Source organism: Phoca vitulina, unplaced genomic scaffold (assembly GCF_004348235.1).
Source record: "Phoca vitulina isolate PV1807 unplaced genomic scaffold, GSC_HSeal_1.0 scaffold42, whole genome shotgun sequence".
Classification (NCBI taxonomy): Eukaryota; Metazoa; Chordata; class Mammalia; order Carnivora; family Phocidae; genus Phoca; species Phoca vitulina.
Window position 1 is genome coordinate 11853385 of NW_022589745.1, and position 71476 is coordinate 11924860.

General features: G+C 48.6%; 1 long non-coding RNA gene and 1 pseudogene across 2 annotated transcripts; both read left to right on the top strand.

Annotated features, from left to right (window-relative positions):
- Nucleotides 1–7537: 7537 nt before the first annotated feature.
- Nucleotides 7538–47907, top strand: LOC116648256. Of its 2 annotated transcripts, XR_004302482.1 has the most exons (5): nt 7538–7983; nt 18163–18227; nt 42152–42352; nt 43680–43795; nt 44797–47907. It is a non-coding gene; the product is annotated as an uncharacterized LOC116648256 (long non-coding RNA). The 2 variants fall into 2 exon arrangements; XR_004302483.1 differs by lacking the exon at nt 18163–18227.
- A 6913-nt stretch (nt 47908–54820) lies between these two features.
- LOC116648298 lies at nt 54821–54904 on the top strand (annotated as a pseudogene).
- The last annotated feature ends 16572 nt before the right edge of the window (nt 54905–71476 follow it).

The following is a 71476-nucleotide window of genomic DNA, read 5'->3' on the forward strand; positions in this document are numbered from 1 at the left end:
TAATAGGTGAAACAGAAGCCGTACAAAAGGATGGCCACTGAACTTCTTTACCTACTGATTCAACGTTCTAGCAAGTAAAAAGCTCTGTGGCTTTTGCTACCTCAAACCCAACAGGGAAGGCAGGAGGTGTGACGGATGCCCTGGGCAGTATGGGTGGGTGAGGGGGTGGGCCCAGCAGAACAATTTGAAAGAGGGGTGAGGTCACTGAGTCGGTGAGCTGATGGGCTGGAGGGGTCCCCACCTTGGTGGCTCCCACCCCTGCTCTTGGGCTACCTGAGGAGGTAGCTAGCCCGAAGCTGGTGGAAACTCCAATTTAACAGTCATTAGGGGCACCGTGGGCTGGGCGATCAGCGGGGGCTTTGATGTGGTTAACCTCGCTGGGGGTCAGGCGGCTCTGACCTCGGCAGTGTTGTAGCTCTAAAGCCGAGGTCGGGTCAGTGCTCCCATTGTGTCGCTGGCCTGCATTAACTCCTGGGCCAGAGAACAGGGCCCGCTCCGCACCGCCCGCCTCCCGCCCAAGTGGGCCAGCTTTGTTCCCTCCCGACCGGCTCCCATTGTGCCTACTCGTGGGGGGGGAAAGGCCAGCATTCATTTCCTCACTCGAATGGCTCCTTCCTCTTCCAGCCCATAAGCATTTTGTCACTGTGACCCCAGAGGTGATTCGGGTCTTTTGATCTTGCCTACCTAGAGCCCCGCTCCTCTGCAGCCCTCAGGGGGGCCCTGGACGCGCCCACCGGAGGGAGCGCCCACCGGCCCAGTGGGCCCTGGGCGCGTTGGAATGTAGCTAACCGGAGAGGGTGGGTTCTTGTGGGGGTGCATTCCAGTCTTCCTTCCGGTCTTAGGAGGCCCCTGCTCCTCAAGATGCCAAAGCCAGAGGGCCTGGGGGCTTCTTCCTTCTTGCCCAGCCCTCCACAGACCCACTGGGCCACCCCTCTGCCCCGGGTCCCTCCAGACGCAGCATGTTTCCCAGGACTCCCTGCTTGCTTGTTGTCCCCTGCAATGTCCTGGCCTCCTCGGCTTCCACAAGTTCCCTGCAGACTCCACACCAATGTGACTCCTCCTGTCACTGGGCCTCAGGTCTCGCAGTTCTGTGACCAGCTGCGGGCAGTTACAGGCCCTGCCCCACGGCCCGACTGAGAGCTCCTTGAAGGCAGGTGCTTTGTCTTCCTCCTTCTTCCGGCCCTCCTCCCGAGAGGCGACTCCAGCGGGGCCTGGAAGAGAGAAGGTGCAGGGTTGAGTCGCTTCTAGCCAGCTGTAGGGTGACTTCTGACCCCTTCAGAAGGAGCTTTATAGTACAGGCGGGAGTGAAGAGGGTTTATGATCTGAACACTTCTGACAGGTTCTCAGGGCTTGAGAGGCGGGCAGAGGTATCAGGAAGGGTTTTGGTGAGTTTTTAAAATGCCTGAGGTATCAATTCATTTGCTCGCTTATTTATACAAACAGGCATCAAGCGCCTTCTCTGGGTAATTATTAAATTGCTTTTAGCACTGGGCACGCAGAAGGGGAAGAGATCCCGGTCCCTGTCCGTGGGGCCTCAGTCTGGTGGTGCTCACGGTCCGGACGCAGGAGAACATGGCCCATCCGGAGGTGTGATGATGGGTAAATTCTGGTGCGTGTTGAATTCTACGTAGAGAGAGAAGGAACTGGATCTGAGCGGGAAGGTGAACCTCTTGAGACAGGTCTAAGATGTCCACAATAACACATTTATTAGGCAATGTTGTACAGCCTGGGAGAATTACTATATTCCCTCCAAAGCGCATGATCTTGGTTCAAATTCCACTTAGTTGTTTGGAGGAAACTACACGGAAGCATCCAACAGCAAGTTCAATGCAGCCTCGTCCGGCTGCCTGTAGACAGCGGGACGCACTTTACTGACATTGGTCTCTAGGCCTCTTCAGGATATTTGGGCTGCCCCTTCGGCAGCCAGCTAGAGCTGCCAACCCTTGGGGATCTACCCAAAGCCCCCCTCTGCGGCAGGGGTGGGGTCTACTGTTAGTCTCCCAGCTGCTCCTTTCCAGCCCAGTTTTAGCGCTGTCCGAAGGTAAACTTGCCTCCTTTCATGAATACACTCATTTCTTCATTTCTTTCTAATCAACAATCTATTCTTTGTCTGTCAACGAGTTATTTTCACGCATTCATTCCACAAATGCTTTACCGAGTGCTTGTAACCATATTCGCTTCAGGAGCTAGAAAATGAACACACAGTGGTCTCTGCCCTCGAGAACATTATTTTAGTGAGGGTCACTGACCAGGCCACCTGGGAAGAGCCACGGTGAGGGAAATACCACATGTTAGCAAAAATCCGAGAGGAGCCTTAGCCTTTTCCGGGGGTATTCAAAGAAGGCAAAAGTTCTGCTAGCTGAGATGACACTTGCAAGATTTTAAGGCATTAGCCAGGTGAGGGAACAGGGTGGGGTGGAGACTCGTGTTTGCGTTCAGAAGGAAGGGGGGCATGGGCAAGACCTTGGAAACCAGGAGATTGAAGCAAGAATTCAGGAGAGCCCCGAGTGGGTTCTGACCCTTGTTTCTGAAGGGTCCTGAGGGCACGGGGCTGCGAACTCCAGTCTGTCACTGTGGTCTCTGTGTGGGCCCCTCCTGCTGTATCCTGAGGATGGAGCGGGCTGGGACCGTCACCTCCTGACAGAAGCTGTCTGCTGGACTCTGGCTGCCACTTTCCAACAGGACCCACTTTTGTCACATGGAAACACCCCAGCAGCACACAAAAGCCTCGCCATCCTCCAAAGTTTTGCGTTGTCTGGGCAGCTGATTTCTGAGAAGAGTCAGTGGCTTCAAACTGTTCCGTATTCAGCTGGGTGGCTTCTGCCCCGCCCCGCCCCAGGCTATGAGGATAGATGCCTCTGCACATGCTGTCTGCATCTGAGGCAGAAAGATAATTATTTGCCTTTCTCATAAGGAAAAGCTAATTACTAGAAGGAATCCCAGCATAATTCCACAGTTAAGCTCAGTGTCTTTGTACACATCACTTTCTGACAAAGACATCCCAGTTAGGCTGTAGCCATTTGAAGGAAGAGGGGATGATCATTTCTGGTTCTTTCTAGCTTACCCACTCTGTTGCCTGCCCATTGCTGATGCCACTTGGGGTAAGTAAATTGAGGCAAGCAGCTGGGTAATAGGAAAGGGAGAGTGGTGCCCTACAGACGCTTGCCCCTCACAGTTACCCTATAAGGGAGCTACTAGAATGTTCCATAGGTGAGAACATTGGTGCTCAGGGACACATGTCACTTGCTCAAGGTTTCTTTGCCTCTAAGAGTTGGAGTCGGAATTTGAACCTCAGTCTCTGGCTGGAGAGCTTGCCTTTTTTCCCCACAACCACCTCACTGTTGGATGTTGACCTGGCTGTTGGGGTGCCCTACGCAGAATAGCAGTGTGTCCAGGAAGGGAATGAGGAATTTGCTTCTCAGTGTGGCAAGGAGTCGAGGGCTGGGCCGGGGCTAAGTGGGGAGGGAAGAGAATGTTCAGTATGATTGAACACTTGCTGTGTGCATACCCCTGGAATAGAGGATGGGATCAGAGGTGTCGTCCTCAGGGTGGGAAGGGGGGGTCTCACCAGTGGACCTTTGGATTCCTGCAGGCCCGTCATGCTCCTGGCACAGATGATGACCAAACGACAGGGAAGAAAACCTCCCAGAGGGGGAGCCTACAGGACTTGATGTCTGTGTATTTTTCTCTGCATGGAGAAACGGGCCAGGAGGCGATGTGAGGATATTCCAGGCAAAAGAAAGCAAAGAAGTGAGCAAAGGCCAAATGCACACTGTGGCTGGATGTGAATAAAATAGAGGGTGAGGGCCATTTTGTTGAGCGGGTGGTGACTGCTGGCCATGATCTCATAGAACCACTGGGATTTCTCATCTGGAAGAAGAAGAGGTTGAACAGGCTGATTTTAAAGCTCCCTTCCTATTTCGACACTCTGTGAGTCAATGTTTGAAATATATTTAAATATTTATAATGCTGTTTGGTCACATCTATTGAGAATCTTAAACTTTCCATACACTTTGATCATGTAATTCCACCTCATGAAATCTTTCTGAAGGAAATTTATAAACAAGTATGTTCAGTACATCATTGTTTATAATAGGGAAAATTAGGAATAATCTAGAGTCTCAACAATAAGCGATTCACCATGGAAAGTGTGTTCCATCCTCGCAATAGGTTTTCTACAGTTATTGAAAGGATGTTTACGAAGACTTTATAAGAACAGAGGGAAAATGGTTATGTCATAAACACTAAGAGGGAGGGACAGGATATAAAACTGTACATTTAGTCATAATAATGAAAAAACCACAGTGTCACACAGCACCCAACACACAATTATGCCTGGAAAAAATGAGAAAAAAAACATTAATGGTGACCATACTTGATCGATGGAACTCTCGTGAATTTAAAAATTAATTTTATTTTTCGAATAAGAAAGACAAACTTTATTAATATGTTAAAAAAATAAAATGCAAAACAATGGCAACAAAAACTCTCCTGCAAAGGCCAGGTAATTCTTTCTCCTTTTGCTGGCAGTCGGTAACTACGGCTGTGTCCAAGGCTTGCCAGAAGGCAGCTAGCTGGAGGCCTCAGAAGAGGGTGTGGGGCAGAGACTGTGCCCCGAAGCCCTTGAGACGGTGGTGGTTGGTGGGCGTTGGGTCCGACATGGAAGTTTCCGAGTGAGACCAGCTCCTCAGAGGCTCTGGGAGACGCACCCGGGGGTAAGACTGAGTCCCAGGCATCTGTCAGGACCTGCAGAAACCAGCACTGACATGAAGACAGTGGTGAGTCTGTCTATCTAGGGTTTTGTGAAATGTTGAAATGGCCTAATTTCTATCTTTAATCTTCTTGGGAAACAGTGGGGGCTGAGAAGTTTCATGGCAGAGACTAGACTTTGGGTCAGAGATTCAGGCTCAGGTCCTGCTTGTACTTGTTCCTTCTGGGGTCTTGGGTTTCATTCATCAAAGAGGGAATCACAACACCGACCCCAAAGAAGCAGACCCGGAGATGCCGGTGAGGTGCTGTCCGCCCAGTACCCGACTCGGAGGAGGGACTCAGGCCGAGGGAGCTCATGTTCGCAGGATCCTTCTTAGCTGATGCATGCCGCTTCCTCCTTTATTGGCGAGAGAGGTTTCCCTGCCTGTGAGCACTTGCTGTGATGATCCCAGGCTTAAATTAGCTGGTTTGGTTCACGACATGGCCTAGCAGCCCAGCCTCATTGTGTGAGCAGGCACTAAATTAGTCCCACAAAGGATGTTGCTTTACTGATGTCCTGCACTGAAGCCAATGAGGATGTCCCCCTCCCCACAAGACAAAGCCAACGGCCAATCACGTCACTCTCCCGAGGGGTTCCACAAGACCTGAGAATGGGAGGCGAAACCAGCTCGTACGGTGGCCGGCAGGGTTCTGGGCATGACTCCTGGCAAGGCAAGCTTTTGTGCCCTTCTGCTGCTGTCCTCTACCTGCCTGGCACTGGGACAGAGAAGAGTTTTAGACTCCATGGATAGAGGCAAATCTCCCCATTGTTGCCAAAGGGGGATTTCACACATGCTGATACGGATTTTCTGGCCAGATGGCTCTGGGAAGCCCTGGGAGCCCCAAGATGACCCAATAAGATAAGAGCTGAGGCAGCTGGGGTTTGTGGGGTTCCCAGGGAGATTGTCGGGTCTAGAAAGAGCCACCTACCTGATGCCTGCCATTCCACCAAGATAGCTCCCATGCCCCAGAGCCTTGAAGGTGCTTCGGCTTCATGGCCTCCCTTTAAAAGTTAGATGGTCTTGGGAAGGTCACATCCTATGCTGTTAGAAGTCATTGCTATTAAGTCGGGTTAATAGGGACAAATAAGGACAGGGTGTTGGGCATGTTCTGAGAAGTTGGGACAGCAAGGGTGAAACCAGACAGGAGACTAGCAGTGGAGACACTGTAGACCAGTCCTCTCCAATCCCCTGGGTTTTAGATTTCATCCACTTTTAAATTTAATGTAAGTTCAACCTAAAACAAGATTATGAGTAAGGTGGGAGAGAATCTAGGAGGACATCTCAAGTGCAGGATGGGGTCACTGAGATAGTGGGGCACGAATGCATGGTGCACAGGAGGGAACCTGGCTGTTCATCTAGGGATTGGGGGTATGTGGGTTTAGATGACCTCCAGAGCCTGACTCCTGGGAAGGAATCGGTGCTGACCCTTTATGAGAGTTACAGTTGTGGTCCAGGCCCTAAGCCTTCTATCCTGCCTGGGCAGTGAAAGCAGGCTTTACCCACTGGGATGGACAGACTACTTCTGATGCGCTGATCTCTCAGGACACCAAAGCATCGGGTCTTTAAGGAGTCAGGATCCCCTGGGAATCGAAAGGGGACTACTGTAAAGTCATGACCACGTGACTGTTCACACTTCACATGTGATGTTATGAAGGGAAGTTTCCTTTTCTCCTGGTCCCACCCAGGGACTGACTGCAAAAAGGACTCTAGCACCTTTGAGCCATAATCCGAAGATGGGGAAACTGAGGGCCAGCAGAGGCAGTGACTTACGCATGGCTACTCCCAGAAAGAATTAGAATGAGTCACTACCCCCTTGTTTCCTTGACCTCCAAGACCCCCATTCTCCTCACCATGCCACCCAGCGTCAGATCACAGCCCCAGGCAGAGAGCTTCTCGGCGTTTCCTGCCTCATGTGTACAATTGTGGGGATTTATTGTGGCTGGGATTTTGTTTCAAGCCTTTAATATGATTAGCAAACATCAAATATCAAAAGCTTATCTAGTAAACACCTCCTGTCCATGCCATGGATGTTATGGTCAGCTTCGGATTGAAGTCGAGTCACATTTCAAAACAGATGCAATTTCAAGAGGCCAGCGCGAGGCCGCCCACATCTGCTGGCCATGGTCTTTCGTGTGCGGTAACTGGCATTGTTGGGGAGCCGGGCTGTAAAAAACATCAGCCTGGTCAGCAGGACCTGCTTACAATGCCTGGAGCTGTCCGGGGGATTTTAAAAATGCAGCCGAGCACTCTGAGTCTGGTGGGCAGTCTACCGGGGCCAGCACAAGCTGTCTGTTTAGGACTGGGATGTTCAAATCGAATATTTATTATCTTTGACCAAAAAAATCAAGTGATATTATTGATTCTGGCAGGAGTGGAGGTGGGGGCCGAGGGGGGAGCGGGGGAGATGGTGAGCGTTTGTCAGATGAGACTATTGTACCCTCCAAATCTCTCCGTGAACACCGAAAAAGCGCCCTTCCGTCCTTGCCCTAGAAATGAGATTTAAAAAAAAAAATGTCTTTGTCCCATTTGTGAGTAAAAGTGAAGTGTGAGCCCAAGGCATGCTCATCAGTGTATGTTTTCCCTGGGGTCCACGGGTATGGTGGCTGACTGCATGCCTTTCTTTAACGTGTCAGGACCAGAGCTTGGGCTCTGCCTGGTGCCCACTGAGAGCTCTAGCTCGTCTTCAGGGATGCGGGGGGTGTGTGTGTGTGTGTGTGTGTGGGCGTGCAGGAGCGTTTGAGTGTGTGTGAGAGCCTGTTCTTCCGTGTGATTCCAATCACTGCAACACACGCACCGCCCTCCCCGGGCGCCTTTCTCTCTCCACCGCTCTCATGGGAAGGAGACAGTCTATCTGGGGGACTAATGTTTCTCTGGGCGCCGCAGTGCGCGGATCGGAGTGACCCGTTGCAGCTGTCTCCGGCGGCAGCTCGGAAACTGGCCGTAGCCCAGTGGGTGGCAGGGTGGTTTACACCGTGGCAAATGCGTTCCTAATGGGGCAGCCGCTGCCTGCGCGGCCAGAGCGGGAGGAGCTGGTGTAATGAGAGAAATTGTTCTCTGCCACTGGGTCTGGCGGAGTTCACCCGTAAACGAAGCTTTGCTGCTTCTCCCACGGGAGGCATTTATTTGGTTTCGATTCCTAGAAGCTGATGAGGAGGCGGGGCTGACCCAAGGAAAAAGTTGGCCAGGAGTCCTGCGAGGAACGCGGTGATGGTTGGCACGCTCGGGATTCGAGGTGGGTGTGAACCGGGCTGCCCCAGGTCCCACCTGCAGTCTGCAATGTTGCTGAAGCTGCAAGTCACCCGGCTCTGTCGGGATGCACCCCGCTGTGGGTGCTGCAGCATCTTGAGGGGCGCAGGAGCGGGGGGAGGGGGGAGGGCTTGCCGGATCGGGGTGTCAGAGGGGTGGGACTGGAAGGGATTTTCAGAACTGCTGTTTCACCAGCAGAGACCACAATGGCCAGTGGCTCAGGGTACTGGCATCACGACGAGGGCTAGGACTCAAGTTCAGGGAGGATTTACGTTTTCTTTAATGTGGTTTTTAATTTTTTTTTAAATCAAAGTTATATATGCGTATCATTTCAACAGTTCTGCAAGGCTTCTTAAGAAAAGCAAGTTTGCCCCCCAACTCCTTCCTCCCTATTTGCTTTTCCCCAGAGGCGACAACTTTTAACTCTTAAGACTCTTGTCATGTTCCTCCACCTCTGTCAGTAAAATATTGCTTCTTGGTGTGATAGTTCGAGGAGCAATCTGTTGGCTTCCCACTATGGAAGACGACGATTTAGCTTTTTTGGCGACTGTCCCTCTTCTCAACATCTGTTGACGGAAACATTGCATTCCTCCCGTACATCACAACTTTGGAAAGGGGCCAGGAAGGGGGTGCAAGAAACAGAACATGGAGCTCAGACTCCCCAAGCCAGGCCAACATAAAACTGTTTCCCAGGGAATTGTGGCAAATGGGGAGTTTGGGGCTAAAATTACCCAGGTGAAGGATGCTTGGTACATGCAGATCCCAAAGCCATGTGGTATATTCCACAAGGCAGGGGATCTTTAGAAAAGTTGCGTGTTGGTGGAATGGGTCATTCCCTACCTTTCTATCCCTTGCAATACTTTGTGGAAGGGGACCTAGTTGGGTTAGAAACACATCTTCCTCAGAGTGCGAGAGACCCAGGAGAGGCATGCAGGGGGCATGCAAATAACGAAAGAGCTATGGCAAATGCATTAGAAGCGAGCCATCTGTCCCCGCGGCAGAACGGATCCAAGAAAATATGATTCTGATCGCAAGGTCCTAGGAAAGGAAAGAATCTGTTTACATTTATGACAGGCAGGGCAGGGAGCATTGTGCCCAGCATAAAAGGTGCTCAAAACATAGTTATCTTTAATAAACGAAGCAGCTCATTTTGCAGATGGGTACACTGAAACTCCAAGAATTAAGATGGCATGCTCCAGGTCATACAGAAGATTGATGGCGGAGCTGGTAGAGGAACCCGGGACCCTCCCTCCCTCCATCCCTTTATCCCCTCTCCCTCCCTGTATTGGTGTATTGAGGACTACTCAGGCCAGGTATTGTTAAAGATGCTAAGGATTAAAAAGACAGAAGACCAGGTCCTGAGCCGGAGGAGCTAAGAGTCCTATTGAGAGACAAGTAAACAAACAATGCATAGGAGTATGGGGGATGATAGAGGCAAAGTACTTGAGGAAAGTACTTGAGGAAGACAGAGAAGGGACAGTTAACTGATCAGCAATCAAGGAAGTCTTCCCAGAGAAAGTGATAATTGAGCTTGATCATGAAGGAAGAGTAAATGTCAGCTAAGAAGAATACAGTCAGTTTTTCATTATGTGATCACTTGACAGTGTGCCGGGAAGAGCCTGGAGGCAGGAGGTCAGGGAGGAGACTTCTTCAGGTGAGAGGTGACATAGGTTTGAACAAGAAGGACAGTAGCCAGGGAAACCGAGGGGGCAGATGGGAGAAATACTTTGGTATGAGGACTGACATAACCCGGTAGTTGGCTGGAGGGAGGGGTGGGAGAGGGAGGCTTGAGACTGACTTCCAGTTTCCTGATTCAGTTAGGGGCCTGGATGGTGAGGTCATTCACAAGAAAGGAGAACATAAGAGATGAGAGAGGTTTTTTGGAGGAGGAAGAGGGTGAATTCAGGTTTGAACTTGTAGAAATCTAGGTGGAAATGTTCAGTGGGTACTTGGGTTTGCAAGGGCCACAGACACAGAAGAGAGGGCTGGAGGGGGGCGGTGTGTCCAAGGCCGAGGCTGGCCGTCGAAGCCATAGAAAGGAACATCAACCAGGAGCATGTGCAGTAAAAGGAGAGGGTTGAGGACAGAGCTCTGAGGAGCATCCCGATGTCAGGGATGGTGAGAGAGAGACTGCATGAGGATATCTGCAAAGAATTCAGAGATAGAGGAGGAGTTCCTCTCAATGAGAGAAAACAGATTTCAGGAAGGAGATGATGGTCAACATGTCTAATGCAGCAGGAAAGTCTAGAAAGGAAAAGACTGATAAAGCCCACTGAGTTCGGCAATGTGGTGGTAGGCAATGTTGGTGAGGGCAGTGTTGATGGAACGGTGGATGGAAGAAGCCAGAATTCAGTAGGGCGGTGAGCCCTGGGGCAGCCAACTTCCATGCCTTATAGGATCGCTGGCTGGCCTCGAGGTGAACAAGATCAGTGTGCCTGGAGGACACCACTCTGCAATCCGAGCTCCTTGGGACCCACTGAAGAGCTGCCCTAGAAGACAAAGGACAGTAAATGGGATTCCAGCCCAGGCTGAGGCCAAGCCAGTTGGACTGGTAGGAGAATGAGGCCCATTTCTGCCTTCTGGTGACCATATGCCCTGGTCAGTGTGTTTTCTTCTAATCTGAGTGGTGTGTACGTTTAGGAGCGCCTAGTGCCTGATACTTGTTGCTGCTTCTGGGTGGATGGAGTTCACCCAGAGTGAGATATTGCAGAGCCAGAACCCAAGGATTAAGTACAGCCGAGTTTCTTTTAATTCATTAAGGAGACGTCCTTCTTTCTGATGTGGAGACTGAGCTAAGCAGTGGGATGTCTATTCTTTAGTAAATCAATTAGCAAATCTTGTGTGTGGTCTCTAAACCTTGGCTTGGGTGAGGAACTTGTATTCATTCTTTGGATGAGAAAAATAAATGACATAGACCCCAAATAGAAGTGTGGGCAGAGGGGTGTGGCCACTTTATAAGGATTTCTGCTTGTTTACTTAATAAGACATTAGATGCCAGGTAAATAAAAAAGATGCACGTTGTCCACAGATTATTTCCAGATTTTTGCTCAGATTATTTATTTATTTTTTTTGCACGGATTTTTTCCAGATTTAATATTTTCTTTTGAGTTTCCACAGTGGGGTGGTTGGAGACCCAGTACTGACCTGGGCCCAAATGGTACTGAAACCTTGTCATTAAAACTCTGCCTCTTCTGAAAAGGGATAAGGGAGAGCTTTCACTATTGGTGTCCATGAAACAAAGCCATTAATGAATAAAACAGCAAAAGAAAGATGTGAATCTCTTATATGGGGGAAAAACATGACAGGTCATTGGGATGACATGTTATTTCAGGTGAGCACTACCTTTGGCTTCAAGCTTCTTGATCCCGAGTCAAGAAGGAAAACAGGCTGGACTACATAATTGTCCACATCAGATTCTCATAAAAATATCATCGGCAGTGACTTTAGAGATTATGCAATTGTATTTGTGGATGAAAGGGTAGCTGTTTGGAATAAAGTTGGTATGGAGGATGTAGAACCCCACGTGCTTCACACCCCCCAGGTGCTGGTGTCAGGCTCCAGGGAAGAGTGCAAGTCACTTTTCTCATTCAGTAGCGTCATGTCACATCTGGGGAAACTGAGGCCAAAGAAGTGAATCCAGTTGATTGGTCTGTAAATCAGGACTAAGTTCTGTACCTTCCACCTGCTTTTCTGTCTACAGTGATTGCAGGGTTCTTTTTAATTTAAGTGGCATTTGATTTTCGTAAATAAAATCCCCCCAAATTGGTCAATTTCACCAGCCAGAGACAGGTACTGTTAACATTCAGAATGTACATGTACAGGGGCACCTGGGTGGCTCAGTCCGTTAAGCATCTGCCTTCGGCTCAGGTCATGATCTCCAGTTCCTGGGATCGAGCCCCACGTGGGGATCCCTGCTCAAGGGGGCAGTCTGCTTCTCCCTTTCCTTCTGCCCCTCCTCCCACTCGGGCTCTCTCCTTCTCTCTCAAATAAATAAATAAAAATCTTCAAAACATTTAAAAAGTGCACATATGCATACACAAACCTATACAATTTATAGATTCTATACATGTAAAAATTTTTTTCTTCTTTTTTTTCCTTTTGACCGCCTTCACCCATTTCTTCCACCCCCTACCCTCTGACTCTGGCAATCACCCATCTGTTCTTTGTATCTATGAGCTTGTTTTTGTTTGTTTGTTTTGTTTTGTTTTGTTTTTGTTCCACATATAAGAGACATGATATGGCATTTGGCTTTCTCTGTCTGACTTATTTCACTTAGCATAATGCCTTCGAGGTCCATCCCTGCTGTTGCAAATGACAAAATTTCATTTTCTTTTACAGCTGAATAATATTCCATTGTATATATACACCACATCTTCTCTATCCATTCATCCATCAAAGGACATTGAGATTGTTTCCATATCTTGGCTATTGTAAAGAATGCTGCAATGAACATGGGGGTGTATTTATCTTTTCAAATTAGTTTTTTGTTTTGTTTTGTTTTCTTTTCTTTTCTTTGGATAAGTACCCAGAAGTAGAAGTGCTGGATCATAGGGTAGTTCTACTTTTAATTTTCTGAGGTATCTCCATACTGTTTTCCAGAGTGGCCACACCAGTATGCATTCCCACCAACAGTTCCAGAGGGTTCCATTTTCTCCGCATCCTCACCATCACTCGTCATTTCTTGTCTTTTTTATGATATGGCCATTCTAATTGGTGTAAGGTGATATCTCATGGTGGTTTTGACTTGTATTTTCCTCATGATTAATGACGCTGAGCATCCTTCCATGTACCAGTTAACAGTCCATCTGTATGTCTTCTTTGGGAAAATGTCTACTTGGATCTTATGCCCATTTTTAAATTGAGTTATTTAGTTTTTTTTGCCACTGAGTTGTAGGGGTTCTTTATATATTTTGGATATTAGCCCTTTATATTATATATCAATTCATTTCTGCTTTTTTAACCTAACACCTCATAAATATTTTACCATGATGTTAGGAATTTTTTTGTAAATGTGATTTTTAATACTTATAGAAGATGCTATCATATGATATATCATATAGTGAACTTATCTGGAAGATTGGCTGTATTTTTTTTTTTTCCAGGTGAAATCTGCTTAAAACTATTCACGATACACATCAGCCCAGCTTTTTGAGGGCAGGCAAAACAACCCCACCTACCCCCAATTTTCTGGCTTGAAGAGCTTGACTATACTTCCCACATGGTGATATTTGGGTACTATGGGCCCCTGGTTTCCAAATTCCTGAGTGACTTTGGTTATCTCAGTACTTTCTGCCCCTGAGAAAGCCAGGCTGTCTCCTCTCAGCCTGATTCCCACATCTTAGCTTGCCTAGCTTGGCCCTCTGTGACTGGGCCATAAGCCCCCAGCTTTACCCCAGTCAGCCCAGGAGCAAAGGGAAAGCCTTGGACATTTCCAGGACTGTTAGTAGAGCCCCTTCGCCTCTGAAGGGGTTTTGCATTTGCTAGAGAGAAAGATTCTTTGGAATTTTAGAATGGCCAACATGAAATCAATTTTTATAAGACTAACAAATTAGGAAAGAATGAGGAAGAATGCTCAGAGAAATGACCTCAGGTCATTGCCAGGTCCTTAAAGTGCCTCCTGAATCATCAAAGAAAGATTGCATTACTGCCCGGGTGGTTATAATGTCAGGTTCAATTTATTATGTCTCGATGCCTTGAAAATTAATCATTGAAGTTTAAGTATTTTATTATTTATTTATGATCTATACCCTGCTGACTTCAAAAATGAATCAGAGGTAGCATGCCATATTTTAGTTTTGTATTTTATTTGTATTTTTGTTAAAGTAAATTGTGCATTGTTTTAAAAACAACAAAAATCCCTTGCTCTGCTCTTTACCTCCTGATTTTGCTCCTTAAAAGCGACCCAGTTTCAACACTACGTTGGTTTTTACATGATTTATTTCCATTTTCTATGTGCTTATATTGCTATTTTTAAATTTATTAATGCTCGGCATTATCCATATTGACTGCCAGCACACCTCTGGTTGATTACTATGCATTACTGATTCTTGATGGAGCACATCCAGAGTGAGATATTACAGAATCAGAATCCAGGAAGAATATATTTAACCTTCAGGTTATTTTAGTAGAGTTGAGGATTTAAATCTCTTAAACCATGCCCTTCACTTCCGCTATTTCTATCCTCCCAATACAATTACCCAGTAATCTGTAGTTAGATCAATAGTCAGAATTTACATTTTTACTATGAAAATGTTGCTCACTAAAGAGCCAATTAGTACGTATTATGAATGCTCTCCTTTTTCAATATAATTTTTTTGGTTTCTTCTGGAGTTAGTAATTCCTTGTTTAAGACTATGTCCATACTTTTAATTTTTTAAAAAAAGCTTTTATTTATTTATTTGACAGATAGAGACATAGCGAGAGAGGGAACACAAGCAGGGGGAGCGGGAGAGGGAGAAGGAGGCTCCCCGCTGAGCAGGGAGCCCGATGTGGGGCTCGATCCCAGGACCCTGGGATCATGACTTGAGCCGAAGGCAGATGCTTAACACCTGAGCCACCCAGGAGCCCCATATTTTCAATTTTTTTTAATCGTTAAGGTTTACCAACAGTGTTTTGCAAGTGCTTATATAAAGCAGACCATCTATCAGTTGCATTTTCCCACCTCTAGAACATTCTCATTGCTCGTTGTCTTGTGCTCCAATTTGGACTGTTTTTTAAGCCTGATAGTCAGCTGTCATCCTGGGATGTGGTAGACTGCATGTTAAAACATATTCACAGTCCCTTCCTGGAGAGGATGAGATCTCTGAGTCTCATTGATCTGAGGTTTAGTCCATTGGCCAATGAAATGTGAGTAGAAGTGGCATGTGTGTGTATCACTTCTGAGAGGAAATCTTAGAGCCAGAGTATTGTTTGCTGTGGTCTGTTTTCCTCTGCCATGATGGCTGTCAACATTTCAGATAGAGGATGCTCCGTCAGCTTGCAGCAAAGATGACATGGAGCAGAGCCACAACCAACCCACAGTGGACATGCAGCAAGAAGTAAACCTTTGTTGCTTTAAGTCCCAGCATACCATAGCCTGTTTTGTCTGGGACATGTGATTTATCATTGCTGCCTTTTCGTGTTGGCTCTTCTGCTCCTATTCATTTGTTAAACTGATCTATCACCTCTCTCTCTCTCATTAGCTATCTACTGATCTGTTCTGTTGTTTAATCCCTTGTTTTGGTGTAGCATAACCCATGCCAGCTTCCTAAGAAATGGTGTATGGCTGTAAAAGTTTTGAGTTCTTGAATAACAAAAAATATCTGTATTCTATTTTTATATTATTTAGCTAGTTTGGCTGGGTATAGAGATCTATGTTGAAAATCACTTTCTTTCAGAAATATGAAAGCATTCTTTGTTTTCTAATATTCTATGTTGCTATTAAGAAATTTGATACCATTCTGATCCCCAAACCTTGGATAGAATTTAAATATTCTTCCCTGGAAGCTTTTTTTCCCTCTTTAGTTAATGAAAGTTTTAAGATCTTTCTTTATCCCACTTTTGAAGCTTTACACTGAGGTAACTTACTGTGGGTCTTTTGTCCTTTTTTTTTGGTCGTTGCTATACTTTCAGTCCTGGGGCTCGTGATCTTCCCTTCTAGGAAATTTTTTAAAGTAATTATGTCTGTAATAATTTTCTCCCCTGTTTGTTCTTTCTGTAAATAACATTAGTCAGATGTTGACTATTCTGGATTGATCCCAACATTTCAGCTTTTCTGTGCTATTTTCCAATTCTTTGTTTTATATATATATGTATAGAGAACACATTAAAAGTTTCCATAACTTTATTTTCTGATCTTTCTATTGAATTTTCTAGTTTCACTATGTTGTCTAAGTCAAAAGAATCATTTACAGGAGAATACAGAAGAGATGACCTTGGGGATCTAAATCTCCAATATTTAGCCTTAAAATCTGTATGAACCTAGAAGCCACTGAGTTTAGCATCTCCCAGATGAAGATGATAGGTTCCAGAAATAAAATGACTTATCTAAGGCAATGTACCACGCCTTCCTACTTCCAGGACAATTGCCTTTCCACCACAACATTATGCCTTTTCATCTTATCATGGCTAAAACTTTGTTTCAATTCTGGAAAGGGCACTTTTAGAGTTAACTTCTGAATGGGAGAAGATAATGGAGATTGGTTGGGGCGGCATTAAAAAGTAGGCACTTCATGTAATGGTGAGCAGGCATCACTCAGAGACCCGCAAATCTACTTCCTCTTCTATCTCTGACTTGCACTCTGATTTTAACAATTCATTTCATCTTTCTAGACCTTGGGGTCCTTATCTACAAACGGAGGAGCTTGGAGTAGATCATTGCTTCTCAAAACGCATTCCTCAGAGCCCCCAGAATTTCCATCGGTGCCTTGAGCTGTGGTGGCTTAGGGAGGGGGCTAAAATAGTGAGCAAGAGGCAGGGCTCTGGGCCCTTCCTCTGCTTCTTCCTGATCTGTTCCCCTTGGGTCTGTTTTATGTATTCAGTTTTCATGTAAGATTTTATCTCAAAAACAAGATTCTGTAGGTTAAATGTTTGAGAACCACTGGCTTAAACTTCTCTAGCCTTTCTTCTTGCAATGTGTTTTTTGCCTCTCTGACTGTAGATGTTTTTTTCAGAGACTCATTTAGACAGGCTCAAATTTATATGCTGTTGAGCTCTTTGGAGTTCCTATAAATTAGGATGCACATCGAGATAATTACCATCCTGGAATTCTAAGCACTTAAACACAAGTCAATCCTTATAACCCCCTTTTAAACCAATTGCCTCACTGCAGACATGGTCACTCAATATATATTATCGAATGCCAATAAAACAGGAAACCCGATCCTGCCATTTTCCCGATTAGATAGTACAGATGGGTTAAAGCCAGAATCTCAGCGGTCATTCTGCTGGTGGGATCTGGCTTCTCTCTGTAGTCAGACTCTGGTCATCGGGCCAGGCACAGAGACAGATTCAACACCTTTCCTCCCCTTGGCTCTGGAGACTCATGGAATAGACCAGCTTGCAGTCCTTGCCTTTGGGAAACAAACTGGTTTTCGGCTCTGTTCCAAGTCAACTAATCATTAAAGGACACAATAGATCCAGGCCAAGCACTACTATCAAATGGCGGGACTGGGAGGGAGCAGGTTCATGTCTGAGGCTGAGATTAAGGAAGTCAAGGTCAGTGGTGGATCCCAGAAGACCACACAGATGGCTTCTCCAGGGCACACCTGCTCTGAGGAAGAGTACGGTGACCTGGGGACTGAGGCAGGGATTGGCTTTAAAATCAGAAAGAAATTCATAGAAAGCCCTTAGAAGTTAAACAACAGAGCCTCTTCACTGAATACATGGACAAACTAAAGCCCAGAGAAGTGATACCCCTTGCCCAGGGTCACCCCTAGGTCGCAGTATTTTGCTTCTTCCAGTCTACATGGTGGGACCTCAAGCTTCTCCCAACAGGGACTGGGAGTGTAAATGAGGTAACTGGCCAGGAGTGTTTCCTTGAGGGGTAGCCTTCAGGAGCAAGGGTGAGGGGATGGCGTTTTCCCACCACGAGCCATTGTTCAGCAGGCAGAAGGCAGTGCTCCAGTAGCCAAACCCAGACCCAGTTCATCACAACGTGAGCCTCTCCACCCCACCCAGCACTAGGGACTTCGGAGACTACCCAGTGTGTGCAGGAATTCCCTCCTGCCCCCCTTGGCTGTCAGCCTACACCAGTCTGTGCCTCTTAAGTTTCTCTTCAGTCAAAAATGTGACCCCACCCTAAACCCTCAGTCCTTGGGCCACCTCTGTACGGAAGCCTCTGTTGTGTATGGTACGGATGGAGCATCCTGCCCTTTCTGAGGTTGACAGTCTGTGACGATCCTGATAGGGACAGGGAAACTCACACATATCATTTACTTCCGTAAATAGTCATGCCATTAATGAGCATCCAGCGAGCGGAGAGGGTTCATTTGCAGACTCCCAGACCACAGGCTTCGGTTTCCGGAAAATGCAGATCAGGACAGCAGATGAAATAAAGCCATCACCATCCCACAGGACAGTCTCAAGAGGAGTGATGGGCCCAGTCCTCCACAGTTGTTGCCAGGGAGCAATTTGCCCTTGAAGCCAATATCCCAACCCGAACCTGACAATTTCATTTCCCTCCCAGCCCACCCCTGCCCCGAAGATCTGCTGAAACTGCGAGTTCCATCTGACGAGGCGGCAGGATAATGGGTGAGTCCCATCCGTCCATCAGCGATAATAGTCACAGACACTCATGACGCCTTTTGTCTGCCGGCTTCCCTGAGGATGCAGGCTGGGGACCTGGGGTATTTACACTGCCTTTGTGTGTGTGTGCTTTTAACAGCAGCTCTCTTGTTTACTTTCCTGCCTTCACCCAGGCTGTTTACTACCTTTGCAAGGGCCCAGCCACTAAGTCAACACGCATTAAGACCCAACATCAAAATGTCATAATGCGAACGAGCGGAATTCAGAAAGGCCAGGGACATTGACTGCTCTGTTGGGTCCTGTTTAGTCTGAGGGTAATGAAGAGCTCACAGATGACCTGATTTCATTAAACTAGGTCAGATTCGGCTGCAAAGCGGCTATGACTCTCACCCAGTTATCCAGCGGGCTCTCCCTGCCCCCACCCCGCCCCCACCTCAGGGCTTGAATGCTTTCTGGGAATTAACGCTGAGTTTTGTCAATACAGTAGCTAAATCTCCATGGAATAATTGGACCTTTCCCTTTGGCTTCTGTTTGTGCAGTGCTGAGGCCAGGCACGGGAGAGAAGGGGGTAGAAGGATGGAGAGATCTGAAATTGCCTTTTGGAGGACGTTAGCCCAGGCCATATGATTCAGTTGTAGCCGATTTCTCTCGAGCCAAGCCTTCTGAGTTACAGCATCTTATCTGAGGGCTGTATTGACGGAGGCCGCTGAACCGGCTCAGAGAGGAGTTTCCATGCAAACAAGGCTTTGAATGTGTGCAGTCTCTCTGGGAACACTTAGGCCCTCTGCAGCTTCAAAAATCTGCCTGTGGGGAGCAGGGAAGGGACCAGTGTGAGCGGGGGAGGCAGGAAGCAGTGGTGTCTGCAGGAATGTTGGGGGCCTAGGGGCTGTCCTTCTCGGGGCTCTGGAGGCAAAGGCAGGATCCATGGTGGGCATTCTGGGCAGGCAGAACTCCGCTCATCCACATAGAAGAAAGCATTTCTAACAATTAGAACGGAACAAGGATCGGATGGGCTGTCAGATGAGATCATTTAAATGTTAGACTTTGTTAAGCATCTACGGTGACTCGGGCCTGATGTTGGGCACTTCACCTACCTTTTCTCTGAGCTGAACAACATCTCAGTTGAAGACAAGAGTGGAAGAAACTGAGGTTTAGACATGTTAAATGACTTATTTAGGGACCGGCGGGGATATGTGGTGGAATAAGGACTTGAACCCAGATTGTTCTGTGCTCATGCCCTGTCCACATCCACAGCCCCCCACTTCTTGCTGGAGAACAGGAGAGTAGAACATTGCTGGGCTTTGGCAGAGGGGGTCTCATGCATTGCCTGGAGGCTGGACTAGGTGTTTCTTCAGCAGACTTTCTCAGGGAGAGCTGTAGGCTTTGAGGATTGAAAAGTTCAGATGTCTTACTCCCAAAAGAACCTGAGTAAACCCTTGGAAGAAAACAGCAATTTTGGAGCATGATTTCCCTCACCCCCCGACCTATCCAAGTCCTCCCAACCTTCCAATGCTATTTCTTTTGGGCAGCCTCTCTGGCCATCTCAGGCCCGAGGAGTCCCTTGTTTGGAGCGCCCGGCAGTGCCAACTGGGCAAGCTTCTGGGGACTGAGTTTGCTGGGTGCTGAGCACTGGACATTCTGTATCCTTGGCTGAGGGTCTGGTCTCCCAGGGACTGGCCTGAATGCTGGACATCTCTGAGTCCTATGCAGCAACAGGAAAGGGCTGTGGACGTATGGTTGGTTCCTGAGGATAAACCGGATGTCACCTCCCCACTTCTACAGAGCAGGAGGAAGAAATGTCTCCCAAACAGAGTTTGGCGTTTGGAGACAGAGGGCAGGTTCTAGTTCTGGTTTAACGTCTGCTTCTGCCTGTGAGCCTTGCTTGCGTCACTTTCTCTGGACCTCTGTTTCTTCTTCTCAATGATGGGGTAATAACATACATCTTACAGAGTCCTGGTCAGGATTGTATGAGATCATGCATATAAAGAGGCTCAGTGGGCCGTAAAGTGCTGGGTAGACGTGAAAAATACCCTGAGGCTGCAGAAACTGACCTGAGCAAATGTAAGCAAAACGCGGGGAATTTATCTTAAAGAAATGCCTTGGAGGTTGCTCCCTGGAGCCTCAGGAAGGACTGGAGTCTAGAACGACAAGTCCTTCCAAGACCTGGGCAACATACTCTCTCTTTCCTTCACCTCTGCTTTTCCTTGTGTGTCTCTTTCTTTTTCTCTGCTTGCTAGTCAATATGGCGTGCAAGATGGCTGCCCCGAAGCTCCTGAAGTTACACGTCAGGGGACCCAGTCACGGCAGGGGCATTCATCTCCCTCTCAGTTCCACATTCCTGAGACAGGACTTGGATTGGCCCAGTTTGGTCAGGTTGTTACTCCTCATCCAATCCTCTGTGGCCAGAGGTGTGGGGGCATGCTCCCTACAGTTATGTGGCTGAGGTGAATGCATGTGGAGAGAGCTCTAGAGAAGAGCTGGGAAAGCCAGTATTATTGGGCTGGAGAGGCATCTCACAAATATCTGTCATCCTTGCTTAGGTTATCTAATGCTGCAAAACAAAGTACCCCAAATTTCAGAGGCTAAACAACCATGCCTTATGCTCACTGATCTCTGGGTCAGGAATTCTAATACGGCACAGAAAGGATGGCTTATATTTGCTCTATGATGTCCGGGGCCTCAGCTGACAGACTCAAAGGTTGGGGCTGGAATCATCTGAAGGCTTGTTTGATCAAGACTTGAATAAGTAGGGGGGCAGTTGATGATTGCTGTTCCGTGGGGGTCTCAGTTTCCGCATGGGCTTCTTCAAGTGGACTCGCCACGTGGGCTGCTTTGGCTCCCTCACAGCATGGTGGTTGGGTTCCCAGGGTGAGCATCCAAAGAGAGAAGTGGTCTGAAGCCACAGCACCTTTTTGACCTGGTGTTAAGAGTCACACTGCATCGATTCTGTACATTGTATCCGCAGCATTTGTCAGAAGGGAGTCATTAAACCTGACTCATGTTCAACAGGGAAGGGAAGTTAAACTCAACCTTTTAATGAAAGGAGAGGCAAGGTTCTCAAAAATCAGAATAAGACTGGAAATATTGCTGTGGGTTCTTTGGGGGAAAAGACAACCTGCCACAATATTTTTAATTGTTTCCATTGTATTTTAATATTGTTTTATAAGTAAGAAGCTAGAAAGGCCACCTCTAGGGTTGTAGGCTATGTTGTAGGTTTCTCAAACTATGTTGGCTCACGGTGCCCCTAGGAATAGAAATATAGAATATTTTAAAATAAAGAAATACCTAACAGTTCTGTTGATTAAGTAGTTACATCCAACAACATAATAAGTATTTATCTCCTAACAAATTAGTAGCCATTGAATAGTAGCCAAAATAATAGTCATAAATTGGAGGAAAAATAACTATTTTTATTTCATTCTTTTTCTTCTAAAGATTTTATTTATTTATTTGAGAGAGAGAGTGCGAGTGAGCACAAGGGGAGGGGCAGAGGGAGAGGAAGAGAATCCTCAAGCAGACTTCCCACTGAATGTGGAGCCCAACGCGGGCCCCAATCCCAAGACCCTGAGATCATGACAGAGCCGAAGTCAGATGCTTAACTGACTGAGCCACCCAGGCGCCCCTATTTCATTCTTAAATAATTACAGTAACAGGATGTGGTGAGCCTTGTGGTCCTCTCAGGTGCTACACAGCTTCTCTGGCATCTGATTGGACACCACCCCCCTCGTTTCCTGTTTCACACTGATTTTCATACTTCATATGCTTGGTGTCACTGAACCCCCAAACCCTGCTTTGCAAGGAAGGATATGATGTCATGGAGAGGAATATAGCCCAATCTAATGCTGCACGAAGGAACAACTACGAGCTCGTGGTTTGTGCGATGTTTAATGGTTGTCAGGCATTGCTCTAAACTGCAAAATTCTCTTCTGTACTTCCATGAGTTTGCTGTAAGCCTCAGGGTACCTCAGCGCACAGTCTGGGAATCATGGGCTTAAACATAGTAGACTCAGAATTAGGGACCGAGCCATATGCCGAGGGTGCAGATTCTTAACTTCCTAACAAGGGCATTCGGATTTCAAATTTTTCAGATACTCTGAACTTGGGTAATTCGGAGTCTGTGTAGTTAAGCTGATTTGTTGAAACTGATGAATTAAGGGACCACTTTGGCTTTCTTTTATATGTAACACATGAGAAACAAGGATCTCTTCCCCCCATCCTCCAGGATGGTGAGCTATGAGTTGCCTATTGTCTTTAAGACATTGACAGTTGCCCTGGAGAATGTCATATATGGAGACTGAGGGAAGGACAGTATGTGGGGGACACATCTATGTAGTGAGCATTGCCCACGCCAGGCCATGCTGCTCAAGAAAGGCAGAGTATAGTTTCATTCCAAGCTTAAGGCAGTCTTCTTTCCACTACCCTATAGTGCTGCCCAATACGAGGTGAAATGTTACGTGAATCTTAAAAACTTAAGATGGGTCCACCCCATCTCCAAAACAAAATAGTTTCTGAGACCCCTGAAGCTAAATGAACCTAGAACATTGGCATAGTCTCTAAAGCAACTTCCTGTTTATCTGAGAACTTTATACATGACCCCAATAAGGTCATTTGATAGCTCTTTAAGTTTCTTTAAATAGAGCACTGAAGTAGTAAGTTTCTTTAAATAGAGTACCGAAGTAGTAAGAAGTCATTATTTTTCTCTAAAGTCACTTAACAAATTGCAAATGAAAGAGAAAATACACATGCAACTAGAGAGTTTGTCACCTTGCTGAACTAAAAAATATGGCCCAATTTCTCTTTCTCCCCGCCCCCCCCACTGTTTCTCATAATTATCAGCCAAGACAATAGGAGTCATGTGATGTGACCGAGAAATTGGGCCAGTTAAAAATAGAAGGCGCACTCCACCAAGTTCATTAGAAAGTTGAAGACTTATTGTTGATTGCCGTTGATTTATCTCTGCCTGCCACATGTGTGAGGGAGCAGGGCAACAGATAATTGCCAACTCTGAGAGCAGCCCCAGCCCCCGTCCCCTTCCCCTCCTGCCCTGGCTGAGCAGCATCACCCACGTGAGTGCACCTGGGCCCTGAAAATACCCTCCACCAGCCCCAGCGGCCTTTTCCCACTGGGAGCTGTTTTAACTCTGAAAAAGTTCTGGTTGGCTTCTCTCTCTCAATTGGAGTGCTCAACATCAGCTTTTATAAATGGGGAATGCAGGTCTCAGCCTCATTTATTGGACATAGCCCTCGTCCCTTTGCCCCTGCGAAATCCTAAAGACTTCTCGGCAAGCCGTGTCTGGGTGGGTGTTAGAGCCGCGTGGCCGCAGCGACACCAACTAGTTTTGCAAATGGGACCAAGTCGTCCCCTTACCCCTCCCTCTCACAAATATACAAGCACTCCGTGTGTGTCAGGCAAGGCATCTGTCCCTCGATGCCGGAAGGCCAAGGGTACACACTTCCGGGCCGCGAGGGGTCCTCATGGAGGGAAATGAGCTCTCAGAGAAGACTCCCTCCAATGGTGGCAAACGCTCTTCACATTATGATTTGTGGTCATTTCATTGAAAAGGCTATTCTTCCCCTTGTTTTATAGATGAGCAGATGGAAGCCCTGAGAGGTGAAGTGATGGGGCTGGACCCGGAAACTTCTCCTTTCAGGTTGGGTGATTTGTCATTCAGGTCACTATCTCTTCATCGCCTTTTCAGAGAGGCTGCACAGTGCACCCCTAATGATCACAGGGTAGGGGCTCGAAGCCTCCCAGTCCTGGCACCCCACGAGCCCACCACACCTGGGGTGCCCAGACAGTGTGGTTCCAATGACCCGCTGGGCTGAATTGAACTGTGGAGTCCCAGACCATGAGCGACACACAAAAAGCAACGGGTTCCCGGCATGGTCTGGGGCCGCAGAAGACTGAGGTGCTGGCCCCCATGCAGGGGAGGTGGTTTGTCAGACAGCAGTTGGGCACACCTGCTCTCCAGGTGGGGTGTCAAGCCTCAGCTAACCTCAGGGTGTGTCAGAGGGGCACGCCCTCTCCGCCACCGGTGTTCCCTGGAGGACTTCTCTCCTCCCAGCGCAGCTAGCAAAAGGAGGACGGTGGGGCCGCGGCTTTAGCAGGGAGGCTGGGAGGACGGTATTGGAATTGCTCACTTGTGGAGTGTTAAGACACGTCCGTCTGCCTCCAGCTTCCCCGAGCTGCCTGGAAATTGGGCTAGCCTAGCTTCTATTAGAAGGTCTGGGAAGGGGTGTTCTGTATTGAATGGGGGTAGAGAACAGAATCTTGGGGGGATCACCAGGAGATTCTGAGAGCCCTCTCCTGTTTTTTTGCTTTTACTGCTCTTTGTAGGTTCTTCTCCTCTGCCCATTTCTAAAACATGGGAGTTCTGATGCTACATCACCTTCCTATAACTGCCAACTTCACCGTCCCCCTCTCCTTCCCCCTCCCTCTGCCTTTCTCTTCTCCCATAGACCTTAGGGGACCAGGACGCTATGCCGGGGTAGGACAAGGCCTTAGAGCTCTGTCTGGTCTCCAGATTTTATATGTGAGAAAACTGAGGTCCAGAGCAGAAATGGACATGATAGGTGTATATTGAGAGATCCAAAATGAATTTATAGCAAATGCATTTCTGCAGAGCAAGGAAGAAGTGTTTTCTGAGGTGTACGAGGTGTGGTCCTGGCCAACCTATGGTACCTGTGACACATAGGGTATGGAGGGGCTGGAATGTCACTTCACCTGCCAAGTGGGGACACTCGCTTGTCTGTGTCACAGGATTGTCCCCAGTGATGAGTGAGCTAGTTTATGGAAAAGGGCTAACATAGTACCCAGTACCCAGTGCACTCGTTTCTACGCAGAGCTTAGAAGTTAGGGTACGGGTTCGAGAGCCAGGGATTCTGATCCTAATTTACTGTATGGCCTCGGGCAATTTTATTTTTACCTCTCTGGGCCTCAGATTTCCTGTCTATAAAGTGAAGGACACAATCATACTATCCCGTAGGGTTGAGGGAGAATAGAATGAAGATGAACTGAAGTGAGCACCAGGAACAGTAAGTATGTGGCGCATCAGTACTCAGTGAACGTTAGCTGCTATAATGAACATTGCTATCGACAAACCACGATCGTTGTAATTGTGTTTGTTATTCCATCTTCCAGAATCTTAGGGCACTTGGTGATGAAGAAGGCAGCGTGCCTGCAGAACGACAGGATTAAAGAACAATTCCCCCTGCTTATCATCACTTGGGGTGTCCAGGGGAGATACGGAGCAATGGTTTTTTCTGGGATACTGAAAGGATTCCTCCAAGGTCAGAGAAACCAGGGCTAGTGTCCCTTTCAAAGGCTCCATGCTTCCAGACAATACTGTGAATTTTTAGGGTACTTAAATAAATTTGCAAAAAGATATTGCAACTTCTCAAAAAGATGCTGATCTCTGCCTACTCCCACTCATTCATCAGTGCGTGCAGAACACCTTCTATGTGGCAGCCACAGCATGGGCTCTGGGGACCCGGCAATGGATGAGATATGGCCTCTATCCCCGGAGAGACAGACATAATAAGCCCATGTTTTCAGGACAGTGTATTGTGTACAATGAGTCTACATGGGGCCGTATATGGCAAAGGGGAGGCTGTGACTACTTTGGGGGAGTTCTCCCAAAGAAGTCTTCAGAGAAGGAAAAACATTTGCCCTGCGTCTTGCAAGACCCATGAGTGGGAGTGCCCCAGACAACTAAGAGGCAAAGGACATTCTCAGAGGAGGGAACACCATCTACTCTCTTCCTTCCTGATGGCTTCATGAAACAGAGAACATAACGGCTGTGTAACTGTTTTGTAAAACAGCAAATAAGAAAGCTTACTGACAGATCAACTGGTAAGCCTCTGAATTTACAGGAGGCCTCTGACCCCTGCTTTGGGAGTCACCACCATATCTGAGCTATTCTATTAACAATACCAACCTTGGGTTTAAAGCCAAATACCCGTCATCCTTCCCTGGCTGAGGAGTTACCAGTCAAGGTGATGCCTCTGTTTGTGAAATGCAGATCAAATGGAACAAACTTTATTTCCATCTCTACCTCATCTTTTATAAACTTCAAAAAAAGACCCCAAGGTGCCCCCATCCCACCAGCATCTCTGACCCATTCAAATCAAAAGAAGAGATCAAAATCCCAACTTTGTAAAGTTCCTGGAATCCAATAGCCTCTGCCTTGCTGGCCTCATCTCATCCATTCCCATAGTCCAGGCAAGCCAGGTATGGGTTTCAGTTTACCCGCGACCAGGTATTGAAGGCTGAGTGCCCACTAATTACCGCTATAAGGGCAGGGCCCGGGAGTGAAGAATGGAGACAGACACCACGTCAGGCTTGTGTGATTATGGGAGAAAGGAGGAATTCAGGTGGGAGGATTATGAGAAGCGGGGAGAAAGCAGAGCCCCAGGGATTGGGTGTCCCGTGGGCTCTGTAGGAGGCCGACTCATCTGCTCACCCTGATCTGGTGGCTATAGGGCTGGGCCCGCCTGGCTCAGCACACACTGAGGGCTTCAGCCTGGTGCAGCAGAAAGAGCAGGGATTGGGAGTCATCAAGACCTGGGCTGGAAGCATGGTGGTGGCTCTGGTTAACTGTGTGACTTTGAACATACGATCTTTTTAAGTCCCAGTTTCCTTACTAGTACAATGAGGCTAATAAAACTTAACCTCCAAAGGTAATGTGGATTAAACAATATAATAAAAGTAAGAATCCAGGCCTGGTGTGAGCTACATAACAAACAGAAGGTGATCAGCAGATGTTAATATGTCAAACAACAGACATATGTTGAACACCTACTAAGAGTCTTCCATGTTGAATTGATGGTCCCTGCCCATCATGGTCCCACCTTAAGCTGAATGAATTCATTCACTCAACAAACATTTTTCTAGATAAACTATATGTCAAGCCCTGAGATTTGTTCTGGGGATTCAGACAAGGATAAGATGATTACATATCTTTATGGAGTGCACATACCATATACTCTCTGTGGCTTTGTCTGTAAGGTTGAAATATTGGGAACAACCCAAAGGCCCTAGCAATAAGGGAATGGTTAAGTAGATGATTTACTCACACAAAGGAGCATTATTATATGATAACATTGACAAATATTATTTATATAATAGTAACTGAAGCAAGAGGGAGATAAATTTTAAGGACAGTTAATTCTCAGTATTCATGGTAATGTTCTACAAAGTCACTTCAAACACTGACTTAGTGAACACAAACCATTGCTCCTAGGAGAAATACATGGCTAGGTTCCTGTGAGCCTCTGGTTATAGTATCTTTGTCAACTGATCAATTCTTAATCTTATTTTATGTGTGTTTTGTTATCTATTGTTGATTCATTAACATGGGACTCGTGGCCAACAGTGCTATGGGTCCCGCCCTAACGAAGCTTTCCTAACACGTACTTTTTCTATAAGGCACATCGCAGCTTTCTTGCTCTTGGGGACACTTGACAATGCTCTGGCGGGTGGCTATTTTAAACAGTGAAATCACCAACAGGAAGCACAAAAATACAGAAAACATTGTGCTAAATGGACTGGGAAGAGGACACTTGTTTACAGTATGGAGCTGAAACATGAAGGCATCTCTGTGTTCTGCCTTGGCTGAGAACCTGGATGTGGGACCAGTCAAATTTTTCACTTTGTGCATGTCTGTGAATGACCATGAAAGTTCTTTGAGTGCTGGTTTTGGGGTTACAGATACATTTTAGCGAGTAGGCAAGTTTGCCAATAAGGAATCCACAAATAATGAGTGTGTGCCTGTGAATAAAGACTGGAGATAATGTAGAAGAAAATAAACACAGTGGTCATAGGATTACTATTGATGCTTTTCTGTTTTAAAATTCTCATTAATGTTGGGGCGGTTGGGTGGCGCAGTCGGTTAAGTGTCCGACTCTTGATTTCAGCTCAGGTCATGATCTCAGGCTCCTGAGATTGAGCCCCGTGTAAGTCTCCTCGCTCAGCATGGAGTTTGCTTGAGATTCTCTCTCCCTCTGTCCCTCTTGCTCGTGCGCATGCTCTCTCTCTCAAATACATAAATAAATCTTTGAAAAATTTTTCATTAATGTTATCAAGTTGTTTTTTTCCCTACATTTTACAATAAATACACTTCAGGGAAAATGAACATGAAGCCTACGGGTGGCTCCCTAAACCTTCCTTACCTACTTTGCTCCCTCGGCTTGGTCAGTGGGCTCAGAGATGGTGGGAATGAGGCATCAGGGTCGGTAGCTCCCAGGCTGGGCCATTCTACACGGACCGAAGTTTCTGGAATGGCAGTTAGTGCAGCCTTGAAAGCTTGCCCCTGCTGCCCCAGTGTAGCCGCCATCCTACCCTGACGCAAGACCCCTCACTGGGAGCGCAGCCCCAGACAGTTTCTCTCAGGTTGTGATCCTGCCTTGTCTGCGTGGCAGCCCCTGGGACCCCAGGCCTGTCAGAACCTCTGATATTCAGTTTCCTGTGTTTTGATGACTAAAGGCTGGGAACGCTAATTAAAATAGTGCAGTTTGTTTAAGAGGGAGTCTTCCTAAAATGTGGGCTCTTTGGAAGAACGATTGAATATCCTTGTGATTCAATATGTCTGTGATTGAAATATTTAGAATTATTGCTCTAAATTATGTAAAAGACACACTTTTGAGTTCCTTTTTTAAACTATTTGTCAAGAAGCCAGCTTACCTGTTGATGGGACTTAGTATGCTCCACTGGATGGTTCTAGGGGTCCATTTGAAGGGGAAGATCCAGAAACTTCTTCATCAATACTCGCAGAGGCTAGGAGAAATATTGTCCTAATTCCTGACTATGGGGGCAGGAAATTCCAGGCCACTAAGGTTGCTAACATTTTTACCTGATTTGCCTCCGGATTTAAAGTTATGTGAATGGCTTGTTTGTCTAACTCAGCTCTGCTCAAATCAATCTTTCATGGATCTCTCCCAGTAAAGATCACCTTGGGTCAAAGGTCATAGGTCATCATGGTTCTCAAATACCTACCCACTTTGTAAGAGTTCCAAAGTGGACAATTACCCAGAAATTAGTGAGGAACAAAAGCAAGTATTTCAAAAGGTTAACTGGGAAAAAATGAGTGCAGCATGTGCAATAATGTTTCAGATATTGTCTTTATGGCTATCCCAATTAATTTCCAGTTTCTCTCCAACCTGACTTGCAACAACGTAGAATATGATATTAGGCACCTGCTGTTGATGTAGGGTTCCCCTGTGCTACATCCACAGCACGATTCTTGACTGTTGATATTCACCCTTCTTCTGCCTGTGTGCACTCATACACACGATGCATTTTTAAACATGTGTGAGCTCAGACAGCCTTACGATGTCCTAACAAAGATTTCCCTCAAGTAATTCATCCAGGGCTACCACTGAGAAAAAAATGAAACAAAACCAAAACACCAAAACCTTAGAAGGACTTTCAAAAATATCATAGTTTTGTAGCTGATTCCTGATTTCTTAGGGTGCAAAGCTATTAATTTTGATTTAATAAAAAGTCAAAGTGTTCATGGAAACAAGCCAGAAATAAATAGGGGCATTAAGATTATATGGAGGGGAAGAAACTGAGACATGAGCTATAGAGATTGTCTGAAATGTTAGGTTAGCAGTGTGTGCAATGTGAACGGAGCAGGTTGGTTAAATACATGCATTTTAAAAGGTGGGTGGTCATGCACACGACTCGTCGCCTTTGTCTTCTGGAGAGCCAGGGAGTTTGGATGAAAGGAAATAATTATTTTCCATGGGGAACGAGAGGAATTTTAGACTATTGCTTCTCTGAAGTTGGACCTCCAAACGTTAGCCTTAAGATGCCTTGTATTTGTCTACATGCTATGCTTTAAAATTAATTTTTGGCAAATTTTAACATTTCCATTGTAAATTTTTAGGGCGAGGATGAAAAAGAAATCTGTCTGTTGATATTTATTTGTCTTGTCTTTCGTTAACCAAAGATGTTTTTGGGATGTCCCAATTTAAAGTTACAGCTTCTATCCACCTCGGTTGGGGGCAGCTTCTGCATCTTGGGCCCTCCTCCTATGTGGACAGGACACCTTAGAAGGGGCAGAACGTGGTGACCCAGCCCAGTGACCCTGTCTCTTCTTTACTCAATGGAGTAAAATTCCCAAAAGTATGGGCTTGGCCCCAAGGTGTTGAATGGATTCACTCTAAATGGTGGTTTCTTCCCTCGGCGCTGAAGGTGAGAGAAGCAGCTGTTGAAGCGCCCCCTGTGTGCTAGACATAGGACTGGATGCCTTGTCAATTTCCTATCATCTTCGTAATGATGTTGCCAAGTGGACATTAAGAATTTCCCTGTTTAAATGAGGCAGCACAAGAGAGGTTAGGTAACTTAACCTGATCTCCCAGCTACGTGGCTGAGCTGGGATTCAAACAAGATGTGTCCGTCTTCCCAGAAGCTCTGCAAGCATCATCCAGGGGAGATGGCGTCCCTGAAAGCCCACCAAGGGGGGAGGGGGATTAAGGCTCATTTGGCCAGGATGGGGAGGAGGGGGGTGGAGGCAGCCGCCAGATGCCGTAGCCATCTCGGGTCAAATGAAGCCTGATCCTTTCTCAGCTTGATTTGACCTAGAACTGGGAAGCAGATGGGTCCAAGCTGCCCGAGGGTCTGAGGGAGGCTGAGCAGACAAATGGGTCCTGGCTGCAACCGCCCCTGTTCTGAGGGCCTGGGGCTGGGGGCTGCTATGTGAAGCGAACTCCAGCCTGCACTTTGTGACTTATAAAACCTTAGATAGGAATTCAACTGTGAGGCTTCGAGTCTAGAGAGCTCATCCTTTTGGAGGGCAGCAGACTCAGGGAGACCCCGGGTAAATCCAGGGAGATAAGGCAGATGTCAACAGATGTGTTACCAACAATGTGGCTGGTTGCCCCAAGAGATAGCCGGGAAGATAAACAAGGGCCACGGGAAGGGCCACGGAAAGATGCCTAACGGACTTAATTCTCATTCAACAGCAAAGACTCATCCTTTTGCAACACTGGGTAGTGGAATTGTTTCGAAGAGATATTGGGTTGTTTAGATATGCCCTGCAATTGGATGAGTGGGGGACCCAGCTCACAGATTTTTACTCTACATGTGTTGAATGAATGAATTAATGAATGGAGACTGGATATTTACTCATTCAGAACTCACTTATAGAAAGTGAGTTCTTATAGAACTCACAATAGAAAGACCAACCATCCTGTTTGCTTAGGACCGTGTTGTTTTCTGGGAAGTGGACTTTCAGTCCTCAAGTGAGGAGTGTCCTAGGCACGCCAGGGCTGGATCGTCCCCTGCTTACTGAGAACCCATGATGGACCAGGCCTTGGGCCCCCACTGGGTATATGGGGCTAAATCAAGATGCAGTTCTTGCTCTCAAGGAGTTCACATATGATCAGAACAGATCAATATGACACTGTGGCACATGCCATGATAGGGCCATGTGCACGAGAGAGCAAGGCCGCGGAGTCAGAAACACCAGGATGGCTTTTAAGAGGTGGGGCAAACACTGTGGGGAGGAGCTCACCAGATCTCCAGAGAAGCTTGGGAAGGGCCTTGGGGCTAAGGGACAGCTGGGACAAAGGCCTAGGATCTCGTATAACAATGGTTTGGTTCAAGAAGCAATGGGCAGCATATGTGTGTATGTTTGTGTGTGTGTTGGGGACAAATGAGGGAAAACGGGGTGATTGTGAGGTTGGAGAGGTATTTGAGGGGCCAGGTGACAAGTTGGAGCCCATGTCAAGAAAAATGAAATCTATACTATAGGCAATAGGGAGCTACTGAAGGTTTTTCTAAGCAGGGAGAGATAGAATCCAATATTACAAAATGTTTCATTCACTCAACGAATGTTTACTGAGCACCTACTGTGTGCTAGGCATTGTGCTAGAGGAGTGAGGGAAGGCATGCATGCGTGGCTATCTGCCAAAAAGTTTCTTTTTAATTTTCCAGCGGCGGTGAGGGTCCTTGAAATCCAGGGACTGGCTGATATGATGTTTGGGCCTGTGGCCTCTGTCAGAAAAATTGTTCTGCAGTGAGCAAATCTAACAAGAAGACTGCCGGCGCTGGCTCCAACCTCCGCCCCCTTATCTGTTTTTCTTTTTCCAAAAGACCTTGAGGACTGTAGTCAATTCCACTACAAAACGGTTACACAATTTCCCCCCGGAGAAAGCGAGTTTCCACCTTAGGGGATGAATAAGCCCTTTCTTTTCTGGAGAGCTGGCCAATGGAGGCCCAGGCCGGGGACTGCAGGAGGGGCGGCGTGGGGAACAGCAGGCCTCGGTCTAATTTGGGGGTGACTGTTTTTTCATTAAACAAAGTCTGCATGGCAGGGGCCGTGGCTGCAGGCGCCCGGGGAGGCCGAGAAAGCAGGGGACGGGGCTCGGCCTGCGGCGGTGGCCAGCGAGCTACTGCCCTCCAGCTCCGCGCCCCCCGAGCATCCATTTCTCTGGGGCTGCGGGTCCTATAAATGGTGCCTTTGAGGAGGCTGCCCGGGTGACAGCAGGACCCTCCCTGCAGCACCCACTCGGCCACTGGATTCTGAAAGCTGATTGTCCCTCCTCAGGCCCTGCCCTCCTGCGACATTCCTCACGCTGACCATTGTCTGCAGAAAGAGGCCATTGTCTGGGGCTGACATATCTGCTGACGGAGGGACAGGAACCGAGCAGAGCTTTGGGGAGAAAGAAATCCACCCAAAACAACAAAAAACCTGAGCCTAGCCGGAGGGCAGGGTTTAGACTGGGCTTGTTGAATTTCCTGATTTGCTGGTGTTCTTCCCAAGAGGAAATGCCCCCCATTATGGGAGGATCAGAGTTTTATCTCTGGGCTGGAATGACACCATTTGTGCCTTTGTGTCAACAGCACAGAGAGGCATTGTTTAGGGTTCTGTGGCCGGGCGCTGGGAAGGGCTTGTTTGAAGAGAAAAAAAGAAAAAACCCAGAACAATGTTTACCCAGCAGGCAGCCCCTGCCAACGCGCCACCCCCTCTGCACTGGGATGTCAGCTGGCTCGCCCAGGCCCCCTTGGCTGGGCCTTGGCCTTGAGTGCAGCCGGGCGGGCAGCTGGCTGGGATAGGTATGCCAGCTCTCGAAACACCAACAAACAGCCCCCTCCCTATCCAGAACTAAAGGTTAGCGCTGGGAGGGCAGAATCATCGGCCCTGCGTGCAGGCCAGATCCTGACATCTGGTGAATTCCTGCGGGGAGTCAGCCTCAGAGGCTTGCTGCCCAAAGTGTGGTCCCAGCACCAGCAGCATCTGCATTACTGGGAGCTTGTTAGACCTGTAGGCTCTCAGGCCCCGCCCCAGACCTGTCACACCTGAAGCTGCATTGTAAGAAGATGTCCTGAATGCATTTACACACTAAGCTTCAGAAGCATTGGTCTCAAGCAGGGGTTCTCAAACACGACGGTGCATTGAAATCCAATGTATCTCCAGGTTTGAGGCAGAGGAGTGAGGACGATGCCCTCTTTCCCCTGTCCTAGCACTGAGTCTGTGCTGGTTACGATGCCCCAGTTTCTGAGCATTTTCTGGGTGAGAAGTGCTGAGCCTTCATCCATGAAGATGGTATGTGTCCATGACTACAGAGCCAAAAGACCTGGCCAAAAGAACTCCTATTCATCCTTTGAAACCCAGTGAAAAGGACTTCTCCTCTGTGATACATTCCTAGATCTTCTGAAGCAGGGAAAGATGCTACTTCCTCTGAACTCCCACTGCCCTCTGCATCTTTCTATTACTGCACTTGTCACATTAAGGCTTAATGATCTGTTTACCTTTCACTGGACTTACTTATCTTTGTAGCCCTGGGGCCTGGGGCAGGGCCTGGGCACAAAAGTAGGTGCTCAGTAAATGAAGTGACAACATGAATATGAGGGTGAATAGCTGAATGAATACAAGGATGAGTGAAGATATCTTCCCTGCCTTTAAAAATCTACCATTCTAGCAGACTAGGCCACCTTGCACCAAGTTAATGAGCCATTAACTATGGATAGGTGTTGTGATTGAGGTTCGACCAGAGTCTATGGGAATGCAGAGCAGGGGACAGGGTCTCCCTTAACCACACTGCTCCGGGCCTGCTGGGCAGAGGGTGGTGCACACTCTGCTCAGTGTTGCATCTCCCGTCCACACCCCAGAGATCCCCCTTGACGGGTTCCCTTGGGCTCCTTTCCTTATCATATTTGGAAACAGGAAGATCCTCCAACTGGTGGAAGGGACAGATTCTGTTTTCATTTCTCGATGATGCTGGTACGATAACCTATAAGACAGGTGACTCTCCTTGTACTGTCAGGCCCCAGAACACGAGCCTGGACAGGCTCCGGAGGAGCCTCTTGGGTCTGGGTCACAGCTGAGCAGATGGTGAGGCCACCTTGGCTGTTGTGTGTCTATAGCAATTTGGCCTGTAGGCCAGCTGATCACTGCAAAGGTCAAGGCCGGGCTGGCTGAGGCCTTCCCTGGTCAGAGGCAGAACAGGCTGCCCAGTAGGCCCATGCTTCCGGCTCAAGTGGGCTCCCTCATTGCTGAGGACTTACCAAGTCAAGAGGCCTAGAGGATGGGCAGAGGTCAGCCAATCAGATAAATGGGTACAAAAGAAGCCGGGGCAGGTGGTGGGAGTTGGCATGAAGAGGCCAGGGGTCAGAGGGCCCAAGGTTTGAGACAGGAATCGGGAGGTAGAAACAGGCCATGTGGAAGGGTCTGGGGGCAACAAAGTGGAAGGGTCCGGGACAACAGCTAGGAGAGGGGTCTCACTTGCAGCCGAGCCTTAAACCCTCCTGGTGGCATGAGAAGGAAGAGGACCCAGGGAGAGGGGCGGGGGCGCTGTGTGGTTCATGTACTAGGCAGAAGGGAGGAGAAGCCGGCGGGCTGACACCAGCATTGTGAGGTGGCACTTGGCTGCAGTCTTCGGGGGGGCATCCTCTGAAGGTCTCTCCCGAAGCTTGGTGGAGACACAATTCTAGAACCGTGTCGCTGCTGTGGGTGGATCCTTGGGATCCTGGGACATTTGGGAGGGAGATTTCTCTTCCTCTCTCTTTTCTCGTTTTCCTGCACAGGCCTGGGTTCATTTTCTGTGTCAAAGAACTCCCTTCTACTCTTCATCCATGTAGCTCTCTATTCCCCGCGCACGGCACACAGCCATCTCGGGTGTCAGGAAGTCAGGATTGCTCAAGTGAAAGTCCCCTTGCAGTTGTCAAATCCCCACAGACACAATCCCCAAGGGTTCCTTTGGGAAAACAGCCTCAAGAACTGAAGGACAGGATGTCGAAGACAGCCAAGCATGGGTCGTCAACTTCCAGAAGAGGAAGGAAGCCTGGGAGTCTTTGGGGCATGTCCTCACTTTTGGTTCTGTCCTTTCTAGTCCCTCCGATGCTGGGCCAGCTCCCAGGGCTGAGCAGGGAGGAGCTCTAGAAGAGGCCAGGAGGGAAGAGCCTGTGAATTCCAGAGGGGTTCCTGGGTGATCCCGGGGGTCAAATTCTGTGCGCCTCATTCAGGGAGGTCATGGGGCTGGAAAGGGACCGAGCTGCTGTGTAGTAGACATTCTGTGGAGACATTCTGGGCTGAGCTGGGAGTGGGAGCCAAGGCTGAATCCGAGTCAGGGAGCCTGGTATGAAGCCTCCTGCTATAGGCAGAGGAAGCCCAAGGCACCCTTTATTGGTTACTGGCTAGGAAATGTGGGGACAGGGACTCAGTTCAGGAACTTGGCGGCTGTACTCTTCTCCAGGAAGACCCCCTGGTAACCCTAGAAGGGAACGATCACACCTAGGGATTGACCCTAGGGATTGACTTTCCCCTGGTTACAGATATGTGTCTCCATGTCCTACCATCCACAGCCCCAGTACCTTCTCTAGGGCTGGTCCAGTCTTACCCTTTCTCTGGTCTCCTGGGTGCCCAGTGTGGGACCTGGCCTGGCCTAGTGCACGGTGAACATTTCCCCTATGGAATGACTTACCTCTTGCCAGGGGTGCGCTGTGTTGGGGTTTGGTAATAGAGACAGCAGAAGAGTCTAGAATGTTGCTCAGAACACCTGGCTTCTTTGATTTTTCACCGGCTAGCTGGGCATAAGAATCCCCTCCTTGCCTGCCCCTCCACAAGGTGCTCCCGGGAGCACATAAGAACCTGAATGTCAAGTATGAGAAGTCCACCAGCAATATTAGGTAAGAGGTGGTATAGAGGTGGTGTAGAGTAATGGTCAGGGCCTGAGATCTGTCACCAGGCTCCCAGGGAGTAAATTTGGCTCTGGTGCCGGAGAGACATACAATCCCAGGTGAGAGGCGAGAGCTCCTTGTGCCACGGTCTCATCTGTAAGAGGAGTTGTCATGAGGATTCCATGGATGAATTTATGTAAAGCCCTTGGAACAGTGCCTGGAGGTGGGAGATAGATGGAGGCGGGGGTGATCTGTGCTCCAAATTTGGGGACCCTCTTCCTGATTTCAGGTTACCAGTCTTTCAGACAATACTTTTGCTTTCTATGCTCTATGAGCCATCTTGGTTCACTGAGGAACAAAGATGGGAATGCGGCAGCACAGCCTCTGGAAGGGAGTTGGGTTGGCCTGGATCTGGCTCCTTCTAGCTCCGGCTCCATAATTCTTGGAGCAGACAGTCTTCTTTGTATGGGGAAGTCAGGCCTAAGCACCTGCCCCTTGGGTGAAAGCATCCACTTCTCTTTGGCACTCCTGGCCTTTTGGTATTTTCCTGGAATATTTTCTGATTGTATTCCTTGCCCTTCCCCTACCCATTCCTGTAGTTGCTGGGAATCCAGAATTGAGCAGGATGTGGCCCATGCCCAGGTGAAGAAAGGAAGTTCAACAATGGACAAATAATTACCAGAGTGTCGTGTGGTATCAGAAAGTGCAGCATGATAAGACAGCGCAGAGCAGGGCTTTGCGATCTAGGGGCAGGGGACCAGAGAGGCCTCCAGGGGAGGTGGGAGAAGCACAGCCAGGGAAAGCAAGGATGGAGAGTGTTGCACATAGAGGAGCAGCAGGTACAAAGGCCCGGTGCTCATGAAGAACCGAGCGGCCCTCCCTCGCTGTCTGAGTCCGATAGAAGGTCTTTAGACGCTCGTGCGCTTGTCTGGGGTTTGATCCTCATTTGTGGAGTCCTCCCTTTTCTTTTTATCCCTGGCCCTGGCCATGAGCTTTTAGTCTGGAACAGGGTTGGCAAACATTTTCTGAAAGGATCACTTGGTAAATATCCCTGCAGGCTGCCCAGTCTCGGTTGCAGCTCCGGAAGCCGCCACTGTAACGTGGAAGCAGACATGGGCTCTCCGCAAATGAATGAGCGTGGCTGTGGGCCAGTAAGACCTTATTTACACAAACAGATGGTGGTTGGATTTGACTCATGGGCTGTAGTTTGCCAACCTCTGGCCTGGAAGGGAAGGCAGGCATGGACCAAGTCATTATAAGCAGGTTGCCGTTATCTCTCTCATCGTGATTTTTCGCCCACAGTGGTCGATGTGTATATTCTCTGGAACTCAGTGCAGAGGCTTGGGTCACTCATAGCCTTCAGTTCATGCAACATCCCTCACTGGTCCCTGCCAGGCTCCTCTTCTCACTGAGGTACTCGCCCGTCCTCGTTCCCAGTACCATCTTCACAGACGACCGTCCCAATGCATCTGCTCTGTACCCTTGAAATCATATGCATCTCTCTGAAGGAGGTTTCTCTGTGTAGTGTATTTTGAAGTTATATAAATGACACCGTGCTATCCAGTTTTGCTTCTTACTTCTTTCCCCCATTCCACGCTGCATTTTTTTTTTAAAGATTTTATTTATTTATTTGACAGAGAGAGACACACCAAGAGAGGGAACACAAGCAGGGGGAGCGCCAGAGGGAGAAGCAGGCTTCCCGCTGAGCAGGGAACCCAATGAGGGGCTCGATCCCAGGACCCTGGGATCATGACCTGAGCTGAAGGTAGACGCTTAAGGACTGAGCCACCCAGGCACCCCCACACTGCATTTTTAAAAAATCTAATGCTGAACATACATCTAGGTCTTTGCTTCTAAATGCTGCAAAACATTTCACATTGTGCACCATCACATTCTCCTTATTCATCTCCCTGGTGATGATCGCTATGTTTGGTGCCAGCTCTTTATCCCCACAAATGCCATCATATCTTCCTCGAGTGGAGGTGCTCATACCTGCCTTTCCTTTTTGGCATACCCTGCTGTCATAGCACGCGTCCCTTGGGTGTCTGCCTCCACCCTGGACCGTGAGGTCCTGAGGTCCATTGTCAGATCCGTATCTGTACCCCAGAGCCTAGTGAGATGCCTGGTACTTTGGAGGGCCAATAATGTTTGGTGAATGAATTAATCTCTGAGGGGAGGGCTCTGCCAGGCATCTTTTGGATGAGCACCTGGTGACTTCCAGTTGTTCTCCAGCAGCAGACTGGTCACAGCCCTCACCCCAGTGGTACCTTTACTCTGTGGGACCCTCCCCGCCACCCCCACAAAGTGCTTTCCCATGATTGCTTCCTGTTTGGTTACGTGTTGATTATCTGATGGGCTGATTTCATTTCATGCTGTAAACTTGGGGAGTATAATGGGTACTTTGATGTGTCAACTTGGCTAGGCTGTGGTGCCCAGTTGCTTGGTCAAACACCAGTCTAAATGTCACTGGGGAGATATTTTTTAGAGCAGACTAGTGTTGAAACCAGGACACTGAATAAAACAAATTACCCTCTGTAATGTGGGTGGGCCTCATCCAGTTAGTTGAAGGCATTAACAAAAAGCATGAGATCCCCCAAGAAGAGGGAAGTCTATGTCAAGATGGCCTTTGGACACAAGACGGCAACATCGACTCTTTCCTGGGTCTTCAGCCTTCTGGCTTGCCTTACCGATTTTGGACTTGTCATCACTCATGATCACATGAGCCACTTTCTTACATTCTTTCTCCCTCTCTCTCCACCCTATGTCTGTTTCTCTAGAGAACTCTACTAATATGGGGAGGGTCAGGATAAATCTACTCCAAAGTAAGATCTTTTTCATGACATTTAAGACCTTCAAGGGACCTCAGGAGATTCTATCTGTGACAGTACCTAGGAGTGCCCCTAGCAGAGTGCCACCACACACAAGTACAGGCACCGGATGATGATCCTGAAATTTGGGTTGAATCAGTGAAATTCAACAAAGACCCACATTAACTCTTTCCTATGTCTGGATTTAGATTGTGCAAACCATCTAGTTGATCTGGGGGCCAATTCTCACCTAAACCTTGATCATTATAGATCACCCATCAAACCAAACTCAGCCATGATACAAGAACCACAACAGTGAGCCCAAGAGGGCACGAGTGCAAACCCCTCAGAGCAGAGAGCACCAGAAGATGGTTAGAGGGGAGGATCTACTAGCTGATCTCTTGTGTTTTCTAAGTTTATGGAACATCTGTTACTGTGTCCCAGGCACTTGGTGATTTTCATGACAACCCTGCAAGGGTAGCTTTATCAGCCCCATTTTATAGATAAAGAAATGGAACCTAGAGATGCTGAGTCTCTGTCAGGAGCACGAGGGTAGTCAGTAGTGGATCTGGATTCAAGCTTGAGTTTGTGCTGTGAGACCAAAGTCTATGCTTATCCCATTGTGCCCTGACTGAGTTTCTTTCCTCCCTTCCTTCCTTCCTTCCCACCTAGCGTATGTTCTAGGTGTGGGGGAATCTACAGTTATGTTTTCTTTTTCTTTTTTTTTTTCCTACGTTTTCTTTTTCTTATGAGGCTCACAGGCACAGAGAAATCCTGGGATGGTGAGACAGTCTTGTCTTGGAGGTGTGTGCAAAGTGATCACAGAAGTGCAAAAAAACTGTTCTCCCCTGGTGGTGTTGGGGGGTCAGTGATGTAGATGGGAGAGTGTGTTGCAGGGCTCCTGGTGCTGTGTACAGGAAGGAGACCGGGGTGGCATGGAGGAGGAGCTGACTGGGAGGAGTGAGGATCCCAGAGGAAACAAGGACTTTGCAGGACAGCATGTCCAAGGGCCAGGTCAAGAGCCGGGCATCAGGGTGGGATGCTGTAGGGGTACAGAGCCAGTGCCGATGACTGAGGCCATTGGCAGTGTGAGGAGCTGAGGGGTATGAGGCCAGAAATGCAGGCAAGACCTTGGAAGGTGGTGCCCAGTGGTTGGACTCAGGACCATCTGGGGCTTTTGTTCAGGGCTAGGACGAGGGTAAGGAGCATGAGGAACTCATTTTGGGTACAAAATTTAAGGAGGGCCAAAACACTCAGTTACCGAGATATAGAACATCAGAAATTAGTGCAAAGGGCACAAATGTTGTGATCCGAAGGGGCACCTGCACCCCAATGTTTATAGCAACATTATCCACAATAGCCAAACTATGGAAAGAGCCCAGATGCCCATGGATAGATGAATGGATAAAGAAGATGTGGTACATATATACAATGGAATATTACTGAGCCATGAGAAAGGATGAATTCTTACCATTTACAACAACATGGATAGAACTGGAGGGTATTATACTGAGCGAAATAAGTCAATCAGAGAAAGACAATTATTATACGATCTCACTCATATGTGGAATTTAAAAAAGAAAACAGAGGATCATAGGGGAAGAGAGGGAAAAATGAAACAAAATGAAATCAGGGAGGGAGACAAACCATAAGAGACTCTTAACTCTAGGAAACAAACAAGGTTGCGGGACAGGAGTTGGTTGGGGATTGGGATAACTGGTGGCTGGCATTAAGGAGGGCACATGATGTAATAAGCACTGGGTGTTATATGCAACGGATGAATCACTGAACTCTATATCTGAAACTAATGATACACTATATGTTAACTAATTGAATTGAAATAAAATAAGTTTCCAAAAAAAAAAAAAAAAAAGAAATTAGTGCAAAGATATCAATGATGAGCAACAGAGCAAGCTTTTAAATAAAGAAAGGGTCTGAGTCTTCACTTGCATGACCCACCTCTTATCTTACCCTAATCCTGTCTCTGCTTTTGTTAAAAAATCCAGATTCCTGCTCCCCACCCCCCCGGCCCCAGACCTACTACCTCAGTCTTTCCAAGAGGAGCCCTATTATTTTCCAGTGCCCTGGGTGGTGTCTATGGTTTTGTTTTTTCTTTTGAAACTTGTCCATGGCCAATAACCACCTGTGGGCACTGGGCCAAAATACAGCTTCTTGCCTCACTTCCATACCTTCTGCATCCGAACGGGCAGCACAGGGACCTTGGTGGTTGGAGGTTTAGCAAGGGCCTCGGGAGCTTCCCACCACGCAGGCAAGAGGGCAAGTAGCAGGGATGGCGAGGAGATGTTTATGCTGATAGGTCCCAGCTTTGGGAAGACCACTCAGACAGGCCCAGGTAACAGGCACTGTTATGGATGGGGTTTTCCATTATTCAGTTTCCAAATGGGAAAAGATCCTGATTGTTCAATGCTGCACACATACCACATCCCTGCGGTAGCTACTCCAAGAGGCTCTGGAAGAAAGCCCTAACTCCTGGCCAGACAGCTAAGGCCCTCCACACCTGGTCCCTCCCTCGGCCCCTAAGAGTTTCGCGGTCGGGGCTGCGGGTCTGTAAGCATCCATGGGCCAGGTCGCCATGGTCCCTGGGCTGACTTCTCCCTCGGAGCCTCCCCCAGGCTGTTCCCTCTGCTGAAGCACCTTTCCTGGTTCCCTCTACCCATCTTTCTGGGCTGCTCCGACCTCAGCTTTTGTTTCTCTGGGTGTTTATCAGAGCCTGGAAGCCTCCTCCTTCCTTCTGCATTCGGGAGTGTTCCTCCAGAAGGAGCGAGATGCTCCAGAGAGCTCATGGGCCGCGGAGTCGGCAACCTTGGCTCCAGCTCTCTGCTCCACCTCTTCCGAGCCTGGGCGACCTTGGAGAAGCTGGCTGCCCTTTGGTTTCTTGGGACATAATATAGTTCCCTCGGTGGGGGCGGGAGGGTCAGAGGCGACGGTGGAAGCCGCAAGGTAGGGAGGCATCCCATTAATGAGGTTTATTATTCACAGGCGACCCAGGGAGGGCCTCTCCCCCGCCCGGGGAGCCGCGAGCCACGGATGGACCTTCTGCTTGGCCTGCGGCTGGCCGTGGTCATGATGCTAGCCGCCCGCTCCTTCCACGAGGAGGGCACACCTAGGGGGCAAGTCCTCTGAAGAAGCTTATTTATCACTTACATTATTGTAAAACAAGAAATTTTACAAAGACTGAAGGTGAGGTGGAGAAAATTCCTTTTAAATTCTCTTAACTTTTTAGTCCTCCAGGAGAGTCTGGGAAACACACTTTTACAGAGGGCCCTGGCGGGGGGGGGGTCATGGGGGGTGTGTTTTCTCAGTCGCTGTGCAATCTTTCAGGGAGACGGGGCCTCTCTCTCGGAGCACTGTGTTAGGAGGAGCAGATGCGGCTGGAGCCACACAGCCCGTGGCAGGGACGTGGGAGGTGCCAGGAGGCCCAGGCTGGAATGGGGGAGATACAGCCCCTCTCGCGTGTGTTCCGGTGCCGGATGTTGGTGTGAGCTGGACAGATTTGGCTTGAGGTTTCATCTGGGCAAAGACAGAGTCAGGAGGGGCTTATTTCTTTGTGTTTTGACCCTGCTGATGAGCACGGATGGAAAACTCAATTATCAGTGAGGTTAGGGGCAGGGCGGGAGGTCAGGGCCTAACTGCCCACTCTTCCTCTGGGCGCTGAGAGAGTTGATCTGCTCTCTGCTGCTCCAGGAGGAGGATGCATTGATCAGAGTCAAAGGTCATGTGTCATCAAAGGCAGTCCAGGAATAAAGGGAGCCCTTCCCAAGGATTCTAGAATGGCCCCCGAAAACCCAAGGCGATTCACTCCTTTAGTAAGCTCACATATGCCTTACACTCAAACCGTCCAGAATTCTTGTTGCAAAATTTACACGAAAACGTTGCTTTATTCTAGGGTAGCTTTCAAAGATTTAGGATTTGAAGGGGGAGGGGTTGGAAGCATTCTCTTTCTATCCTCCTCAGCCAAGAATTCAGAACCCTCTGGGGGAGAGACTACACATGTCTTCCTTTTTTTGAGGGAAAACAATTCATTAAAAAGTTCTTTGTATGAGTCTGGACACCTCAAAGATAGGACCCTAGCCACCCTTGTTTCACACTTATCTTTTCCCATGGGAATATTTCCTTTCTAGACGGGGGTGGGAAACCACACACACACACACACACACACACACACACACACACACACGCAGCAGTTTGAAAGTCGGAAGTTAAATTTAAACAATCACATGGCCAGTGGATTGTATAGAAAAACCATAAAGACAGAAAAAAAAAGACAGTCCACCAAAAGACAGACAGACAGAAAGAAATTCAGAGAGATAAGGAGAAAGTTCATGCCTGAAACCAGAAGGTAAAAAAAGAGTACCATATAGGCAGATAGGGTCCTAGCCAATTATCATCAGGTGATTTAAAATATGACAAACATCCCCATATGCAAAATACTGACCTCCAGGGGAGAAAGGAGTTTCCCAGCAGGTGTACCTATATATTTTCCCTAATAATTTCTTGTTCTTTACAGTGAAGTGTGGAAAATGAACAAAGGGGCCGACTGTGCATCTAACTTTCCAGTTGTCAAAGCAAATTGAACACGGAGAGGATGGAGTGGACGACACACGAGAACAGGTTCAAGAGCAGGTCTGAGGGGCGCCTGGGTGGCTCAGTCGGTTAAGCGACTGCCTTCGGCTCAGGTCATGATCCTGGAGTCCCGGGATCGAGTCCCGCATCGGGCTCCCTGCTCGGCTGGGGGTCTGCTTCTCCCTCTGATCCTCTTCCCTCTCGTGCTCTCTGTCTCTCATTCTCTCTCTCTCAAATAAATAAATAAAATCTTTAAAAAAAAAAAAAAGAGCAGGTCTGAGTCCCAGCTGAGAATGGGGTTGAGGGAGGCAGCAGCATCACTACCACCAGCAAGTGGGGTCCCCTGCGTAGATGCTAGTGTATATCCACGTAGATCTCGACATTGATGCGTGCCTATATGTACAAGTGTATCGGGGTGCTAACCAGAATCTCACTATGCCTCAGAAGTCTAGATCACCTGCCTGAGAAAGTTGGCTACCATCTCACAAACGAGCCCCAGAACTCATTTCTAGATTACGGAAAAGCGAACACAAGGATAATGTGTGCAGGGCACCATGTTCCTGGAACCATCCAAATTTTACTCAATGGAAGGTTCACTCTGACAACGCCATGTCAGCTGGAAAGCCCTCCCCACTTGCGCTGTCTCAGTGAATTTTCCCTCCATGCCTCCTTTGCCGACGGCCCCCTGGAGGGCTGCTTGCTGCCCGCCCCTCGGCTAGAGGTCTGGCCCGTTCTTGATAAGCTCTTGCTCGTGTCTCATCTCCCCACCGAGTTTGGAAGCTCCTGGGCAGGGACCACTGTGGTCCTGCTGTGCCGTGTTAGGTCCCCTTCGAAGCCCTATTGGCTAATTAGAATAGTGGCCCCACCTGGACAGCAATATCTCTGAATCAAACCCATTTCCTAGGTCCCTGTTCATCTTGTCAGTAGGATAAGACTGTCGTTGGAATCATCTTGTCTAGTCATGGAAGGGCTAACATAGCACTCCTGCTCATTCAGCCTATGGTCTAGTTTAGTTGGCTTTTTTTCTTTATTCTTTTCTTTTCTTTTCTTTTTTTTCACAGCAAGGCCTTCTCGAAGAAGGGGGCAGGGGACTGATGGATATTCTAGCGCAAGCTCCTTATCTTGCACTAGTCTGATGGCTACACTTCGAGGCGCACTGACCAAGAACAGGCAGTCTTCACTGTCTTCATTTGACAGACGCAGACTTAGAGGTTGAGAGAGAAGAAGGAGCCTGTCCGAGGTTTCACAGCAAGAGACAGAGCTGCAGTTGGTAGCCGGGCCTCCCAACACGGAGGTCTAGGACAACAACAAAATAGCAGCACAGAACTGTCTGTGGCTCTCACACATGATCACACAGCCTCCGTGGCGTGAGGCTGACAATCGGACGTGGCAGGACTCGGTCTCTGCCCATGAGGAAACGGGAGCTCGGGGAGGACAAAGACTTGGCCTCAGGCATCGAGGAGGAGGATGCTGGCAAAAGAGGGGACACTAGGCTGTTCCTGCCTCCAGCTCCGCACTTGTCCCAACATACCCAGCTTCAGACGACGTAACGTGGTCCTTCCTGCTCTAGCAAATGGCCAAGAAGTGTGGGGACAGGCTGAATGTCTTTCCAGGCATTGTTAAAGATTAACGGCAAGTAGGAGGATCCAAGTGCTACGTTCCGGAAAAGTCTCGGCCGTGGCAATGCTCCAAGTTCTTGGACGCACCTTCTGTAATGGAGCTTAATCTCAGTGAGGCCTCACGCCGGTGTGTTGTACGAGCAAGTGCTGCTGGTTGTCTCAAACCACCTTTGGAACACAGCATGGCGAAGATAAATACGGAGCTCACAATTTAATCTCAGCATGTGCTAGCAGCAAGCACGGCATCTGACACGAAGTGCTTTGTAAATGGTGGCCCTCAAGCAAGTGGTGGGTATTATTCTTATTTCTGAGCCTGAAACAACCAGGTGTTTGACATTTTCCAATTAAAAGTATGGGCCTGGGATACTTGCCCATTAAAAATGTAACACCACCCATAAAAATCTCAGTTTTTTCATTTTCATTTTTTAAGAACACAAATTAGGCCAATTAAATCGTTTAAATGACTTTTTTTTTTCTTTTGAGCAAAGTGAGCCATGCACAGGAACCAACAGGTCCCTCACAAAGATTTGCTTTTTCCCCTGGAGCAGACACCCACCGAAGGGACAGCCACACAGAAATCCTTTTGCAGTTTTTACAACCCTGGCTTGGCCCAACGTTCACGGGCCTCGCATAAACCTCTCATTGCACGTGGTGAACCTGTGAACACTTTCTTTCTACTCCAGCTTCCCATCTGGATGCTAGTGCGCAATGGGCCGGGGATGGGGTCTGTGGCCTCGGGGTCTCCTTGGTGCCCACGGCTGCCTAATGAGGCCTTGTTGGTTACACTGAAGTGAGCTGACCTGGCCGATAGGCCTAGACATCCTGTCCTTTTTTCCCAGGGGAAGGGAGGAAGCCTGTGGAATGAAGTCTGGTCTTTCCGGAAGGACCCTAGTCTGAGTGTAGAGAAGAATGGGGAAAATCTCTGTTTTCTTGATGTCTGATTTTTCTGATTTAAGTGTCCAACAAATATGATGCTCTAAGAGTCTGTTTTTGATGTCCAGTTGGGGTTGCAGCCAAAAGCTGACAATTCCATGGGGGAAAATCCCTATTCTAATTCGAACATTGCTTTGCAAACTCAACTCACAAGTTTTCAAAAAGATTTCAAGGTCCACTGCCTCTGGGATGAAGTTGAAACTCCTGGGCTGGCCCTGGGTGGAGCCGGAGAGCCAGGTCCGTGGAAGTGGCTGGAACTTGGTCCCAACGTGACTGGTTCCTTCCTAGTTGAGCCTGATTTCCTCCTTTCTGAGATGGTGTTGATGATAGCATATGAACCCTTCAGGTTTTTGTGAAGATTGAAGAAGGTCATGACTAAAACATCGGACCTCCCCAAACTCTGAAGACCTTACTCTCTCTACCCCCTTTTTTGCCTTTCCTCCTGATTCGTTAGGTCATACTCAGAGGCGGGCATTGGCAGAGATATGTTGAGGTTCTAGTCTTCAACGAGCTCATACCTCCTGGGATGCACAGCCAAGGAGATTGATAATGAGGTGGCACCGGGCGTGTTTATTGGCTCAGAGAGGGAAGATGTGATTCTGGCTGTTTCCGCTATCCCTCAGGGTCCGGGGGACACCTTCCCCAGCTTCATGCATCCAGCCATCTTTATATCCATTGCTCCTCTTGCCAGGAGTGCCCTTCGGTATTGGGGCGGGGGGAGAGGGTGTGCACAACGGAAAAGAGACACAATTGGTTCTGTTCCCTGGCCCCCTAGGGGCTCATGGCCTCCAAGGAGAACTCCAAGGAGATACAGGCAGCCACTGGTCTGCTCCCAGGCGACCATCTGTGAGGGAAGCACTAAGAGGAAGAACATGGCTATTGTTCAAAGATGGGGACAAGGGGCTCTGTAGGTGACAAGCTGCAGCTCCAGCTCTGGAGAGACAGGTAGGCAGGAGAGTTATTACCATATGTGGGTCACTTCACAGTCAAGTTGTCAGAAGGGAAGAGGATGAAATTGAGTTTGTCTAGAGAAAGAACATTCAAATAGGGTAGGGCCATCTGAAGACTCAACCTCTCCTTTGGGTCTTCAAAAGGCCCCAGGAGTGGCTATTTGGGTGTTGGGCTGGCAGGGGTCCTCAGTGGTGGGGGCAGTGGCAGAGAATCAAAGGCCTTCCATCCACCCAACTTGAGGAGTCTTGGAAGGCAGGCATGTCAGCCGGCAGGCCCTATCCAGTGGATACAACTTATCAAGTGCCCCCTGTCCCCGGTCTCTCCCTTGAGCACAAAAGCCTGTTGTCTGGGTAGCTCAGAGAGTGGGCACAGACCATCCTCTCTTCTCTGTGTCATTAATGTAATCTATTTGATCTTGAGGGTGGTTTAGTTTCAGTTTCTCAAGGGAGTGGGGGGAGGGAAGAAGGCCTTTCTTCTGACTTTGAAGACTAGAAACACTTAAACGTGAGCGTTTAGCCGAGGACGAAACCCATCTTGGGTCCTCTTTTCCTGGTCAGAAAAGAGCTAATCCTTAATATTCCTTGGAGAGTCACCTCTTCTTTGGAATCAAAGTGTTTTTCTCATCATTATTGCTAACAATACTACAGGTTTTTTACATTTATTTATGTACATCTTGCATCTTATTTATTTATTTATTTATTTATTTATTTATTTATTTATTTTTAAAGTGGGGTAGGCACAGGGAGAGAGAGAATCTCAAGCAGACTCCTTGCTGAGTGCAGAGCCCGATTCAGGACTCGATCCCATGACCCTGAGATCATGACTTGAGCTGATATCAAGAGTCAGATGCTCAACCGACTGAGCCACCTGGGTGCCTCCATCTTGCCTCTTTTTCAAAAGGCTTTTGACATACCAGTAAAATAGGTTTACAATGAATAAAGGAATCATGACTAAGAGAAAACAAAAATAGAGATAAGATGGTAACAAAAAAAAGGTAAGAAGACAAAATTTCCCTTCCAGAGGCCTGGGCAGTAGCTGAATGCAGGCCAGGACTCAATTCTGAGCTCCCTGGTAACCACAGTAATGAAGGAAACACTCGTATCCATGGTTCGTGGTATCAACAAGAAACAGAGCTGCCTCCATAACAACAGACTCTGGATGATGTATGAAGAAATAATATCAGAAAAATTCTCTAAAAGATCTAGATATTAGGAAATATGACCCTTTGGGAACTCTCAAATTCATAAATATCTTTAGAGCAGCATTTCCTGAATTGTGTTCTGTGAAACACTGATTCTGGGAGACATCAAGAGGTGGTTCCTCAGAATCAGATGCTGTGGCCAGATAAACATAGTTAGTGTTCACGTGTATGTCCCTCTTGGAGATTTGCAATGCATCCATTCTCCTGAGGACTTGAAGGAGTCTGCCGAGAAGAAACCTGGTAAATTTGGTTTAAATAATTATTTCCCTAAGTATTTTGGCCACAGAACCAGTATTTGGGGGAATCCCTGAACTCATGCAGCCGGACTGGTTTTCCTGGACCTTTTGTGGGAACTGGAGTCTGCAGAAGCATTTTCCACAAAGAAAGCCAGGTTCTATCTCTTTAGGAGAGTCACTGTGTACATAGGATTCCGTTGACCTTTTCCCCCTTCTGCCCCTCGTGGGCAGACTGGGTTCTTCCCTCAGCAGGAACATCTGACCCCAGCTCCTACTCTTACCTGGTGGGGGCAGCCCAGGGAGCTGAGGCCTTTGTGGGGCCTTCAGAGTTAAGCATCTACAATATGAACAAAACTTTTGTGGCCGATATGGACTCTTCCTGTTGCATCATAACGTCTCTGCCAACAAATCGCAGTCTTCGTTTTACCAAAGACTCCCCAGGACCCCCGGGGTGCGGTGAGAGAAAGAAGGGCAGTGGGTGGGAGAACGCTGTCTCGCCACATTGGTGCAGCAAGATTAATACATGGTACATATCTGTGGGATCTCAGGGAAGGGGCTGAAGGCCGGCAGTTTCCGGTAGGCTTCTTGGAGGAAGTGACACTTTAACAAAGATTTAAGAGATTGGCAGGAGTTATATGAAGGGGGAGGCATGGGGTCCCATTTGGGGCCTGGCAGGAACAAATGGTCAGAATTGGCTTTGGGTAGAACAAATGGCAGGAGATGAGGCAGCTGGTGAAGAGCAGGAGACAGTGGGCCTGGCTGATGAGTTTGGGCTTCCTTGTCGAGGGACCCGAGGGGAGGTATCGAGGGACCCCCAGGGCGGATGGCAGGGCTTTCCTGTTAGAAAGAGCCTCTTAGCAGTGACGCACGATGACACGGAAGGACACATAGCGACTGGGAGGCTGGGGCCAGGATCCTGAGCCACCCGCCCCGGGCGGTGGCTGCAGGAGAGGGGCAGAACTCCGGCCTCCAATCTTGCTTCTAGTGGCTTTGGGGGGGGGGGGGGGGGAGACAAGACAAACTCTCCGTGCTCCCTGGAGGATTGGCACTCTCCCTGGCTGGCCGTCAGAACAAATTAAGGGCACTTGTCTCACAAGCCCCACCTGGCCGGCAGCATGGTCAGGCCAGGCCGGCAGGGGAGATGTGTCCCCAGCAGCATCTTGGACCTTGGCCAATGGCCTCAGCGCGAGAAAGGCTCTCGGTGTCCTGCCGGTTTAGTGAACAGCATACGGGAGTACGAGATCCTATGGCGACCGAAGGCCTGTGTCAGTGTCACGGTCTGAGGTTTTTCGTGCTCACCAATGTGGAAAACAGAAGCCTCGTGCCCTGTCAGAACCACGGCTGGTTTACAGAAGCAGCCGGAGGCCGCGGGGGCAGCGGCAGGCCGCCACCCCTTGCATTTCCATTTTGCAAAGTGTGCTCATGAAGATGATCTCCTTTGATTTCTATCTTAGTCGGTCCTGGATGTTATAACAAAAATACCATAGACTGGGGGGCTTCAACAACACACATTAGTTTTTCACAGTCCTAGACCCTGGGATACCCAAGATCAAGGTAGTGGCAGGTTCCGTGTCTGGTCATAGATGGCCCAGCTGCTGTCTTCTTAATGTGTTTGCGCAGGGCGGAAAAGAAGGGAAGGGACCTCTTTGGGATCTCTTTTGTAGGAGCACCAATCTCATTCGTGAGGATGCCACCCTCATGACCTCATTGCCTCCCAAAGGCCCCCCCTCCTAGTACCATCACATTGGGGGCACGATTTTTTTTTTTTCAGATTCTATTTATTTATTTGAGAGAAAGAGAGTGGGGGGGTGGGGAGGAGCAGAGGGACAGGGACAAGCAGACTTGACGCAGGGCTCGATCTCACGACCAGGAGATCAAGACCTGAGACAAAATCAAGAGTTGGATGCTTAACCGAATGAGCCACCCCGGTGTACCTGGGGGTTAGAATTTCAACATAAGGCTTCAGAGAGGAATAAACATGTGGTCTACAGCACGCTGCACTCTACCTTGGGACACTGGGATTCCTTAAATCCCTGTTAGTGTATCCTGTTATCTGGATGTTCCACCTCTGGGCCAGGTGCACCCTCTCTGTCCACTCACAGCCTCGGGTGCCCCCTTTCGCGGCACTCACACCACATTCAGATCGTTGCTCCATTGGTATTTTTCATCGCATGAAGGCAGAAGGCAGAGCCCCCCAGCAGTTCACAGCTGTATTTCCAGAGCCTAGCCCCGTGCCTGACACATACGGGGCTTCAGCAATACTGGATGAATGAATATATGGGAAGTTTTACTTTCCCATGGCTAAACAACAACAACAACAACAACAACAAAAGATGCTCAAGCCTCTGGAAAGGTTGCTCCGTCTGTGGGGCAGCTGGGCTGGTGGATCTCACTATGGGTGAACCCGAGCCTCGGATCCACTCGTGTCGGCTGAGGACCTCTGTGGTTTCTGGAGTCTGTCCACCAGCATTAGCTTGTCAGGATTCCAGGGCGAGAAGTTATTTTGGTGAATTCTGCAGAGTCCGTTGTTGGAATTCCATGGAGATATTAACCAATGCCTGGTGATGCTTTGAGGGGGTGGGGATAGGAGGGGAATTAAAAAATGACGTATTTTGAGGAAAGTAATATGTTTGCTACAGAAATCTTACAAATGCAGATCAGCAAAAAGCATTAAAAAAATAAATGAACAAAACGATTATCGCACCACTTCGGGACCCTGGGCTACTTGGGCCTCTTCTCTGTCTCCTTGCGGTCCCTCCAGCCCCGTGGCTTCAGGGTAGCTGGAATGCTTACATAGCAGCTCAGGGCTCCAAATAGCCGTGTCCCAAGACACAGTCAGGTGGAACCTCTATTATCTCTTGTGACCCAGCCTCAGAAGTCACTTGGCCTCATTTCCACCGGATTGCATTGCTGGAGGGAGTTACAGATTTCCACTCAGGTTTGAATAGAGGGAGCATGAACCCCACCTCTTCGTGGAGGAATGTGACCATTCCACGGTAGGGAGGGTACATGGGAAGGGAGATACACTGATGTGGCCATCTTTGGGAAACATAACTTCTCGCAACTAAATCTCAGTATTTACTGTTAAAATGCTCAATGAAGCTGCAATCATTTCAATTGGGAGTGTTTTATTGTTACACTGAAGTAAAAAACAAATTCTTGGCTAAATGATGCGTAAGGCGCGTTACACTGTATGGTGTTTCTCGGGTTTCAGAAGAATTAGAGGAAGGCACTTCGTTTGTAGCTCACAGTTTCCTGGTAGAGATCATCACCCCATTTTACAGCCATGGAAACTGAAGTCTAGAAGGGAATAAAAAAGAATTTCTGCAATGTTAGCACTGGATGTGGTTGGGAGTGGATCTAAATATTCTGCTCCAGTCCCAGAGGTCTCTCTTCTACTCCAGGTAATGCCACCTGCTGTGATTAAAATCCACCAGGGGTCACATTCCACTCCTAGAAAATTGTAACACTGACCCAGGAGGTAAGACTTCCTTTTTAATGTTTTAACTTTAGCGTGGCCTTCAGCCTTTAACTCTAGAATGGTGTGTGCTGAGTAAATATTCACCCAGTGCTGGATGACCAGTGTTTTATTAGCTGAAGGAATGCTTAGCAGAAGGGGCTGGGAAAACGGTGGCCCAACATTTGAAAATGGCACCCAGTTCTTGGGTAAGCAAATCTCTGAAAGTCCTTACAACTGTCTGGACATCTAGGTGGGTCTCTACCTCTGGATGAAAAGCATCAGGACTGATCAAACAATGATTTGCACTCTTGAGAGACTTCTAGAAGCCCCGGCTCTCATTCTTGGAGATCTCACCCAATATCCCATCACATGTGATGCGACTCCATCATTCCATATTATGTATTATGGGGTTTTCTTTACTTTTGCTACAAAAAAGTTCAAAAGAACTTCTGTAATTTTGCTTTTGAAATTATTTAGCTATGGGTCACTTAATTAATTTACAGTAAGTTCTTTTTTTTTTTCCTTCTCGATCTATTTGGAAATTCATGCCAAGTGAGAAAATATAACCTACACACTGTTTACTAACATAATGAAATGTTCACAAGTGATAAATTTAACAATTAATGAAGTGGCATATGACATAACGTTATTTCTTTTTGACAATTAATTAAACATTTATCTACTTCGATTTTGCTGTTTTTGTTTTGTGTTTTAGAAACAATAGTTCTTTTTTCTCAGCTTTCAAATATTTTTGTGGAATCCTAAAAAGCTCATAAGCCAGATCCTGTAGCTATGAAGACTGACAAATAAGATGGCTGAGGCTAGTGCTTTTCCAATGGAAAGAGCCCCCCCAGAGTCCCTGTGGTTGTGTCTTCAAAGCTGAAGTCATGAAGAGGAATCATCCCTCATTGTGAGCTGTCCTTTGGGTCGAGTGTGCGATCTCCCCCTGCTCTAAATGCTGTTGTTGGCAGGAAACTCTGCCACTCAGTCAATGGAACAAGCTGGTCCAGGAAGATGACCAAATAATTCAGGAGGCTCTGAGTGCTCCATCATGGTCCAATTCTGATCATCGGTTCAGATAGATCTGAAATACCAGTGGGCCAGACAGTGTGATCGTTGGAAAACTCTTGCAGAGAAGTAAATGGGCCAGAGAAGTGGACTTGTTTAAGTCCAGTTGTGGAAGGGAGCCGGGGTAGAGAAGGCCACTCACGTCGTTAAAAAGCCCGAGGTGTGGCAGAGGCTCTGATGAATTTCACTGGGCAAATCCAACATCTTGTCAAGGGGAACATCAATCCCCTTTACAGACTGGACCCCTGGGGCTCAGATAGGCCAGAGACAAGGACCCAGTCCTGCCTGATTCCGAAGCTCTGCTCTGTCTTCCTGCCATTGGGACAGAGAGAAGTGCTTATGATTTTTAGAGGAAATGAGCAGCATGTTTTGAGGTTTGTGCTTGGAATACCAGGAGGCTTAAGGGGATTGCAGGAGTAATGTCTTTTAGGATTTTCCGTTTGCAGAAGCCACAATCCTCTAGCAAACACTCAGAATGAAAGAACTGGAGACAGGTAAATTAAGGGCTCAGAAAGAGGCAATCAAGCCTTTGTCTAGGGTCGTGGAGCCAAGAACCCAGTTGGTTAACACATGCTCATGGAGCACCTACTCTGTGCAGAAGGTCCTGAGGGATGATAACCTCTTGGTTTTGGGTCCTCTGTTGGAGATAGACACAGAGGAAGATAGAAAGAGCTCTGGCCCACTGAGTCAGAAGTTCAGAATTTGCAAACTTCTCTTCTGCTCCCTGGCTGTGTGGCCTTAGACAAATGAATGGACCTCTCTGAGCTTCAGTTAACATTTTGTAAGAGGGAGATGATAATTCTTGATGAACCCACCTCTCAGGCCTGTCATGTTCCTGAGGATCGTTGGTAAGCTACTGTGTGAGGTCAACCACTGTCCTCTTTATGACTCTCCCTAGAGCAGACCCATTCTGTGGGCAGGAGGTATGCTCTTCTCTGTCCTCAGCACAGGGCCTGGCCCAGGGTAGGCAGGTACTTTGTGGGTCCGGGATGAGTAAAGCTGTAAGTCTCTTACATCTCAGCTGAAATAGCCTTTTCTAAAGCATGTGGACCTTAACTGGAGTCTTCCTGCCCTGTTGATACTTTAAATAATAGACAGTTTTTTTCGGGGCACCTGAGTGGCTCAGTTGGTTAAGCATCTGCCTTCAGCTCAGGTCCTGATCCCAGGGTCCTTGGATCCAGCCCCACTCAGGGCTCCCTGCTCAGGGGAAACTCAGTTTGCTTCTCCCTCTCCACCCCCCCCCACACCCCCCCACACTCTTGCTCTATCTCAAATAAATAAATAAGATCTTTTTAAAAAAAGACTGTTTCTTTTCAAGGATCTGAACTCTTAGTGCACTGACGGGAGTCTCTTTATCCATCCACAAGACTCTTCATTAAAGTCAACTTTTTGCCAAACAACTTTATGGCTTTTTCTGTAACAGCTACCTGAATCCCACAGCCCTCACCCTGGGAAGGGGGTTTCTCCTTTTTTGCAGCTCAACTTTCACAAGTAATACTCTCTTCTGATCCATACCCTGATTAGGCGAGGGTCCTCTCTAACTCCTGGAATCGCAGCATCCCAGACTGTGGGCTCCAGAAGGGCCCTCAGGGTTCTGTCTTCCTACTCCCCTGTTGTGGCTTTGTGCGGTGACAGTATCGTAGCCAATGAGGTTTATCCAAGGCGCGATTATTGCTAATTGAAACCTACTCCCCTGTTGTAGAGGAGGGTCTGCGGCAGAACGGGAAGGGACTTGTTCAAGGTCGTGGAACAGAGCCAGTCTTGGAGTTGCGTCTCTTCCCCTTAACTCAATGGAAATGGTTCCTGTACAAATGAAAATGACTCTGGACAACGCCAGTGGTCCTCTCTGGAGACCTTGGGTCTCCGAGCTGCGCCCTGAGGGAGCTTCATCATCTGACGGCTTCCCAGCTCCATCAAGACTGGTACAGCACTCTGCGCAGACCCTCCAGAGAGGGATGCGCACTGTGCGTGTATCCTTGGTCCAGCTCGAGGTCAGGGCAGCTGGTGGCTGGAGTGGCCTGCCCTGGTGTGCAGTGCGGTATGTGTGGAGGGACTTTCCTTCTCCCCAGGCATAGACTCACAGGGCCGTGGGAGGGGACGGGTGTCCTGGAGGTCGGGGCTGAGCACAGTGGTGGATTGATGGCCACAAGAGCAGTCCCGAATGGCCCGGGCTGCACCTTGTTCTGGAACATGGAGGGGTTATTGGCTGCAATCAGATTCGTCAAATTCCCAGCTGGCGTCTCTGAGCGGGGAGTGGAAAGGCCTGTGACTTCCTTCCTCCTTCACGAAAACAGGCCTGCAGAATGAGGTCCTTGCTCTGTAATTATATGTAGGCAGGAAACAAATAGCTAAGACCTGTCTCTAAGTGAGGAAGGAAGGAAAACATCCAGGGCTCTGGGGATCCTTTATCTTCTGCTCTTGAGGCACTGGAATGGTAAGACCTGCTATCTACTTTTAAATCTTTGCCAACCCTGGTGAAGACGGCATCATGAGCCTTCATCCACAGATAAAGGATAGTGAGTTACCCATGGCTGCGGAGCTAGGAGACGGTGTCATGGAGCTGGGGCTGAATGACACTTCTGCCTGACGGCGGTCCCAGCCCATTTCTCTCCCTCGGCTTTATGTGGCCCAGGCACTTTCTCCGATTAGCCCAGGGTGGCTGTTGTAACTTGCACAGGATGCCCGACCACGGAGGCCGCAGTCCAGGGGATGCTTCCTTGTGTGTGGGCCTCGATTCTGCACCTGCCCAGGAGAAGGGCACCTGCTCCTCGGCACAGGGGCTCTGTCGGCTCAGACACCTGTGCCCACGGGGCCGCATCCTTTTCTAGTTCACACGAAGGGACTGAATCGGCTGGAGATGGCCTTATATTAGCGGTGGTCACTGTCACTTCTCTGGGCCTCAATCGTTCCTCTTGAGAAGCGGGAATCTGACCCCGTCTACTGCGGGCTCCAGGGGAGCAGGACCCTCTCTGCCAGGCCACGCACAGAGCAAGGGTGAGGCTGCTCGCTGCACTCTTGGTAGAGTTGTGACCTGGCAGGGGGCAAGGCGACGCATCTCTTGAATTCCTATCTCCCTGGGGGGCTCATGGTGTTTCCTACGGGTCATTCCAATTCCTGGGTTGGGTTTCGGTCAATGCAGGCCCTCCCTGCTGGACCGTGTGGGTAAGGAGTAGATGACCCTGGCCCCCATCACGGGGCTTCCCGTGAGCACCGGATAGGAGAAAGTTGTGTGGTGTCTCTGCTTTTGACACAGGCCAGGGGGCCGAGACAGAACAGCCAGCACTTCTTTCCCCTCTGAGTGTGAAACTATAAGGAGAGGGACCGAGCCCAGCCCTCAGCCCTGCCCCCACGGCCTCCACCTCCGTCACCTACACTGTTGGCCCTCCCTGAACACACCGGGCCTTGTGTAGGCACCATTCCCTCTTGCAAATGTCTTCACTTCCTTGTTCTTCCCGTTCCTCATCAGGATGCACCCTCTCTCTGGCAAGAATCCCCAGACCTGTGCTTCTTCCCACACTGCAGCGCGCGGCGTCTACCACGGGGCTGTGTGCACGGGAGGTGCTCTAGTTCTGCTTCTTGGAGAGGCGGATAAGTGAACGCCTGAGCGGTTCTGACCTTGCTGTGCCATCCCTGGGCTTTGTGACCTTGACTTGCTCCCCCTTCCACTAGCAGGGCCTGGGCCTGCCCGTCTCCCCTTCTCCTCAGGCCCAGGCCCATTAAGCCGCCATCTTCTCTCACCTCATTATCGCCTTGGCCTGGGGAAGCCTCCGGGGAAGCAGTGAGCCCCAGAGAGTTCAGAGGTTTCCCCTTGGCCCTCCCCCCAGAAGACAGAAAGCCAGCGCCAGAGGGAGTGTCTTCTTTGTGGTTTGAGAAAGGCCTTCTTTCCTGGAGCTCAGTAAACACACCCCAGAGAGCAGTGGGAGTGGGAGCCGGTGGCCCAGGCGCCTTCGGGTGGCCGCAGGCTTCCCAGAGCCCCAGTCTTTATCTCCCGGGCAGATAAGAACCCAGGCTTGGCTGGTGCTGAGCGAAGGGGAGCAGAAGCCCTAAAGCAGGGCGGGGCCGACAGTTTAGGCCGGGGTCCTGGGGAGCCAGAGGTTTGAACTCTGCCCTCTGAGGGGAGGAGGCCTTTATGGCCTGGCGGGGGGGGGGGGGGGCTCTGGGGCTGATGGGACAGCAGGGCCATTAGGGCAGGAATGAGGCCCCTAGCCGGCCCCTTGGCACCCTGACTGTAGGGCGAGACAACAGAGCCCCCGAGGTGGGACCGGCTGCGGAAACGGGGCTCCATGGCTTTATTGACTTGTAAACGACACCATTAAGAGGAAGCCCTCACCTAGGCTGGAAACAGCTGTGTGAGCGGCTGTAAATCTGGCCTGGCCCAGGCCTTCCCCGGGGCAGGGGGTGCAGGGCGGGGCTACCTCCCAGCAGCAGTTGTGATCCTTCACGGGAAGGGAGCTTATTAGTGGGAATGTGCATGGCTAAAGAAATACTTCCACAAAAGGGGAGAAAAGCATTCTCAGAAGTCTTTGAGTTCTCCTCAAAGTCAGCCCAGAGGAGTGGACATTGAGAAGCCCAGGACAACAGGAAAACCGTAGGTGTCCGGTGAGGGGAGGGACGCTGGAGGGTCAAGCCCATCTTGGCTTCCAGGGACAAGTCCACGAGCAGTTCTTACAGAAAAAATAAGCATAATAATACCCTCCAAAGGGCGGCGTTATTCATTCAAGGAGGTGATAGAAGAAGCAAACCTTGCCCATGGAGGCGCTTGAGAAATGAATTTTCTTTCTTCTTTGATGGATAACAAAACAAAATGGAAATTTGGGATCGTGGCTAGTTCTTTTTTGTGTGTGTGTGTGTGGGGGGATCTTTGTGTTTCCATGGAATTAGGTAACATGGCAAAACAAAAGACAAGACTATTAGCTGCCTAAGGGCAGGGACAGTCCTGCCTGGTTCAGTGTTGGTTGCTTAGCTGCTAGTAAGGAACTTGGTACTGAATACTGAGAACGTGCTCAATAAATGTTTGACTAATAAATAAAAGAGGGAAGGAAGGGAAGGAGGGAAATAAGGACATTTTCTTTTGGATCAAGTCTAGTAGTTGGAACCAAGAGGAAAGAAGGAAGTAATATTTGCTGACTCCCACTCTGAGCCAGTTGATTATAAAACTCACTGCTCGCAGCCACCAGGAAGACCCTGAGGAGAATCGCCCAAGTTGTGCCATTTACTTATTAACCAATAAGTAAATTTGCGTTATGGGTATGTTATTTACTCAGTGATAAAATACGTTCTGGATGCCCCTGTTTTCTCCTCTCTGATGGTGAAATTTAAATGAGATAATATACATAAAGCTGTGAACACAGTTATTGGCAAACAGTAAATGCTCAAAAAATGTTGGATATTATTATACTTCAGGATGGAGAAACTGGCTGGGAGCAGTTAAGTAACTTGGCTAACTCACAAAGCTGAGAAGTCTCAGAGCCCGGATTCCCACTTTGCTTCTAAAGCTTACGCTCTGGATTCCGCCAGGTTCTGGAACTACTGAAACCCCCTAAGGGGTGGTGCATGGAACCCCCACAGCTGGATGGTTTCAAAATGAATTATCCGATGTAATGTCTTTGGAGATACAGTTTATATGTTCAGCTCCTGAAAAGTTCATGGGCCCCTGGGGATCCTTATCTCTGCCTGAGGAATACCTTCATGCGTTAATGAGCAAACAAACAAGTAAATAAATAAACACACACAAGCCAAAGGGAGGCTGAGATGTTAGGCAAACATTTACCGAGGGCTGGCCAGGGCCTGGCCCGAGCTGGGAGCTGCAGAGAGTCCCACACCCAGATCCCCGTGGCATTGCCTGGAAGACAGGACGTCACCTTCAGAAAGCCCCCGGGGCTACCTGGGACTCCTTACCCCAGAGATGCCTTCTCTCTCTGGGAGTCAGTTTCTCATCTGTGTGACAAGGACACAGGATGACACATGGCATTTCACATCATTTGTGATTCCTTAATGATTCACAGTGAAAGAGATCTCAACCCAGGAATTACCAGGGTGCCTCTGTGTCTGGGGGTCCAGGCTGATTTTTGCAGTGGCTTGAGTCTTTTAAATGATTGGGGGGGATCATCAAATGCAGATATAGCTCCGACTGCACGCGAGGCGCTGTTTTAAATGTTTACAAACATGAACTTATTCAATCCTCACTTCTATGCCACAAGGAAGTCACGTTTGTTCTCATTCCCCATGAGGAACCGAGGCCCGGACTTTGGAGGATTTGAACCTGGGCAGCCTGGCTCCAGAGTCGGCCACGCTTTACTGTCTGCTCCCAAAACTGATCAAAGCAGAATGGGTTTCAGTTTCCCAAATGACTTTCAATCTTCCAAGGAGGGATGGAATGAAGGAGGTAAAGGTGGGGGCAGAGAAGAAAGAAGGTTAACGTGTAGCAAACGGAGATCTATTGGAGAGAAAGCGGGTGGGAGGGTCATTGGGATCTTGGCTCTTTTTTTATTCGGGCAAAAAGGAGAATGTCTGGGCACCTGCTCCGGAATGGGCCCTCCAGAACTCACCCTTGCTCCCCAACAACTTCCTGACCATCCATCGAACAATTCTGTCCGCCCCTCCTTGGTTCTTGCGGTGTAGCTGACACCCGGGGGCCTGCGAGTCCTGTTCCAGGTCCCAGAAGGGCAGAGAAAACTTGGAAGAGAGGCAGGGCTTCTGATCGCCTGGACCTACCTGCCACATTCCATTCTTCAGGTCTTAAAAACCACCTATTCTTTTACAAATCACTGGTTCAGACCTAAATTATCCAGATAATTGAGCCGCCTGGCCTGTCACTTTGTTGGCATAGACACCATTTATGTGTAATCTGAGAATATTCTATCTGCTGCCGAGTTTCTTCCAAAGGCATTATTTCTAACCTTCTTTAAGAACAAATTTCCTGTTGCCATGGAGATCATTTTTAGGCTAATTTTATCGGGCGGCAGGAGCTTGGGCTGGAAGCAGTTCTCTCACATACTCAAGTCCTCTACTCGGGAGAGTCCTGGGTTGTCTTTGTCCGAGAGGCTCCCTGACCTCAGCGTCCTTTGAACCAGACAAGTCAGGGGATGGTCACGTTTTGGTTTGAAATTTTAAAAGCCTTGACATCATTTGTATAATGAGAAAACACTTCAAGAGGGGAGGGGGGGGAGTCTCAGTCTTATAAATACGTGCTTTCTGAAACCTGCTTGTGAACAAACTGTTAAAATGAGAGCTTTCCCAGCTAGAAAAGACTAGAAAATTCAGGAAGCGAAAAAAGGCGTTTTTAAGCACCAAACCTGGCCCCCCGCTGAGGTGCGCGAGGGGAAGCAGAGGAATAGGACACGAAATCTGCCTCCAGGAAGTTTGCAATCTGGTGGGAATTGAATTGCTTTAGAGCTGGGAGGGCCCTCAAGGATCATGCCTGTTAATAGGCTCATTTTACAAGTTGGGAAATTAATCCAAACTCTCAGAGCTGGTCCTCAGGAGAGTTTAAAACCAAGGTCTCTTGGCTCACAGTCCCAAGGGGTAGAGTCTGCGTAAGCTGGACCACACCTCTCCTGCAGGCTCCCACCTGGCACACTTGGCTCCCCGCTGTCCTCACCTCTGTGCCTTGGACGTTCAGGTACGGCTCTCTGGAACATACTGTCACCCTTTTGAGTGTTTTTTGCTGTCCTTCAAGGTTCGTCTCAAACGTCACCTTTTCTGGGATTCCAGGCTGGCTCTCTTCTGAGCCTGCGCTCAGGGGCAATCACTTGTGCATGTGCCTTCTTGTCCCGTGGTCCTCGAGCCCCCGAGCATGCTGCGCCATTCATCCCTGTGTTATGGTGTCTAGGACAGGACCTAGTGTGGACAGGGCACTCGATGAGTGTTGGGATGAAGCAATAATCCTGAAAGCTAACACGTTAGAACCTCTTAGGTAACCAGACACTGTATGAATGTATGAACTCTTAGTCCGTTCGGGCTGCCGATACCAAATGCCACAGCCTGGGTGGCTTACAAACAGCAGAAATTCACTGCTCACAGTTCTGCAGCCTGGAAGTCTGAGATCACTCGGCCGGCCCGGTCAGGTGAGGGCACTCTTCTGGGTTGCAGACGGCTGACCTCCGGGGATGTCCTCCCAGGGTGGAAGGTGCTAGGGGACTCTCTGGAGTCCCTTTTATGAGGGTGCTAATCTCAATCCAGAGGGCTCCCCGCTCACGAGTCAAGCACCTCCCAAAGGCCCCACCTCCTAATACCAGCACCTTTGGGGGTTAGGATTTCAACACGTGAATTCTGGGGGCGCACGGACAATCAGCCCATGGTGGACTCACTGAAGACGCTCGTCAGTCCTGGGAGGCCGGTGGGATTATGACCCTCTTTGGCTGTGGAGGCACTGGGGGCCCTGTAGAACCACGCACCTGGAGGGTGCTGGAGTCAGGATCCGGTTCCTGACACCCTTGCCTCCGGACCTTTCACCTGTAGCCGCTACTCTGGATGTCTTTCCGATTGATGCGCCATCCCATGCTGTCGGGATAAACCTCATTTTGTAGCTGAGGCAACAGACGCTTAATGAATGCTAAAATGACTCTCCCAAGGTCACACAAGCATCCGGCCGTGGAACTGGGCTTCGACGCTGGGAAGTCTGGCTTCGACGCTGCTGCTTTTGTCAGTCACCAGACTGTGCTTAAATTTAAGTGTAAAATAACATGGCGCTGACCATAAATAATTTAGAGGCAGCTTCTCTTGTGAGACTTTCTAATTTTCTCTTATAATCCCCACTTTAAATACTTCAATTCAGAGCTAGTTCCTACTGTATAGCACAGAAAACCCCAAGGCTTTTCTCTTCTGTGTGTCTGAGACCCATATCAAGTGTGGGTGCGGAGTAGGGGCTCAGCTCTCTCCATCAGAGGGTAACGTCCCTACTCCTGAGATGGGGAGCACGCGGCTCTTGATTCTCTTACTGCTATTTAAAAAGTACCTTTAGCTTGAGAGCCCTTAACTTGAACTTTTCAAAGGAAAAAACGAGAAGGACCTAAATTATCTGCCCTGGACAGATGAGGATGCTGCCCCCCCCGTCTGTGTCGGGGTTCCACACGAAGGCTTGACCACCGTGCACCTGGGTGATGTGTGATGCTCCCTTAAACTGCCTTTCTTCCTCACTAGAGGAGTAGGAAAGTCCTCTGGCCTGGCTGTGGAAGGCTGACTGGAGGAACCATCAGTCTCGGTTTTGCTGTTGATATCACATTCTCCTGGGGACTTGGCTTGTCCAGGTCAGGCTGGTCACCAATATGCGGCAGTCGTGGTTTCAGAAGGGAACTGGCTAACCGGCCCCTCCCGTGCTGTGACCCTTACTGTGTGTGTCTACAGCTGGAAAGGAAATCCCAACATGCTAGTGGACTTGGCCCCAAGAGCTTAGAGCTACATGTCCAACGAGTCTCCCTGGTAAGTCCTTACTTTGTCCTGATGGTCACATTCCTGTCATGTGCTCCAGGCTTTAGCTCTTGCTGGGCTCCCTGAAGCCCATTAATGTGTTACTTGTAATCATCGTGTTCACCATCAGACCTCCTGCGGTGAGACTCTAGTGAGAGCCCACCAGTCCTTCCTGAGCAAATGTCCCCAATCCACGCTCTTGCATCGTACGGGCGGGTTTGTAGGAACAGGTGTAGGCCCAGCCGAGCCAGGAGACAGCTAGCGGTCACGACGGTAGGTTATCCGGGCATTGCTGTGGACCACACAGAAAGCTGCCCCAAATTTCACTGCTGTCTGCTTTGCTCCCTAATCAGTCACCATGACCTCCCCCCGGCTGTTCTGACATTCCATTCTCAAGGCCTAAGGAATGCTCGGTGGCCAAGCTAGATGTTACGTCATTCGCTGGATTCTTAGGACATGAAATGAAAACGGGATCCAGAAGGCAGAGTCCATGTCGGAGGCAAGACTGGCATCAGCGAGGGGGGCAGGGCAGGGACAGGGGGGGGGGGGGGTTGGTCTGAAGGGGGCCATCAGGAAGCCAAAGGACAAAGGAAGCAAATGGGTAGAGGCAGCTACTTGTAATAGCCAGGGACTCTGTAATAGTCTTTTTTTGTTTTTTTTAATCTTCCAGGAACCCGATTTAGTAGGCATTCTCATTCCCAGTTAACAGATGAATAAAGTGAGGCGCAGGCAGACTGCCACCTGGCTAAGTCTGGTTCCAAAGCCCGGCGTCTCTCCACCGCACGACCCCGTCAGAATCAGCCCTTAAACAAGGTTCACATTCCGAGTCGTTCATTATACAGGGAGAGAGCTTCTGAGGCCTGTTGAGGTTGATTTGCATAATTCATTTTTAGAACATTAATTAGCCGGGATGTGTAATAGTTCTCGTGCCAATTTGTGTTTCAATTTCAAATGCAAATACAAATTAGCAAATGTTATTCCTGTGGCACCTTAAGGATGAAACATTTGCTGCTTGTAGTGAGTATTAATCTTTACATTTCTGAAACTATGACTGATAGAAGCGATAATATCCTCTAATTTGCAGGATTGAGAAAAAAAGTCTAGTCTGGTGGGGGTGGGTGGGTAAGAGGTAATTTTTTTTAGCAAAAGAAAACAGCATGTTAGGCATCCATCATCCATCCATCCATCCATCCATCCATCATCCATCCATCCATCCATCCATCCATCCATCCGTGCATTCATCCATCCATCCGTTAAATACCATTGAGCGTGAACTAAGTGTCAGACTTTGTGGTAGGAGGCAGAGGTGGCTCCAGAGAGCTCGCACACATAGTGGGAGAACGTCCTGTCACTAAACAAGCACACTATATTGGGATAGGCTTGAGAATAGAGCTAAACTTTCAGGTGGTGGAACAGAAAGCCTGGAAACGCCCAGGAGCGGTTCCCAAGGAACGGGACACTGAGCAAGCTGAATCTTGAAGTGGCAGTGGGAGGGAGCCAGGTGGAAGGGGACAGTCAGTGGTGGCAGGCAGACCACCATGAGAGAAGACCTTCGTGTGGGATCTGGTGTGCTTGGGCAACTCCAAGCCGTTCTGCCCGGCTGGGACGTAGGCTCACTTGCAGTTGTGATGGCAGGGGGAGGATGCTGGGCAGCCTCGTTTTCAGGCTACGTAGTTTGGACTTCCCTCTGTGGACCTTTGAGAGCCATTGGTCAAAGGAACTGGTCAGACTGACATTTCAGAAAGCTCACTCTGGAGAATGTTTGTGGGAAGGAGACCGTAGGCAAGGCGTTAAGAGACCATTGGAACAACCCTTCAGAAGAGATGTGTTGACCATGGGAGTGGCCGAGGAAATGGAGAGGAGGGGACATCATAAAGAGATATTTCAGGAATATCATCACGGGGGAGGCAATCTGGGCTTAAGAGCATAAGCTGCGAAGCCACCTGCTCTCTTTCCATCCTGGCTCTGACCTTGGACAGGTCCCATAGTGCTCCCTGCTTACCACTTCATACTGCCCTGGAAAATAGCCCAAGTCTAAGCAAATCTAAAAGGAAGTGAAGCTTCAGCATCATGTTGAGGATGGCATGCTGGGGAGATTGCTGAGACAATATTGTGCTTTTATCTAGTATTGTGCTCCTCATGGGTGAGGCTACCTTTCCCTGTGGACTCTAAAGTTGAGTGATGGGATTCTTCACAGACAGTGATTGTCTGCCTTCTAAGCGTGTATATCAGAATTTATAACCTTTGAATAAGTCTGTAGAAAGCCAGACTGGAATATATGTTAATCCAATGTAGCAGTGAGTAGTGGCATTTGACAAGCCGATGTCACATTCCTGTGGGATTTTCGGTAGGGACGACACTCAAGAGATGAGTCCTTGAGTGGACCCGAAAAAGATGACTTACACTTGAACCTGCAAATATTCAGCTCCCATTTCATTTTCATAAAGTGATAGGAAGGGCTGAGGGTTCTGATCAGAGCTTCTCCGGGACTCAGTTTACCCAAGTGACTAAGGAGGTGAGGTGGGATGACTTTTTGAAGGCCCAGTTCTGCTCTTTCTATCGTTTCTTTAAGAGTCATTTCCTGTGAATATTCTGAATCTATCAGCCTCTAGTTATTTATGTATTATATCATGATGGTCATTTTGCATTCCAGGATTTCCTCACAGAGAGAAGGACAGCATGCTTCTGCAAAGAACATTTCCCAGGGGATTTGATAAATCTAGATTCTGACATTTATCTGAGGTCATCTCAACTGACTTGTTCCAACATTCAGAATTCCCCTCTTTTCCACTCAGTGTCCTATGCTCATCCCAGCAAGGCTGTGAATTCAATCGATGTTATAATTCTGCAACTTGTAGACATAAATTTTGGGTCTGACTCTAACCTGTGTCAACCTGGAGGATATGAGAAATTGGAGATTCTTTTAGGGCTGACACAGAGGTTTTCCAGTTTTCCGAATGTACCTTAAGCTAAGTATTAAAGTCCCTTAAGCTTCTCTTCAGGTAAGCTCTCCAGGGGAGTCAGAGAAAGCCCCTCTCCATCGTGCCATTTCTCGTAATCATTCTGTCCAATACCACTGGTGACTTCCTCTCTGAAAACATTGCTTTCAATGACCACCTTGTTACAGACAATCGCAGATAAGAACTCAAGCCACTTGTCCTCGCACAGCTACTAGCTGCCATCTAGTACTTTCTAGTACTTTCTAGAAAGTCGTTTACTCACGCGCTGTTTGACCAAATATCCAGGTAACGCATTTCAGGTAGCCAGCTTGGAGAGTTGGTTGCCCAGAGTCTATGACGGTTTGTGGCACCGATCTGCTGGGGTTGCTGCTGGGACTGAGACAAAAGCATTGCTTTTAGGAAGTCAGGAGCCTACTGTCGTTACCACCACGGGATCTTGAGAGGCCACCGTCATGCCTATCGTTCCTCTAGAGTCAGAGCCCTCAGGGGCCACGTCACCAGGATGGCTGGCATGCTGCTGCTGCTCCTGGAGCCAGAGCCCGTGTGCATGGTGTTGCTGGCACGTCCCTTACCTCCCGGTCATTGCCAATAGAGCTGTGTTAACCTGCGCAGAAACCCCGGAGCCCGCATCTCTCTGCCACTTCTCTTGCTATTGCTAGAAGCAAAAGTAGGAAAAACAAAGTGGCTTCTCTTTTCCTCCTGCCTTTCAATCTCCTGGCAGCGCCTCTCATTGGCAGAACCAAATCCGAAGCCATCTGGCAAGGGAATCTGGGCTTGCATATAGTTTCCAGGCTTCCAGCCTCAGGCAATTCAGAACAGAGTGGGGGAAAAAGTGAGAATGAAGCTGTTAGCAATCAGTAAAATGGTTGGTGCATATATTACCACTAGACAAGTGATGAGGCACAATATCGAAATGAAACAAATCGAACCTCCATGGCAATAGTGGCCCCAACTATTTCCTTTCTGTATCCACGCAATGCACCTTTTCAGCTTCTTTCATTGAGACGTGGGGTCTTGTTCCCCACCTTTAGAAACTAGGCTTGCTTTGTGATTTGCGTGAGCCAATAAACTATAGCAGAAGTGATGGTATACCTGTCCTGAGCCCAAGCCTCAAAAGGCCCCGTGTGCTTTCAGTTACTATCTTTGAATCCTGTCTCCACCAGGAGAAAAAGCCCAGGTTAGTTGGTTGGAGGTTAGACTACACGAGCAGAGATAGGCTCTCTAGACCAGCTAGCCCTTAGTCAACCTGGCAGCTAACCATCGGCACAGGAGTGAATGCAGCTAAAAACAACCAGTCGCAGCCCCTCAGACAATTCTAGACTTGTGATTTTGAGTCACTGAGTTTTGGATGGTTTGTTATGCAATAAGAGTTAACCAATCCATCTGCTCCCAAGAGTGCAGAGTCTAGCAAAGCAATGACGCGCAAGCATGGGACGGAAGCAAACGGTAGAGCATCAGTGAATTGTGCGGTGTGCCACATCCGACAGACTTTCAAGGGGCAGGCTGATCCCGTGGACTGATTTTTCATGGAGTCTTCCAGTAAGAGATGAAACTTGAACAGGGCATTGAAAAATAAGCAATGTTTCAGGTGTCCCCAAGGCAGCCAGATACTTAAAACAATGATTATGCCAACTGAACACAATTGAATACAAAGACATCTGGCGCAATGAGTGACAATTTTGAAGTCACCACTATCTTCTCTTTCATTACGTAAATATTCTTTGTTTGGCCTGTAATGGAGTCCTGTCCGTATACCCGTATAATTAGACGGATTAACACACATGTCTATATTTTAAAACAAAGTAAATTGCTGTAAATATTTTTCTAACTAGAACACTAATGTATAAGTATTGAAGAAAATTTGGAATTTATAGAGAAGAAAAATTTCTCACCTAAGCTGTAATCCAATGAGCAGATAGTCGCTGTTAATTGCTTTCGTGTATTTCTTTCCAGTCTTTTAAAACACATTATTTGCAGAGTTGGTATGAAGTGGTAGGTGTAATTTTGTGTTGCTCTTTTCACTTTTTGTTTTAAAATAAATATTTTCTCATTTATTACATTGCCTTAAAAATGTAAATTTTAAGTGACTTCATATATTTCATCTTCTGAAAGTATCATTATTTATTTAATTTCCCCCATTTTGCTGGGCATTTATATTGTTTACTATTTGGCGCTATTCTAAGTAGCTCCGTGAGAGCCACGTTCTATATAAAACACATTCTGATTACTTCCTTAAGATTGCTTGCTAGAGGCCAAGTTTACGCATTCTTAAAGCGACTTGGTTTGTATTGCCAAATGTCTTCTTTTCCCAGAAAAGGGTGTCCTAACTTTTTCTCCTTTACAAATGAAAGATAACTGCTCATTCCATTGTCTCTTTCCTGTGTTGAGTATCACTCTGCGTGTACTTTTTTGCTATTTTAATAAAGGCAAATTGATAACCCATTGTTGCTTTAATTAACATTTCCTTGAGTTGGAGATAGATTGGACATTTTTCAGGCGGTTATTGGCTCTTTGTTTCCCTCTTCCCGAGAACTGACTGTTCATGGTCTAGAGAGTTGATATTGACATCAAAGTCCTTTTGTGGTTGTCCAGCTGCCCCTTGCCTCCCATGAGATATGGGCTGTGCAGTAGGAAAGCTGTCACCTCCTATAAAAATGTCTATAGGATGGGCTGCCACCCACGGCCATTGCTGCAGCTGTCACCTGGCTGGCATTGCCAGGGATCGGTGAGACGCAGTCCTTCCTACAGGATGACATGGAATCTCAAACCTGAGGCTCCGCTCTGTGCAGTTGCCTCCAGGGTCCTGCACTGGATAGCACGTCTGCCCTGGGGGTTGCGTGCTCCACATGGTAGAAGCACGTCAAGAGCTTTCAATGTCCCAGGGATACAAGGACCTGCTGTGGCCAAGAGGGAAGTGGGCGCCATAAGGCTGTGCTGCTTGGGTGGTTTTCAGGGCGACTGTAGGCTGCTTGGCCCGAACTGTCCCCTTTCATCTCTGGCTCCATGGTGTGAGATGCTGAAGGCTCTGGGAAAGAGCTTTCGAGCCTCATTACCCACCCAGAGTACCATGCAATTCCTCAGTAAGCCACCTGTTATTGTCAAAAGAAGACCCAGATTTGTGTGTACTTACTGGAGGCGAGACATCTATTATGGGCCAGACAGCTAGAGAGCTTGGTCATGTGAGTGATGAAGGTCACGCAGAGATTCGCTTTTTGCTGTTCTGTACCCTATGGCATTTGGGACTCCCTTTTATTACAACATTTATCACTCTGTGGTGTAATTATCCATTGACTCAAATGCTTCTGCCTCTAGAGTTTGAGTTCTGCACGGGAACGGACAGCATCTTATTAATTCCTGTATCTCCAATGCTCCACACAGGGGCTGGCACTTAGTAGCTGCTCAGTAAATATTTGCTGAATTAAAGGAATGTTATCATTCGGAGTGTGAGCAAAAGAAAACCTTATAAAACCTTGTATGGGTAAGTTATTTGCTAACAAAGTTCTCAAAAGCCGGGAGTGATGGAATATAGTTCTAATGCTCTTTCTCATGCACACGCTCCTTAGCCAAAGGGGCCATGATAGTGTCTGGCGGTGGGAAAAGGAGACGGGGATGAACCGATTCTTGCCCAACCCTCATAACCAAGAATTTTTTTTTTTTTTTTTTTTACCTGGTGCAGTGTGATGGGTTAAATTATGTTGCTCAGAAAGATATGATGAAGCCCTTAGCCCCAGTACCTTGGAGTGTGGCCTTGTTTGGAAACGGAGTCACTACCGATGTCATTAGGGAAGTCGAGGCCCTTGTTCCATAGATGACTGGTATCTTTATGAGAAGAGGGAAGTGTGGCCACCGAGACACGCAGGGAGGGCAACCACGGAAGGTGCAGGTAAAGGTTGGAGTTGCACGGCCAAAGCCGGGGGAGAGCGGGGGCTAACAGAAGCCAGAAGGGGCAAGGAAGGGTCCTCTACTAGAGATTTCAGAGAGGGCATGGCTAGCCAACACCTTGGGTTCAGACTTCTGGCCCTCAGAACTGAGACAGCAATTTCTGTTGTTTTCAGGCGACAAGTACCTGCTTTGTGGGACTCGGCCCGGCAGCCCCAGGAGGCTAACACGTGTGATGTGGTCCAGCCCACCGTCCTGAGGCAGCAAGGGCCACGTGAGCGGCCACACACAGAGGCACGCGCACTGATACTCTTTTCCAGCACTGACCTAGTTTCTGAGAAATGATCAATAAACCCCGGGCAAGTCTACAGCCTGCCACTCGTCTGCGTCCACCCTGGTGTTGCATTTTTCTTCCCTTGTGTGGGTCAGCCCGAGAGCTGGTTTTTGGGCCAGTGCTTTATTTCTCTCATCCAACTAAGTGTGTGGGGGCCTGGGATGGTCCCTGCTGCACTGGTTTTGTGAAGGTCACTGCGGGGATCTTCTCGGGCTCCTGGCCTTGCCTCTTGGGGCAGAAACACAGCTAGCTGTCCTTCCAAACGGGATGTTTTATTTATTTTTTATTTTTTTTAAAGATTTTATTTATTTATTTGACAGAGAGATAGAGAGCACAAGTAGGCAGAGTGGCAGGCAGAGGGAGAGGGAGAAGCAGGCTCTCTGCCGAGCAAGGAGCCTGATGTGGGGCTTGATCCCAAGATCCCGGGATCATGACCTGAGCTGAAGGCAGATGCTTAACCGACTGAGCCACCCAGGCGCCCCCAAACGGAATGTTTTAGAGAGCGGACTGGAGGCGGCATCCTAAAAAGGAAGAGAACTAGAATCTGATGTCCCGGCTCCTGGATCCCATTCTGTTCCTCAACACGGGACTTTGGACAAGTCACTCCTCTCTGGACCTCAGGCTCTCCATGGATGTAACTGGTCACAATCTGGGCCCTTTTCAGTGTTCCAGTGGCTGGGTCCCAATGGGGGACAGTCCTTCCAGTGTGTCCAGGCAGGGCAGGAATACCTGGACCCAGATACAGAGGCCTGAGAGAGGGGGGAGCAGAGCATCTGGCCTCACACAGGGATAATGATAAAAAGGAAACCAGGCACTTGATTGCTTAGTGAAATTTCTGCTTGAAGGACACGCTGAGGACCAGAAGGCCTGCCTTGAGTTCTAATTTGAATCGCGCCAGGCAGCGCTAACTCCCTGCACCTCTCTGAGCCTTGTTTTGCTCACCTGGGAAGCACAGGTAGCAGTGAACGCCCAGCCGGGCCGCGGTGAATCCAGACGAGCCCCGGGCCTGAGCGCGCCTGGCAAATGCTGAAGCCATTAGCGGCCAGGCCGGTCGTGCCTCTGTGTTTCTTCTCCTCTGTGCCCCCTTCCCCCACCAGCGGAGCCTCTAATGGCTTTGGCATCTCCGCGGTCCATTTCCTGGAGGGTGTAAATTATTCAGTGGATGAACACATCTGCCAGCAGGCCGAGGGCGCCGCCTCCGTGCATGCCCGCGGGAGCAGGCTGCCAGTTGGCCCAACCTCGGCCCGCTCCCTGCTCTCCGGAGGCCGCCTCGCGCCCGTGGCGACCCCCAGGATGGGGACTTCACGCCGCCTGTTGGGGCCGTCCCCAGGCTTCCTTTGCTGGCCTGGCCGGCTGCCCTCTGAGCCATGGGTCCCTCGCTTAGAAGGAAGTTTGGCCTCTTAATGGCCATGAATAATCGATGAGCTCTTAGGGAAGGGGTTCTGATGAGAAACACTCCTCCCCATTAGTGACCCTGGCATAACCCTTCCGATGCCCCCTCTGCACCCCGCCCCTGCCCCCGCGCTCAGCCTCTGTGAGCAGGGTTTGCTCTGAGTGTGGATGGGAGGGGGAAGGGAGGCTCTGAGTGCAGCCGGGTGCTCCCCCCAACCTGAGGACACTGCAGGACAGTCACCCCCAGGGAAATGTGTGCACATATCTGCCTGCAGTTGTTCTTGACCTTGTGGGGGCCAG